This window comes from Bufo bufo, chromosome 2 (genome assembly GCF_905171765.1).
Source record: "Bufo bufo chromosome 2, aBufBuf1.1, whole genome shotgun sequence".
NCBI lineage: Eukaryota > Metazoa > Chordata > Amphibia > Anura > Bufonidae > Bufo > Bufo bufo.
Window position 1 is genome coordinate 17,272,879 of NC_053390.1, and position 52,732 is coordinate 17,325,610.

Consider the following 52,732-nt stretch of genomic DNA (forward strand, 5'->3'; position numbering starts at 1 on the left):
AGCTGAAAAGTTGTACGGACCAAATGGAGATGATGACAAAGAAGATCTACGTCAGAGGAGACGTCACCTGGAGGCCCTGGATGTGACAGGTATGTGCTGCTGTATACAGCAAAATGCGGTGTGTGGGGGGGAAGAGGGGCAACATTTATTGGGGCTTAGGCCCCGAATCTTTTGAGACCCTAGCAACACCCCTGCCAGCAGCCATGTTGGGGGTAATTGATTTATGAATTGGTTTAAGACTGCATAGAGAGAGTCGAGCTGTCTGCCTCATACCTCGGAAACAGCCAAACTGCTTCCCCGGAGATAGTTAGCACAGAGATGCTAACAAGGATGGGCCCGTTTGCTGATCACACTTCAGGACAGGGGACTGCAGACTCTCTGGCCCCTTTTGTCAGCAGGGAGGTTCCTAACCAGAGAATGAACAATAATTTGTAGTCCTTTATAACTTGTTTAGGAGGGGTTGGATGTCTCCAGAATCCAGCTCATCACCTCTGGTATGATGGGAGCATTGCATGGACACCAGACATGGTGTATCAACTCGCCTTTATCTTCCTAAAAGAAGGATCTCACCTTCCAAGCATCCTGGACGTGTTTTGACTGATATCCTAGGACTCGGAACGGTGAGATAAGAACCCAGGGACCCTCTCAAGAAGGAAGGACAAACGCAGGAGCAGTAAGACACTGCTGGACAGACAAGGAACAGACTAGATCAGAAGCAGTCGGCACTGCCAGGCTATCATATGCAGTTAGAACACTGCCAGGCTGAACAGAGTGGACTCAGACACAGAACAGGAACAGAAGAACAGGCAAGGCATGGACAAGGATAACAACATCAACATAATCACAGGACAGGTACGGAGAGCAGACAAAGCAACAACAACAACAGACCAGTCAGACCTCGGCCCAATTCATCCCCACCACCACCTCTGTGAAGAACAAGGCTCACTGGCTCTCCGCCTCTGGGTTTGCCTCTGGTCTGCTGGTGCACTTGGTTCTGTGGTAGTGCTACCACTACTGCTTAACCTGCTTTACTGTCATGTTCTTTTATTACATGTGTAATAAAGTACTCTGTTGATCCCTGGTCTGTTTTTGCCTGTTTCCTGTTTGCTAGACGTCCCGGAGCTTTGCCTTGGGCCTCGGGCACTTGACACCACTAAAAAGGGGTTTGATAAAGGGCTGAAACTCAACACTCCTAAAGTCTATTTACAGCTATCAATGCCAAATTACAAGGGAAATTTACAGGTCAATCTTTAGTCAGAACTTTTTTTTTTTTTAAAGCTCTTAGAAATCTCAAACCAGTTTTCATCCGTCTTTGCCATCCTGGGATCTTTCAACTGTACTTAAATCCCTTGCCATGCATCCATTTGAGCCTATGGAAGATGCCTCTCTAAAAATGTTGACCTCTAAAACAGTATTTCTAATAGCCATCACATCTGCAAAACCTGTTATTGAGTTAAAAGCACTATCCTGTAGAGAACCATACTGCAGAGATCTTGGAGATTGTCTAGTTCTGCGTACCATGCCTGGTTTCATTCCAAAAGTTGCCTCCACTTCTTATTCATCAAGAGATCTCTTTGTCTGTTTTTGCCTCTGATTCCATTCACAATGATCAAATAAACTGTCATTTCCTGAATGTCAGAAAGGCTTTTCTTATTTACATCCTAAAGACAGAAACAATTAGGAAGGCAGAAAAATTCTTCCTACAGTTCCAAGGACCTAATAAGGGCAAGAAGACCAGTAAAGCATCCATTGCAAGTCGGTAAAAAGGCAACCATTGACTACTGCTATGACATTTTGAATCTGCGGTCTCCATTGCAAGTTAAAGCGCACTCCACCCGGTCCACTTCCTCTTCCTTGGCTGAACTGGCTCAGGTGTCTTTTGGATGAATTTGCATTGCGGCAATATGGGCCCCGTCCTCAACGTTCACCAGACACTATTGTCTGGATGTTATAGCAGCAGAAGAGTGCTACAGTTGGCGACTTCAAGTACAGTACCCCCCTCCCAAATAATATTACTTTTTAAGTCCCACTGTATGCTATGCTGCCGCAGGACTATCAGGAAATCCAAAAATTACTCAATGAAATTTCCTTTTCCTAGAATTCGTAGGCGGCACAGGCTTTCCCTCCCTTAATAAATGTATTGCTGCATACAAAATACAGGCACTCAGTGTCTTTCTGATACCTCTATAGGTTGTCTCAATTGTTTCAGGGAGGTTGTATTGTATTGTTAATTATTAATTGTTGATAATTAAATGGTTTATTTTTGAATTTTGCTCATGAAAATTAATAAAGATACTAAAAAATTATGGTTGCAGGTCACGTCATGTCTAAAAAGATCTGATGTATCTATACATTCTCCTCATTCTAAACATGAATTTGTTTTCTTTCCTATGTGACTTGTCGCATAACTAACAAGATCTATCTGTAAAACATTCCCCACATTCTAAACATTAATACGGCTTCTCTCCTGTGTGACTTATCACATGTGTAACAAGATGTGACTTTTCTGTAAAACATTTCCCAGTTTTTAAACATTAATATGGCCTCTCTCTTCTATGAATTCTCTCATGTTTAACAAGATTTGAATTCCTTGTAAAACATTTCCCACATTCTGAACATGAATATGGTTTCTCTCCTGTGTGACTTCTCTCATGTCTAACAAAACATGATTTATCTGTAAAACATTTCCCACATTCTGAACATGAATATGGCTTCTCTCCAGTGTGACTTCTCCTATGTGCAACAAGACCTGATGTATCTGAAAAACATTTCCCACATTCTGAACATGAATACAGCTTCTCTCCTGTGTGACGTCTCTCATGTCTAACAAGATTAGATTTTTCTGTAAAACGTTTTCCACATTCTGAACATGAATACGGCATTTCTCCTCTGTGAATTCTCTCATGTCTAACAAGATTTGATTTATCTGCAAAACATTTTCCACATTCTGAACAGGAGTATGGCTTCTCCTTTGTGTGAAATCTTCTGTCTGTAGAAAGGCCTGAGCTTTTTGTGAACTCTTTAACACAGTGAAACCCTTTATCCCCTTTCTGACCTTTAGTTGTGGTAACAATCTGTGATTGGTCAGGAAAAGGTTCTTGATGATTAAGGGGATTATATAATAGATCTGTACTTTGAAGTCCTGGATGTACATTAAGGTTTTCTCCTGAAGAGCGCTGCATGATATCTTCATCTTCATTATAATTTAGTGGTAACATGAAGTTTCCTTCAGAATTCCTACTGGGATTTCCTATTTATATCAAAATTTGAATTTGTAATATTTTTTTAAACCAAATAATACACAAAATACATAATAATATTCCAATTAGGCTGGAAATGGATCTGGTAGGAAGGAGAAATATAGGGAGTCACTTATTAAGACCAGTGTCTTAATAACCCCTTTAGCTGGTGGTGGATCTGCCGAAGTTATGTAGAGGCGCCAGCTTCTACATAACTGCAACGTTTCCACCACCGGTCTAAATGTAAACCAGCTTCCTTGCTGTCTTACATTTAGACCATTTTCTAGGCCTAAAACAGGAATAGAAAAAAATGAATGTCCCACCACACACCCTTTTTTAGACCTGGTGTGAGCGGGGGGGAAAAAATAAAATTGCAAATTGCAGCATAAATAACTTTTATGCCGCAATCTGGATGTGGATATGACTGTCCGGCATGTACTGCAGGAACAGTCAGGATCAGAGAAGAATCTGATCAGAGATCGTCATCAGCTGGATAAGGAGAACCCTTCATGATGTGATTGGGACTTCTCCAATCAAAGAGCGGCGCAGCAGCCAGTGATCAGATTCTCCTCCTGCCCTGAAGGCACCAAGGACAAAATCTGAAGTCACTTTCCCCATTCATGATTACATACCTGTAGTGACATCTCCAGGAATGTCATCCTCCACATCACTCTTACACGGGGGATCGCCGATCATCCACTCTTCTTCATCCTCCACTTTAATAATAATCAGATCTTCCATCTGGTTTGTCATCTGTAACAATTCAGCACAATACAGCAGACATCTAACAGATCCACATAAGAGACTCCCACAATCTATGACCCCTCTATGACTGCAGGACCCCCCTATATAGATGTGTATAGGGCTCAGCTCCATTTACCTGAGGATTCTCTGGGATGTTCTCCTCTGGACAGGCCTGGGAAAACAGAGGAGGGGGACATCTCTCTGGTGGATTTCTCCTCATGGATCCATCTGTGGAGACACAAGCACACAGTGACTTAATAGTCACTGCAGATCTGAAAATTTAGTGTCATGACTAAGGACACAGTGTGCATCAGAAACGCGTTGGAAGTGTATTAAGTGGTAAAAGCAGTGAGGAGTCCAAAGATGGATTTACTAACAAAAGGAAAAGTTTTTTTTCATGCTGAACTTATTTAGATATGTAAGCACATTGAAGCAGAGCAGTGAAGCAGTCTGGAACTGGTGAACGGGGTTTTGTTTTGTTTCTGGAAAAGTATTAGAATATTAGAATAAGTGTCCTCTTCAGAAACAGTAAATGAAAGAAAAGGACTTTTCAATCGGTCATGTGTTTAAAAGGGAAAACATTATTCTGCCCACAATACATGGGAAATTCCCATGTTCGTAGTGCACACAAATGTGGGCATTCTTCATCTACACGTTACTTGTCTGCCCTTCTACGTTTCTTCTTCTCCCAGGCTGTAGCTAGGAGCCAGGTTTCTGACAGGCTCCCTTCTGATGGATCAATTACTAGGGAGCTAGTCCTAACTCAGGAGCCAAAATACCTCATGTCCACTTTCTCCAAGACAATATACACACCTTGGAACAGATGCCTCAAGAGCCTACTGTGACACGATGTCACGTCCCTGTTCGGATCTTATCATAAAAATGTTTTATGAGTAGAATCCGGTTGACTGTCAGTTTGAAAAATTAACCGCTTCTAGCCAGGGAACAGGACGTCCATATATGGCCGTTCCTGTAGCCCTTTGTAGTCCACAGACCTTTAATCACCCCCTGCTGAGATCACCTCACACCTCGGACATCTTCAAAGGACAAACCCCAGACCATTGGTCTCCTGGCCACTTTGAAACCACGAAAGTTAAACACATGCTAGTTGCCCCCTTCCTTTCTGCCTGGTCAATTTACACATCAGAAGCAGAGAGAGCTGGTAGGGGGGAGCGAATAAGGAGAGACATGTGAACCGTGCTCTGAGAACCCCAAAAAGCATATTGGGGCTATATGGAATTATGACACAAAAATGTAGCTACGCTCAAAATGCACCTCTCGAATCGCCCGATTTTTCATATTTATTACGCCGGCAAAGTTATGAGCCATTTTTTTTTTAATCGGGAAAACTGGCCTGGCCAGCAGCAGGGAGGGGCGAACAAGCCCTCCCAAACCCTCCTTCAGGAACACCCACCGTGCAGCCCTTGGCCAGCGATTGGCTGGGCCAACCCCCCTTACCCTCCCACAAAATGGGGCATAAAAGTCAGTGCGCAATGGGAGAGGAGAGCTTTTTGCCCTGTGGTCACATCGCCGATAGGCTGTCCGTTGGAACGTAAGTTTTGTGCCTGGATTTTGCATAGGCAAAGTCCAAGATAGTAATTTCTCTTTTTATCTCTGTTTATTTTCCACATGCTTCCCAGCTTGCTATTATAATCTTTTTCTGTAAATTTTTGTATGCATTGTTTGTTTCACTTCTGTGTTACTTAAAGTAAAAGATATTTTTATATCTTTTAAATTGTCTCTCTCTTATCGCTCTAAGCCACACTGCAGCAAAGTACTTGTACGCCTTGAAGAGACCTGTTTTATAGTCGACTGATATTAGAGACATAACTGTTTTATGACTCGATTGGTGTTAGCTTGTAGCGTGGTACCGGGGCTGATCTGTGAGTGGTCCGAACCCCTATCCCTACAATTATAGAGTCGTTCACTCACAAACGTGGTGGCAGCAGAAAATAAGGGGGGTCCAGGATTGACTGGGTAATTCTGTATCTCCCCCCTGTCACTGTCCACCCTCGGTTGGGCTTTTTCTCTCCGCTGGGGTGTTCTGGCGGTCATAAGTCTGATTTAAATGGGGGTGGTCATGACACCTACATAAGAAACATTAGGAGATATCCTTTAACTCAACAAGGTATGAAGTGGTGGCTAAAACCCAAACATCCGCTACGTGACAACTTCCTGATTCCCCAGCCTCAGAAAAGTCCTCACTATGGATGACTTCGCCTGCGACTTGGGTGCACATGTAGTCAGATTGTGGGTCCACAATATGAGTCATAAAAAGGGATCGTCATCCAACCTGAAAAATCCAGGGCTTTCAGGCTAGCCTTAGCTCACTTCCAATCATAGCCTCACAACCACCAAATGCTTCTTCAGTCAAGCTAATTTACCAAATGGTTAATTTCAGTAAACAGGCTACAAGGAGCTTTATCCAGAGGAGTGGAGCCTCAACTCTACAACTTCTATCGAATAGTGAAGAAGTGAGAAACAAACAAAAAAAAACAGCTGTGGTAATACTAGAGAGGTAATACTATGATATCCAAATTTGCTCTGTGTGTTGCTCTCACCATGTTCTAGCGTTAGTTTATCGATCAGCTGGGAAGAGAAGCTGGTGTATGTATAGCTTCCATTATTGCTGAGAGTGCTCAGGAAGAGGCTGGAGGACAAACAGAAGTCATAGGCATTCTCCCATGATGGTCTTGCATGGCCTGGTGTCACGATAGGTAGGTAAGCGGGGAAAAGGGAAGAGGCTTCTTCAAACCAGGAGGAAGCAAGCGTCTCCCTAGAGGCCTAGATAAAACACACAAAGGGAAATAAAGGAGAGACGATTCACCACAAATCAAGAGTTCCCAGGAAAGAACTATAACCCGCATAGGCCACTGGGGGAAGGATGGATAAATAGCCTCACTAACAATGAAACCCAGTACACCTGAGGGAAGGTGGATCCAGCTCAAACCCAAGTCAAAACAAACTAAGAAGTCAGACATGTGCAGCCAGTCTGACAGATCTCCGCACATTCACAGGGCAAGGCGTGACATCTGGTTCCTCTGGTTCCTGTTTTTGTGGTCACACTCTAAGAACAGTTACTGAAGCCTGCTCGAAATTTCGGGCCTTCACTTACAGAAGGGTTGTCTTCTTCATCTTTATCTCTACAAGTTACATCTCAGTGTGTGGAAGCTGGCAAGGACAACCTGTTATACCCAGGATTTCAACTTAGGTTATTAACACTAAAATAGCTGTCTGAAGGCTCAGGATATTTTTGTAGAAAGTATTGAAAAATAAAATCACTAATGGTGCAATTCACCATCATCAAGACACAGTTACAAGGTTTCTACCCACCTTCATGTAAGGTTTTTGTTTCAGTGCCTTAAAGAATCTCAGTCCAGCATTCATTGCCTGCACATTCTTGTGGTTGCCTAGTGTCAGCTGCACTGGCAAACCATCAGTTTAAATCATCCGAAGATTTTTCTCTCAGATAAATCATTTTCAAGATCATCTTGATAGTTGTCATTACCTCTACAAGGCATTTTAGTTAACTATAGGATCTTTACATACAAGTGACCTCCCTAGATTTAGAATCCACAAGGTCAGGAGCAAGAGGAATGGCACTCCGTTCATGGCAGAAGTACTGTCTTAATATATATCCAAAGGTCAGATACCTTCAAAAAGCCCTTTCTTCAGCATCAAGGACCCATTAAGGGCCAGAGGGCAAAAAATGCCACTGGCTTGGAGGATCAGGGGAACTATTGAGAAGTGCTACCAGTTTTGTCACTCTACCTGCTCAATTGCCATATTCTGAGATGAACTGGGCACATACCACTGAAAAACATTTTGCAACGCTGTTGCATGGTCGACATCTTTCCCCTTGATGAAGGATTCTAGGTTACACATTCTCACGACATAGACCTTGTTCACCAACTTGAACACTGCTTTGTAGGTCCCATTCGTGACTGTGCTTCATTCGTGACATAGCGTTTTGCATTTAGGCCAAAAAGTTCAACTCAGTCTCATCTGACCAGAGCACCTTCTTCCACATTATTGCTGTATCCCCTACATGGCTTGGGGCAGACTGCAAACAGGACTTCTTATGACTGATTTCAAAAATGACCTTCTTGCCACTCTTCCATAAATGCCAGATTTGTGGAGTGCATGACTAATAGTTGTACTGTGGACAGATTTTCCTACCTGAGCTGTGGATGTCTGCAGCTCCTCCACAGTGACCATAGGCCTCCTGGCCACTTCTTTTATTGGTGCTCTCTTTGCCTGGGCTGTCAGTTTAGGTTGGCGGCCATGTCTTGGTAGGTTTGAAGTTGTGCCATACTTATTCCATGTTTGGATGATGGATTGAGCCGTGCTCTGTGAGATTTTCAGAGCTTGGGATATTTTATTTTATAAGCTAACCCTGCTTTACACTTCTCCACAACTTTATCCCTGACCTGTGTGGTGTGTTCCTTGGTTTTCATGATGCGTTTTAATCACTAAATGTTCTCTAACATATACTGAGAATACATTACACATAGGTGGATTATATTTACTAATTATGTGACTTCTGAAGGGAATTGGTCACACTGAATTTTATTTAGAGTATCAGAGGAAAGGAATGAATACAAATGTATGCCACACTTGCCAGATTTTAATTTATTGAGAATTTTGAAAACCATGTGTAAGGAATATGGATTATTGTCTAATGGCAGCCATGTTTTTCATTTAATTCACCTTGGTCAGTGTACATGCAAAATAAGTTCTCACTTCAACCCTCTGCTTGTCAGATAGTAGAGGTAGTGAACTTCCTGGCTTCAAGCAAGCCACTTGTTTACAAATTCACACGTCCTCCAGTCAGCCAGGAACCAAGCTGGTGTAACAGGAAGAATCTCTCAGCATGACGTCTAAGCCATTCACCACTTCACTCAGATTATCAGACAGGTTGGAACCGGTGGTTCATAAGGAATTATGAACCGCCCATGTAGTCCATACATAAACCAGATACATATTTGTGTCCCTGTGGCCACTATGAACAGGCCCGTGGTCATAGTCTGGCAGTGGGAGGCCAGGGATGGGAGATATATATATATACCCACAGAAAACACACAACGGCACCTGGTAGCCGAAACCCAGGCGGATCTGTTGGTCCCAGAACCGTCCCCCTGTGACCTTCTGGTCTGGAGCTATGAACCCTAAAAGGGTTTTGTGGGTCATTGAGCTGCCAGGATCAGCAGGGAGGAGGACCCTTCCCAGAGGCGGGAAGAGGAGGGGTCGATGTTAATACAGCTAAGAACTCATCACAACCTAAAGGACTCCTATATCTGGTAAACTGACTTATTGTTCTGCTTAACCCTGTTGTACCCCATTACCTGTTTTTGTAACCTCAGACCACTGTTCATATTTTCTGTGTATATTGTGTTATGTCTAGTGAGCCCTTAAGGCAATTGAATATATATTTTAATCTTGTTCTGTCTTGTATCTCGATCACAAATCCCCACGTCCGTGTTTCGGCCTACTTATACGCTACCGCGGGTTGGTTTCTTACCCTATTATAATCCCGTTAGCGAACCGGGCTTATATCAAACAAGAAATTGGTGGCAGTCTTCCCGGGCTGAGAACGTACTGTTTCACTGGGGCAGTGAAAATGCTCTCTCAGCTTGTTGCCTCTCTGTGCCCGTGTGGACAGGAGGTGTCTGTGAAAACTGTACCAAGACTGACCTTACCTGCTCCTCCAGGAGGGCGTAACATCACGCCTTGGTAACCCGTGACCATACCGTATCTTGCTGGCTCTACGTACTTGATGTCTGACGTCAGTCGGGGCACGGCTTTTGTCAAATATTGGCGGTAGCAAAGTGTGATCGAGATACTAGTTTGTGTGAGTGTGGGACCCATACTCCCAGACACTAAAGACTACCAGCAGTAGCTTTTGCCGCTGGACTCTTAAGATCAGCTCAACACTAGACAGTTTGAGCGCAAATACAATAAGGTGTGTGTGTGCGCGCATCAGGTTGCAGTCTGTGTCAGTGATCTTCCGTGGCAATGATGACCAGCATCACAAGAAGCAAGGCTAAGGAGATGGCCGAGGCTATGAGCGGTGGCAGGGAGGACACAGTCCAGATAGGGGGCCGAGAGGAGGTGGAAGGAGACTTTCTTCAAGGCGAGGGGGAGCAAAGCCAAAGCTTCCCAAGAAGCCAGTTGCCGGCGGTGGGCCTCACTCCACCTGCCCATCTCGCAGCCAGACAGGCTCGGCTGCTCTCCTAAAAGCTGCCGTGGACTGTTTCCAGGTCAGAGACCAGGCGGCCTATGAGATTCTCATGGCAGCTGCAGAACATCACGAACAAACAAAGGCTGCAGAAAGAGAACGTCGTGAGCAGGCCGAGCGTGAGCATCAGCTGCGAGTGCACCAGCTCCAACTACAGCAGCCCTCCTGATGTGAGTCTCCAGAGATCCAAATTCCCAAACTGCGGGCGGAGGACTTCCCCCTGCTGGACAAAGATGGGGACTTGGACACTTTTTTGTTGGCGTTTGAGACTGCCTGCCATCAGTACCAGCTGCCGGAGGACCAGTGGGTCCCATTCCTAACACCACGTCTCAGGAGAAAAGCCCTTGAAATCTTCGGGTACCCTCCCAGCCAAACCATCCTGAGCTATGAGGACATCAAGCAGGCTCTGGTCCGGTAATACAATTTGACCCCTGAGACATACCGCAAAAAGCTCAGAAGTTTGCAGCAGGGTTCAACCCAGAGCTGGGCCGATCACATGCGGGCCCTGCTGAGACAGGTCGACCAATGGACCACGGGATTGAAGCTCTCCACCGTCCAGCAGCTGAAGGAGCTCATTGCCACAGAACAGTTCTTGTGGAATTGCCCGGTGGACCTCCAGCAGTACATCCATGACCGGAAGCCACGTCGGTGGGGGAACACCAACTTTACCACCTCTGTAAACAGCCAGGACACTTCAAAGCCATGTGTCCCCAGACCCGAGGGACCCGTCCCAGTCATCGACCCGGAAACCGTCCACTGTGTTGTGTGTGGGTGGTGGTGGTGGGAGGTCCGTTGACAATTTTCAACTGGTCACCATGGGCCAGGCCGCGGCCATGGGACTTAAGAGACTTTGGCGCTGAGATGACCCTGGTACGGCCTGAACTGGTGGCACCCCATGATTTATTGCCCGGAAGATCCCTTACAGCACCAAGGTCTATTTGGACTGGGGAGCCAGTCGAGGAGTAAGGGAGGTGGGGGTATCCTCAAATATCCCTGCCAATATTTTGCTTGGGACGGACCTGGGGCGGCTTGTGTCTAGGTACGTATCCGCTGACACCCCGAGGTCCTGTCTACCCCTGTTGATACTGTTATTGTACATAACATGCCTGTTGATGGGGATATAATGTGTGCCTCTCCCCTCGGGGGGAGGGGTTCACTCATGCCAGCTGTGCTGAGGACCCAGGGTGTGGCCAGCAAGCAGGCTGGAACCTGTTGTCCTCAGGTGTGGCTACTGAGGGGACAAGCAGGGGACAGACAGCGGAGGAGGAGGAGGGTGCAAATGAGGTCAGGGCTGTCCCAAGAGAAGTAGGGCTCCCAGGTAAAGCCTCAGAGCAGGGTTCCTCCACAACTGGGATGTCCGAGGGCCAGGTTAGTCCGTCTAGACTGGCGACTTAGTCGGAAGTCGAGGGGAAGCAGGCACTACCAGCGGCCATAGCTGCTATCACGCGCAGTGGGAGTGCTGGGGCCCTAGAGGCCCCTCAGGGGTCTGATGGATTTCCCCCTTCTGACCAAGTGGCTGCTGAGTCAGATGGAGGACAGGAGACAGGTCCCGGGGACCTCACAGGGGACGTGGCAGTCTCGTCCATTCTGGCCACGTCCGGTCAGGGGTTTCAGATAGTGTTAGTGGCTGCTCTCAAGGAGCAGGCGGCACAGCCCCTCTCGGACTCAGACCTCGAGCGGATGGTCTGGGACCAAGGACGGCTGTTCCTGGTCACGTTCCAGCAGGGCTCACCGGAGGGGGGGCCTAGGGACTAACAGCTAGTGGTACCCTATCAGTTCAGGACAGAGTTGTTGCGGGTTGTGCATGAGATTCCGATGGCTGGACACCTAGCGGTCGCTAAGACGAAGGCCAGATTAGCCCAGCATTTCTACTGGCCAAAGATGGGGGCCGATGTGGTTGCCTACTGCCGTTCATGTGACACCTGCCAGCGGGTGTGGAAGGCGGGGCGGCGCCCCAAAGCTCCACTGGTAACGCTGCCCATAATTGAAGAGCCTTTAAGGAGGGTGGCTGTGGATTTCATTGGACCGCTATCCATTCCCAGCAGCTCCGGGAAACGCTTCATATTAACGGTAGTAGACTACACCACCCGGTACCCGAAGGCGGGGTAGCCTTGTCATCCATACGGACCAACAAGGTGGCCACCGCCTTGCTGGAGATTTTCTCCAGAGTGGGCTTTCCCCAGGAAATGCTCACCAACCGGAGGACCCAGTTCATGTCGCAATTGATGGAGTCCCTCTGTAGGCAAACACAGGTGCAACATCTTGTGACCAGCCCATACCACCCACAGACCAACGGCCTGTGCAAACGGTTTAATGGCACCTTAAAGCAGATGCTTAAGATGTTGGTTGACTCCCACGGGCGTGACTGGGAGCGGTACCTCCCACATCTGCTGTTTGCCTACCGAGAGGTCCCACAGGCCTCCACGGGATTCTCCCCCTTCAAGCTCTTGTACGGGCGACGTGTGCGGGGGCCCCTGGCTCTGGTGAAAGAGGCCTTGGAGGGATATGTAGCCACCCCTGGAGTGTCAGTAATCGAGTATGTCATGCGCTTCCGAAAAAAGATGCAGGCCTTCTCGCAGCTGGTGCACAATAATATGGAGCGGGCCCAGGCCGACCAGAAGCGATAGTACGACCAGAACACTTGTGAGAGGACCACCCAGGTGGGTCAAAAGGTATGGGTACTGGTCCCCGTACCTCAGGACAAGCTTCAGGTGGCCTGGGAAGGCCCGTACCTCGCACATCAGCGCCACAACACCGTGATGTACCTGGTCACCCTGGACCACGCCCGGGGAAGGCGCAAGGCCTTCCACGTAAATATGAGGGAGGCATGTGCCCTCACTGTCTACAACCTTCCAGAAGAACTGGACATGCTCGCCCAGGTGAAGGCGGGTGTTCCATCGAAGGTGTGGAGGTGGGCCAACATCTATTGAAGGACCAAAGGTCCCAACTGTGCGCCACCCTTCACCCCTTCCGGGAGTTGTTCAGCAACAAGCCTGGAAGGACAGAGTTGGCCGTCCATCACATGGATACGAGGGATCATCCCCCAATCCGGCAATCAGCATATCGGGTTTCCTTGGAGGTGCAGCAGCACATGCGCCAGGAGGTTGACGAGATGCTGAAGCTGGGGGTCATCCAGGCATCCAACAGCGCTTGGGCATCGCCGGTGGTCCTCATCCCAAAGAAGGACCGGACCACCCAGTTCTGCGTGGACTACAGGGAACTCAACGCTGTCTCGGTCACTGATGCGTACCCAATGCCACGCATCGATGACCTACTCGATCAGTTGGCCGGGGCCCAGTACCTGACCATCATGGATCTGAGCCGGAGGTATTGGCAGATTCCCCTGACCCGTGAGACGCGGGAACGCTCTGCCTTTATCACCCCCTTTGGATTGTATGAATCCACGCTGCTTTAAGGGACTTGAAGAGTACGCGGCCGTGTACCTGGAGGTCATTACCATCTTCGGTCCTACATGGGAGGATCCCCGAGAGCATCTGGAGCAGATCTGCCAGGTAGGCTTGACCCTTACACCAGGAAAGTGCCAGTTGGGCATAAGCGATGGGCCCCGGGTAGGCGGGGAAGCTTTGGAACCGGAGCCTGGGAGAGTGGATGCCAGCGCATCCTGGCTCACCCCAACCCGGGACAAAAACCAGGTGATGTCCTTCCTGGGCACCGCTGAGTACTATAGGGAGTTCGCGCCCCACTATAGTAGCCTGGCGAGGCCCCTGACGGACAGCACCAGGAAGAAGCTGCCCTCCGCATTCGATTGGACAACCGATTGAGAGACGGCCTTCCAGGCGCTGAAGGACGCCCTTTCCAGCTTCCCGGTGCTACAAGCAGCCGACTTCACGCGGCCGTTTATAGTACCGACCGACGCCAGTAATTTCGGCCACAGTGTCATACTCAGTCGGGGGGACTCTATTGGCCAAAAACTAATGGGATGTGGGTACGCAGGAGTCTTGCCCTCCAGCCATACCACTTTGTCACCAGAGAGGGTGCGGGTGGGCGCACGGGGAAACACAGGGATGTGCTTCCACTAGCGCCCTCTAAAAGGGAGAGGTGTGAGGAATATGGTCAGTGTACATGCAAAATAAGTTCTCACTTCAACCCTCTGCTTGTCAGATAGCAGAGGTAGTGAACTCCACAGGGGTCCTGGCTTCAAGCAAGCCACTTGTTTACAAATTCACACATCCTCCAGTCAGCCAGGAACCAAGCTGGTGTAACAGGAAGAATCTCTCAGCATGAGGTCTAAGCCATTCACCACTTTACTCAGATTATCAGACAGGTTGGAACCGGTAGTTCATAAGGAATTATGAATCGCCCCTGCATTACATACATAAATCAGATACATATTAGTGTCCCTGCGGCCACGATGAACAGGCCCATGGTCATAGTCTGGTGGTGGCAGGCCAGAAAAGGGAGATATACATATCTTCCCACAGAAACCACACAACGGTACCAGGTTTGGACTCTACTGGTAGCCGGAACCCAGGCGGATCCGTTGGTCTCAGAACCATCTACCTGTGACCTTCTGGTCTGGAGCTATGAACACTAAAGGGTTTTGTGGGTCATTGAGCTGCCAGGATCAGCAGGGAGGGGGGACCCTTCCCAGAGGCGGGAAGAGGAGGGCCGTCTAAAGTTTAAAAGGCTTGTGCCAGCAAGAGGGAGTGTCTTTTCTCTGAAAGGGGGTCACATCATGTCATGTGTTTAGAGGGACCTGCAACCTGCTGCCATCACTGCCACCAATGTGAATACAGCTAAGAACTCATCACAACCCAAAGGACTCCTATATCTGGTAAACTGACTTATTGTTCTGCTTAACACTGTACCTATATCACCTGTATTTGTAACCTCAGACCACTGTACATATTCTCTGTGTATATTGTGTTATGTCTAGTGAGCCCTTAAAGAGGACCTTTCACCGATTTTGACCCTATGAACTAACTATACAGACATGTGGAGCGGCGCCCGGGGATCTCACTGCACTTACTATTATCCCCGGGCGCCGCTCCGTTCTGCCGCTATGCCCTCCGGTATCTCCGCTCACTAAGTTATAGTAGGCGGAGATACCAGTCCCTAAGTTATGGTAGGCGGAGTCTGCCCTAGCGCTGGCCAATCGCAGCGCAGAGCTCACAGCCTGGGAGGTTATTTTCTCCCAGGCTGTGAGCTCTGCAATGCGATTGGCCAGCGTTAGGGCAGACTCCGCCTACCATAACTTAGGGAACGGAGATACCGGAGGGCATAGCAGGAGAACGGAGCGGCGCCCGGGGATAATAGTAAGTGCAGAGAGATCCCCGGGCGCCGCTCCACATGTATGTATACTTAGTTCATAGGGTCAAAATCGGTGAAAGGTCCTCTTTAAGGCAATTAAATATATAATTTAATCTTAAGCTGTTCTGGTATCTCGATCACGAATCCCCACGTCCGTGTTTCGGCCTAGTTATACGCTACCGCGGGTTAGCGACCCGCGCTTATATCAAACGAGAAACTGGAGGCAATCTTTCCGGGCTGAGAATGCGCTGTTTTACTGGGGCAGTGAAAAGGCTCCCTCAGCCTCTCTGTGCCCGCGTGGACAGGAGGAGTCTGTGAACACTGTACCAAGCTGACCTTACCTGCTCCTCCAGGAGGGCGTAACGTCACGTAGTTGACGTCTGACGTCAGTCGGGGTACGGTATTCGTCACACCGTGTATCAATTTCTTTTCACTTCACACAAACTTGCGACTGGTAGTCCTCAATTACATGTCACTGCACATGACGGCTCTTACCTTGTGATATAAGAGGCTGGTGCTCCTCCATTACATGTCACTGCACACACGTGTATACACTGCACATGACGGGTCTTACCTTGTGATATAAGAGGCTGGTGCTCCTCCATTACATGTCACTGCACACACCTGTATACACTGCACATGACGGCTCTTACCCTGTGATATAAGAGGCTGGTGCTCCTCCATTACATGTCACTGCACACACGTGTATACACTGCACATGACGGCTCTTACCTTGTGATATAAGAGGCTGGTGCTCCTCCATTACATGTCACTGCACACACGTGTATACACTGCACATGACGGGTCTTACCTTGTGATATAAGAGGCTGGTGCTCCTCCATTACATGTCACTGCACACACGTGTATACACTGCACATGATGGGTCTTACCTTGTGATATAAGAGGCTGGTGCTCCTCCATTACATGTCACTGCACACACGTGTATACACTGCACATGACGGCTCTTACCTTGTGATATAAGAGGCTGGTGCTCCTCCATTACATGTCACTGCACACACGTGTATACACTGCACATGACGGCTCTTACCTTGTGATATAAGAGGCTGGTGCTCCTCCATTACATGTCACTGCACACACGTGTATACACTGCACATGACGGGTCTTACCTTGTGATATAAGAGGCTGGTGCTCCTCCATTACATGTCACTGCACACACGTGTATACACTGCACATGACGGGTCTTACCTTGTGATATAAGAGGCAGGTGCTCCTCCATTACATGTCACTGCACACACGTGTATACACTGCACATGACGGGTCTTACCCTGTGATATAAGAGGCTGGTGCTCCTCCATTACATGTCACTGCACACACGTGTATACACTGCACATGACGGGTCTTACCCTGTGATATAAGAGGCTGGTGCTCCTCCATTACATGTCACTGCACACACGTGTATACACTGCACATGACGGCTCTTACCTTGTGATATAAGAGGCTGATGCTCCTCCATTACATGTCACTGCACACACGTGTACACACTGCACATGATGGCTCTTACCCTGTGATATAAGAGGCTGGTGCTCCTCCATCATGGCCTCCTTGTACAGATCCTTGTGTCCTTCTATATACTCCCACTCCTCCATGGAGAAATAGACAGTGACGTCCTGACACCTTATAGGAACCTGACAACACAATGACACCGTCATCACCCAGACCCCTCCAGTGCTGTTACTGGAGAATTTCCCAGCATTCCCAGCAGTGTCACCTCTCCAGTCAGCAGCTCCATCATCTTGTGGGTGAGCTCTAGGATCTTCTGCTCATGTATCAGGGGGTGAGGGGGAGGCTCTGTGATGGGGGGAGGGGTCCTGCTCCGCCCTCCTGACTCCTGGAGATGGATGATGGGAGTCACACCGTCCCCCGATGTCTTCTTCACTATTGTGTACTCCTGTGGATGGAGAGAGACACTTAGAGAATAAACCCTTCAGGGGCCATGTGCTCTCCTCCGTCCTCTCCTCCTTGTACAACGTGCCTACTTACCTCCTCATGGCTCCTACAACATGACTATTGGTCACTGGTCACATGACACATCACTCACCATACTGGGGTCTGATCTTCAGGTTCTCCGTCACTTGGAAGGTCTGGAGGCCGTTCTCCAGGACCCTGGACTCTTCCTATCACTTCCTATGATGGATTCTCCTTCCCGATGTCTGACTTGTTACAGAATACAATACAGAGGAGAGAAATCTAGAAAAGTTTACCTCTCCGCTCAGCAGGGAGATGATCTCCAAGGTGAGGTCTAATATTCTTCTGCTGATCTCCTTCCTGTCCATCCTTGGTGGTCATTCAGGAGAAGAGGAGAGAACTGGAGGAGCTGGAGGCTTCTAGTACTGCAGGCGCCTTTATGAGAAGAGGAGAAGAAATCATCCAGGGGACAAGACCAGATGTCACCTCCAGAACCGCACTTCCTGAGCCTGGAGGGGCCCCGCTTCTCAGAGCCCCCACCACATGGATTCCAGGGGCCCCAACATGGAGATCTCTGGTGGCTCCACAGGAGATAAATGTCTGGTAGATGCAGGTCCCACCTCTGGGCTGTGCTCAGCTGTGTCCAGAACTCCTAGAGAAGAGACTGGAGAGAGCTGAGCTCAGGCCGGGCCCCGCTCCATTCATTCTCCTCCTGGAGGCAGGGGCCACTCACCAGGACAGTCAGGGGACAGCGAATGATGACAACCTCCACTACTCCTCCCCCATCATACTAAGCTGAGGAGAGGAGAAGGATTCCTTGTGTGTAATGGAGGAGAATCTCCAGAGGTGACATGTCTGAGCTCTCCACCACACTGTCTCCTCACAGCTCATCTTACCTGCAGGCTGGAGGAATGGCTGATACCAGAGAGAACAAGAGCCCTGACTACCGACCAGGACCTGCCCAGTATCTGCTGCACTGCCAGAGCTGAAGGACCTGGGGTGACGTCACCGTCATGTGATCAGTGCAGGGGGCGGGGCTCAGCAGTGGAGAGTAGAAGGGGTGGTGAAGGACCTGCCCAGTATCTGCTGCATTGCCAGAGCTGAAGGACCTGGGGTGACGTCACCATCATGTGATCAGTGCAGGGGGCGGGGCTCAGCAATGGGGAGAAGAGGTGGTGAAGGACCTGGGCTGATGTCACTGTCATGTGATTCTATGGGAGGTGGGGCTCAGCAGGTTTGAGAATAGGGTGTGAAGGACCTTTGATGATGTCACCATCATGTGATCAGTGTAGGGGGCGGGGTCAGCTGTAGAGAGGAGATAAGATGGAGGAAGAGCTGTAGTTGTGGTCATGTGACATGAGAGGGCTGATCCTTGCATGGAGAAGGTGTTTATGATATTTTTCCTACAGAACTGGAAAAATGCTGGGAGTTGTAGTTCTCACCTCTGATAGATTATTGTCTGGACATGCTAAGGGTTGTAGTTCTCAGGTACTTAACAGTGGACATGCTGGGGGTTGTAGTTCTCTGATATATAACATGCTGGACATGCTGGGGGTTGTAGTTCTCTGAAATATAACATTCTGGACATGCTGGGGGTTGTAGTTCTCTGATATATAACAGTCTGTGGTCACCTCTCATATGGACGACATAAAAGACTGAAATGTAGTTGTTCCCGCGAGTGCAGGTCTGAAGAGGACCCAGGGTTCATACCAACGCTCCCTCCGTGTAATGGAGCCGCAGACGCCTCAGACGTCTCTGGGCAGCAGATTGTGCAGTGTGAACAGTGATGATTCTGTATGGGGAGGAGTGAGAGCGGCAGCCATTGCTCATCCCTGTACTGTGGAGGGGATCGATGCCTGTAAATGGAGCAGGTGATTATCAGGAGAGGACGCTGCCCTGACGTCCTATCCAGCAGCACTATAAGGGGGTATTCCTGCCCCGTCTACTAGGAGGACAGATGGAAGTTTGTAGTAATACTGGTTTCTGGACCCCGGAAGCTGCTGCTATTGTCCATCTGTTTGCAGTAATTCTCCCCCCTCTGGGCAGCCTGACTTAGTGTCTCTTGGGACACATGTTGGGATGGAAGTTCCTCAGATACGTATTCCTGAGAAGATCAATGTCTGTATCCCTATAAAAGCCTGTACGTCTGGGAGGTCGGTTCCTTTTGTTGAGCGTGGTACAGATGAAGCTTCACCTCTCTGGTCCTGTTCACACTGTCCAGTCTGAACATTGGGCTGCGCTGCTTCTTTGATAGCAGTTCACTTGGTTGTATAATTTTATATGTTTTTTCCCTTTCTTGTTATACATTTTTAACTAATGTATTTTCTTCAGCAGGTCCTGGTGACAGAGGTTTAGAGGTAAGGAAGACAACTTCCAAATGAAAGCACCTTGCTGCAAGGAATCTGATATATGTCTTGTCCTATAGCTAGGAATTACTAAGGTGCCAGAATGTCGCCCCCGTGACCTCGCTGTGAACCATCTCTGCAGTGCTGACTGATTTGAAGATCCAGATGACAGGAGTCAGTCTCTCTTCTTTCAGGAAAATGCAAAGTATTGCCAGGTGCAACAACCCCGGTCAGGATAAACTGTTTTCCTCCTCTGACAAGAAGAAGAAGGAAGAGGGAAATATTCATTCTAAGGAAGCGTTAATTTTATCGTAAATTTGTTTTCCCTTAGTCCTAACAGCAGCAGAAGTGGGGAGTTCTCCCCTGTGAAACTGATAGGACAGGTGGAATTTTTATTGATTAAAATTACTACCAAGACAATTAAACCATTAACCCACCCCTATAAAGGGACGCCCGTCCTTAAACCAGTGCTTTATCAGCAAGTACACAAACATAAATAGGGTGGGAAATTAGTGTGCTGCTGTTAGGACTAAGGGGAAACAAATTTATGTTAAAATTAACGCTTCCCTTACGTCCTAACCAGCAGCACAAGTGGGGACCTAGCAAGGAGCAACAGACAAATTGGGAGGGTTCCCCGTTCCTTTTTTTTTTTTTTTTTTTAATGAGAGGGCAGCACTGAGAATGGCTGCAGCACAGATTTGCGTACGAAGTAGATACTGCCCTTGTAGAGTGTGCAGTGACAAAGGATGGAGGAGCCAACCCCTGAGCTAGAAAAGCTTCATGGATTGCCTCTTTTACCCATCTACTCAAAGAGGGTTTAGAGGCCTTTAGACCTTTGTTTTTCCCCAACAAGGACAGCAGCAGGTGTTTGGATCTTCTGAAGTCCGCAGTTCTGTTCAGATAGATTCTGAGATTTCTTGAAATGTCCAAGGAATGGAGGGCTTCTTCCTCTGGAGATGAGGGAGAGGGACATAAAACCGGTAAGGTGATGGTCTGATTAGTATTTCTAAACGATGGTACCTTGGGGACAAAGGTCAGTAGAAACCTCAACAGAACTCTGTCCTGGAGTAAGAGGGTATAAGGCTCAGCGGCCGTTAAAGCCTGAAGTTCTCCAATCCTCTTGGCCGAAGTTATGGCCAGTAGAAATGTGACCTTCAAAGATAAAAATCTAAGGTCCACATTTTCTAAGGGTTTAAAGGGGGGAGAGGATAGCCCCTTCAGAACCACATATAAATCCCATCCAGGGATAGGTCTCAGGATCCTAGGTTTTAATCTTTCGGCTCCTTTGAGGAACCTCCTGAGTAGGGGGTCTTGAGCTAAAGGTCTGCCTAAAAAGGCAGAAAGTGCACTGGTATGAACTTTGAGCGTTGACGGGTTTAGACCCTTGTCCATTCTGTCCTGCAGAAACTGTAGAATAGCTGAAAGAGGAGTATCTGAGGGTACAACCTCTTTATCAGCACACCACTGAAGGAAGATCTTGTATATCCTTGAGTAAGCTTTGTTTGTAGACTCCGCCCTGGAGTGTGAAATGGTTCTCAAGACCTCTGCAAAAAGCCGTCTAGCTTCTAGTAGGGACCTGTCAATCTCCAGGCTGTCAGACTGAGTATCCTCAGATCTAGGCAGGTACCTGTGTCCTGATACACAAGGTCCTGCGTTAGGGGAAGTCTCCAATATGCACCCTGACTCATCTTCATGAGCTGGGTGAACCAAGACCTCTTCGGCCAGAATGGTATTATCGCAATGACTGGGGTCTGGTCTTGCTTGATTTTCGTCAATACCCTCGGTATCATGGAAATTGGAGGGAATATGTAAGCTAGCCTGAACCTCCATGTTATGGACAGAGGATTGTCCTCCTTGTAGAGGGAGCAGAATCTGTCCACCTTGGCGTTCAAGCGAGTCGCCATCAAGTCGATCTCTGGAACACCCCACCAGAGTGGGATCTGGGTGAAAACTTCTCTGTTCAATGACCATTCACCTGGAACTGGCAGACCCCGACTCAGCTGATCTGCAACTATGTTGAGATTCCCTCTGATGTGAACAGCCGAAAGGTGGGATAGACTGGTTTCTGCCCAAGCAAGAATTAAACCAACTTCCTGGAGGAGAGGTTGAGATCTTGTGCCTCCCTGTCTGTAAGTGACTACCGTCATATTGTCCGAGCGGACTCTTCCTGCGGATAAAAGGGACAAAGTGGTAGAGAGCGAGACGAACTGCTCTCAATTCTCTCAGATTGGATGAGAGAAGCCTCTCCTGCGGACTCCAGGTACCTTGTACTGGATTCTCCCCCAGATGGGCTCCCCAACCTAGAAGGGAGGCGTCTGTGGTCAACGTGATCCAACGAGGTTAAATCAAGGACCTCCCATCTGATAGGTTCCTCCACCACCTGAGGGTTGCGTCGGAGGAGAATGGCATAAAGGACACCTATTGTATTCATAGGAGTCCGGCATCGGCATCTCACAGTTGGCACAAGTTAGGTGCTTCTGTTTATGGGAGGATTTCCCATGCTGGTCACCATTCGGAGACGCCATCTGAAAAACAACTTGGGAAGTAGTTTAGAATAGACTCACTGCAGGCAGAGAGGGAGAGTCTTGCGTCTGCTGAGCTTTTATAGCTAACAGACTTCATCCCCCCCCGGCGGAAGTGACCCACTGTCACTACATTATTTATAAAAATTAAACAGAAGGGCCCCCCCCCCTGATTATATGAATAAAATCTGGGGCAAAAATACAGCTTAGGCACACCAGGGGCCGAAGCGCAGCTAAAATAGCCACCGAAGATGCGCGCACCGCTGACCCGGAAGTCGTCATCTGACGCACTTCCAGGTATGGCGCGCCAAACGCCGAGCGCCACAGCCGGGACCGCGGCCGAGTACAGGCCGAGCCTAGAGGGATATCGCCAGCATATAGGGGTGCCAACAGGCCCCCCCGCTCCATCTGACTGCGGCAGAGGCCGCAACCCAGACGAAATTAGGAAAAAAACGGGCCACAAGGACCAAGACTTGGCAGCAAACGAATCAATAAGGTAACAGGCAGCGCCTGAACCTGTCCTCAGTCCACAGGACAGATAAAGCACTGGTTTAGGGGCAGGCGTCCCTTTATAGGGGGTGGGTTAATTGTTTAATTGTCTTGGTAGTAATTTTGATCAATAAAAATTCCACCTGTCCTACCAGTTTCACAGGGGAGAACTCGTTACTTGTGCTGCTGGTTAGGACGTAAGGCAAAGAAAGTAACAAAGAAATTGTTCATGTCCGTCTGGTTGGGAGTATCTACCTCTAGGAGGCCTAGGGCCTTCAAAGTGGTTGAAGCTTTGAAAAAAGCTATGATGGCAGAATGGAAACATTCTGGAAATTATCCTTACTGACTAATTCAGTCCAGATTCACTATAGACAGCTTCTCAATCCTGAACAGGTCTTCTTCTTCTTAATGTGGGAAGCTAAGCAGAGAGTGCTATGTTCTGGGTTGGGGACCTACACCTCTACTCAGGAGTTGCTGTACTTCAGAGAATAAGGCCAGAAAGTCATCTGCTCAGTTTTGTTCTGTGGAAGTGTAGACGTTATCAGATCTTTCATCTGCATAAAGTGAATCATCTACTGAGGTGAATGTGTCTGCCCTCATTGGACTGAAAATCGCCCTATTTTCCACTTACTAGTAATCTTTAAAACGTAACTTTTATTCCAATTTGTTTATTAGAATCTTCCCCGAGGACGGCGGTATTCCGGCGAAACATGTCGGGAGGCAGAGTTTAGTCGAATTTTAGAGAACACATTAGGAGCACAGTTAGGCAGGCAATAACTGATATAGTGATTACATCGTAGTGGACTATGCTGATGTAATACGCCAGCATAAGCAATATGGAGGAATCCAGAATGTCACTGCTGAGAGTATAGGCAGAAGACATATATTATCCCAATAGACATGCGTTTTGCGGACCAGAATAGGCATTTCTACCATGGGTCGCCTGTTCTGTTCTGCAAATTGCGGAAGGCACACGGGCGGCTTCAGTGTTTTGCGGATCCGCAATTTGTGGACCGCAAAAAACAGAACGGTCGTGTGCATGAAGCCTAAGTAATATGGAGGAATCCAAAATGTCACTGCTGAGAGTATACGTAGTAGACATGTATTATCCCAATAGACATGCTGATAATACTGTGAATTCTACTGCAGTATTTTAAGTACTACTTCCTATCTTGAAGTAAGATTCTAATAAACAAATAGGAAAAAAAGTTAAGTTTTAAAGATAACTAGTGAGTGTAAAATAGGGCGATTTTCAGTCTAATAGGACTGTATGGGAATGAGATATATTTGTTAATACGCTCATCACTCACTAAGTAGGTCATTTTGGGAATTTTTTGCCCTCATTGTAGTGTAAAGTACACAGCTTCAGGCCTGTAAAGTATAACTTACATATAGTGGGTTCTTCTTAATACATTTATAGCCAGATTATCCTGCCATTCTATTGTACCTTCTAATGTCTGTGGGTCCCTCCTCCAAGCTGAGCGTGCTCTTAGAGAACCCTACCCTCAGGCTGCTGTGGCTGCTTATGTCTCTGAAGTCCTAAATAAATATATACTTCAGATCTAGAGTTCCAGCTATGATATATTTACGGTGATGCCAACTCCTAACAGATAATCTGTTGGACAATCCATTGGCCTAGATTACTATAGGTAAGTTGCTTTCTGGTATGAGTCGAGTAGACTCATGGTTTCAGAGCTGGATAAGATAATAGAGACCTTATCTGATATGAAATGAAGACCATTACACAGTCCTCCAGGGTATATATTAGAGATGAGCAAGGTTTTCAAAAATTCGATTCGGACGCTTCACTGAATTTGATTAGACCTGAATTAACTTGTGATGAAGCGCATTAAAAATCTGCTATTTCCTGGCTGCAGAGAGCCTGTATCTCGGTGTACAACACTGTGCATTGCATAAACATGCATATCTAGTCCGTTGTGGTAGTGAAACAGTTAATGTGAGTCAGTATGACAGGCAGTTGACAGGCGTCAGTCTTAGAATCAGTTCACACTTCACTTATTTGGTCAGTTACAGGGCCAAAACTGACCAAATAACTGAAGTGTGAACTCAGCCTTACAGGTCAATGTTAGTATCAAATATAATGTACTTAACCGTGCAGTGGCCCAAGATTCTACTATAGCGTGAAAGAGCGCACTCCTTTTACACTGTCGTCAGCTGATTCCACATAGATGTCTACAGAACCTGTTCTGTTACACGCTGATACAAGTAGAGCCCCCCCCGACAGAGTGGAGATGGTGTCAGCAGTAAGTTTGTGTTGACGTCAGTGATTATTTTGCCCTTCTTCTGATCCATCACAAGAACAACCCAAAACAAAATGATTCTGACTTTTGAGAAGTTGGTGAGGCGATAGCTATGATTCGATTTCCTCTTGAAGGACACGGAGCAGTTCCTCCCTAGTGTGACTCCATTCACCCAGGCAAACCAGATGCAGAACAGCATGATACCGCCGTGCTCGGCATAGGTGGTATGCTGGATGACCACTCCTAATTGTGCATACAGTGGAGGCTGAGGACAAGGTTGAGGATGAGGAGACAGAGGAGGACGTTGGTGCAGGAATCAGTTTGAGAACGCAGAGGCAGCATTGCCATCACCTAGTTGCTGGTTTGCCTGGGCAGGAACCACATTTACCCAGTGGGTCATAAAGGAGATATATTGTCCTTGACCATAATTACAGATCCACATGTTGGCGGTACCATGAACTTTACCAGACACTGACAGGCTGAAGGATTAGCCTTCTCAACATACATGTGCAGGGTTGGTACAGCCATTTTTGGGAGGTAATGAGAGCTTGGAACTCTCCACCTCAGCTTGGCAAAAGCCATCAGTCCTCTGAAGGTGCAGAGTCAACCACATGGAAAGGGAGGGATTGTAGTACCAGCAACTTGGCCAGGAGCACTTTCAGCTTCTGCGCTATTGGATGAGTGCACGCATACTGTTGTCTTTTTGCAATCGCCTCTGTGATCGATTGCTGATGAAATAAGTGACAACGAGGAGCAGGAGCATCACGACCAGTAGATGATGGGAAGGAAACAGAGCTCCCTTGTGCTGAGGTGGTGAAGCCTTGACTGCAGGAAAAGGGGTGCAGGCTGCTAGGAGATGTCACCGCCAGTTCTGTGAGAAGGTTCTTCTCTACCTCTTGTATGATGTTCTTTGTTTTGGTTTCACTTTCTCATCTCCTTTCCTTCTGCCAGGTGTCACTTATTTTGACTAATCGTCTTCCTTTATATTCCCTCCCATATAAAGGAAGACGTTCTTCTCTACCTCTTGTATGATGTTCTTTGTTTTGGTTTCACTTTCTCATCTCCTTTCCTTCTGCCAGGTGTCACTTATTTCGACTAATCGTCTTCCTTTATATTCCCTCCCATACTGCCTCACTTTGCGGTTTATACTACTTCCTGGATGAAGTGTTCACTGCTGGAGGCTGCTTCTGCTGTTTGTTCAGATACGTCTTTTACTTTATTGTGTTTCCTTGCTGGCTTGATTCTAGGTGACCCTGACTCCGTCCGTATTAAGTGCAGGGAGCTGGTGGTCGTGTCCCCTCACTATTATAGGGTTTTCAGGTGTCACACAGTCTTAGGTACGTGGGCATGCAATCGTATACCATACAGACCCTTGCATGTGCATAGCAGTCAGGGAGAGCTCTTAGGGTTTTATAGGGCTCACCTATAATCTCCTTAGTTTGGGATCAAGCCAGTCGCTCATTTATTTGTATGTTCCAGCTATCTGCTAACTTAATCCGTGACATTATAAACCGCCATAACCATCTTAAGCATGGATCCGGTTTCAGCCTTGATTGACCGCATGCAAGGTCTTTCGCTGGAGGTAGCAGATCTCCGTAAAACTGTCTCAGTTTCAGGTGACCGGTTCTGCTGGCGTTCATGGAGTTTGTTCCGAGCCTAAGATCTCGCTTCCGGATACGTTCTCCGGGGGGTGGTGAGAATTTTGTTCGCTTTAGAGAGGCTTGCAAACTCCATTTTCGCCTACTTCCCCATTCCTCTGGTGATGAGAAGCAGAGGGTGGGGATCATCATCTCGCTGCTCAGGGATAACGCTCAGTCTTGGGCCTTTTCGCTGCCGGTGGGGGCACGGCCCCTCCGATTGGTGAATTAATTTTTTGTAGCCCTGGGGAAGATATATGATGACCCGGATTGTATTGCTCTGGCTGAATCTAAACTGCGTCTTTTATGCCAGGGTAAACAGTATGCAGAGATATATTGTTCTGAATTTTGGAGATGGGCAGCTGATACTGGTTGGAATGATGCTGCACTCTGAAGTCAATTTTGCCATGGTGTCACGGATGATGTTGCAGATAGCTGGAAGTTATGGATAAACATCCGACTGGCTTGATCCAAACTAAGGAGCATAAAGGTGACCCCTATAAAACCCTAAGAGCTCACCCTGACTGCTAAGCACATACAAGGGTCTCAGAGGTAGACGATTGCATGCCCTCGTACCTAGACTGTCTGACACCTGAAAACCCTATAAAAGTGAGGGGACACGACCACCGGCTCCCTGCACTTAATACGGAGGGAGTCAGGGTCACCTAGAATCAAACCAGCAAGGAAACACAATACATGAAAGGACTTATCTGAACAAGCAGCAACAGAAGTCTCCAGCAGTGAACACTTTCAATCCAGGAAGTAGTATAAACCGCAAAGTGAGGCAGTATGGGAGGGAATATAAAGGAAAGAGGATTAGTCTAAATAGGTGACACCTGGCAGAAGGAAATGAGATGACAAAGTGAAACCAAAACAAAGAACATCATGCAAGAGGTAGAAAAGGACGTCTGTTAGAGCTTCTCACAGAAGTGGCGATGACAGTACCCCTCCCTCGATGGGTGGACTCCGGACACCCAGAACCCACCTTCTCAGGATGAGACCTATGGAAAGCCTTGATGAGACGAGTGGCCTTAATGTCCGCCACTGGACCCACATCCTCTCCTTAGGACCATAACCCTCCCAATGAACAAGGTATTGGAGAGAACCGCGGATAATGCGAGAATCCACAATCCTAGAGGCCTGGAATTCAAGATTACCATCAACAAAAATCAGAGGAGGAGGAGGCAAAGAGGAGGGTAGAGTGGGTTGGACATAAGGTATTAATAGGGACCTATGAAAAACATTATGGATCTTCCAAGTCTGAGGAAGATCAAGACGGAAGGCAACAGGATTGATGACTGACAAGATCTTGTAAGGCCCAATAAACTTAAGACCCAACTTCCAGGAGGGAACCTTCAGTTTGATATTGTTTGTAGACAACCACACCAGATCACCCACATTCAGGTCCGGACCAGGCACACGTCTCTTATCCGCCACACGCTGATATCTCTCACTCATCCTCTTCAGATTACCCTGAATCTTTTTCCAAATAAATGACAAAGACGAGGAAAATCTCTCCTCATCAGGTAAACCAGAAGACCCCTCTCCAGAGAATGTCCCAAATTGTGGATGAAACCCATATGCACCAAAAAATGGTGACTTATCAGAGGACTCCTGGCAACGGTTATTTAAAGCAAACTCAGTAAGGGACAAAAAAGAATACCAATCCTCCTGATTCTCCGCCACAAAACAGCGCAGATATGTCTCCAGATTCTGATTGACGCGTTCGGTCTGACCATTCGACTGCGGGTGAAAAGCAGAAGAAAATGACAACTGAATCCCCAAGCGAGAACAGAAGGCCTTCCAGAATCTGGAAACAAATTGCTGGCTCCCTCTAGCCAATGGCGCCATTCCTCAAAAGCTAATTTGATGGCCAACAACTCCCTATCTCCCACATCGTAATTTCTCTCTGCGGAGGAGAGTTTCCGTGAGAAAAAGGCACACGGTCGCCATTTGGCAGGAGAAGGACCCTGAGATAAGACCGCACCCACACCCACCTAAGAAGCGTCCACCTCAACAATAAAAGGTAGGGAGACATCAGGTTGTACCAAAATGGGAGCGGAAGCAAAACTCTCTTTGATACTAGAAAAGGCCTTAAGCGCATCTACCGACCAGGAGGAAAAATCTACCCCCTTTTTAGTCATATCAGTGAGTGGCTTAACAACAGAGGAATAATTCAAAATTAACTTTCTGTAATAATTGGCAAAACCCAAAAACCGCATCAGCGCCTTCTGATTCTCAGGAAGCTCCCAATCAAGCACAGCGCGGACCTTCTCAGGGTCCATGCGAAAACCAGAAGCGGAGAGAAGAAAACCAAGAAATTGAATCTCCGGAACTGCAAACACACATTTTTCCAGTTTAGTGTACAATTTATTCTCCCGCAGAATGAGCAAGACCTGACGTAGGTGGTCCCTATGAGTCTTGAAATCAGGAGAAAAAAAATCTAAATGTCATCTAGATACACCAGTACAAATTTCCCCATTAAATGATAAAAAATGCTGTTCACAAAATGTTGGAAGACGGCCGGAGCATTCATCAAACCAAAGGGCATAACCAAATTCTCGAAATGACCCTCAGGGGTATTGAAGGCCGTCTTCCATTCGTCCCCTTCCCTGACCCTGACTAGGTTGTATGCCCCTCTTAAATCCAACTTAGAAAAAACTTTAGCCCCAACAATCTGGTTAAACAGGTCCGGGATCAGAGGAAGCGGATATGGGTCACGAATTGTGATACATTTCAGCTCCCTGAAATCCAGACAAGGTCTTAAAGAACCATCTTTTTTCTTAAAAAAAAAAAAAGAAAAAACAGCGGCAACAGGTGACTTCGAGGGTCGGATGTGTCCCTTTCTCAGGCTCTCAGAGATATAAGTATGCATAGCGACTTTTTCAGGTTGGGAGAGATTGTATAAATGTGATTTTGGCAGCTTGGCACCTGGGGTGAGATTAATAGGGCAATCGTACTCCTGGTGAGGGGGCAGCTCCTGGACACCACTCTCGGAAAACACATCCGAAAATTCTGAGAGAAAAGATGGTACAGTTTTGGTAGAAACGTCTGAAAGAGACGCCGTGAGGCAATTATCTCTGCAAAAGTCACTACAACCATTTATTTGCCTTGCTTGCCAATCAATGGTGGGGTTATGTTTAGTGAGCCAGGGTAGCCCCAACACTAGAGGAGTAGGTAATCTGCTTAGGACGAAACATTACATATCCTCAACATGAGCATCACCCACAGTCAAACGGATATTGTGAACTATGCCCTTTAACGATTTTTGAGAAAGTGGAGCGGAATCGATAGCAAAAACAGGTATATCCTTTTCCAAAGTGCATATCTGGAAACCATGTGTTATAGCAAATTGATTATTAATGAGATTGACAGCTGCTCCACTATCAACAAAAATCTCACAATGTTCTTGCTATCTAGCGCCACCCTGGCAGGTAGGAGAAAGCGGGAACTACAAGCAAACGGCAAACCTTCGATTTTCGCATTACCCTTGCCAATAGTAGCAAATGGAAAGTTTTTAGAGGTTTTTTTTCTTTTTGTTTCTTTATTACCCTCAGAAAACTCCCTGAATCTCCTAGAGGGGTAAACATTAGCCACATGATTTATACCCCCACAACAGAAACGAACCCTCCTCTGAGAACTGAATCCTCTACTATCAGAGGAAAGCAAACCCAGCTACATGGCCTCCTGCTCAGAGGGGATTGAGAGAGACTGAGGCCCCTGCGCTCTGAATGAGACCGCCCCACTGTCCTTGGACTGAATATGACAGGAAGGAGTGGTCTCTCCTCTCTCTCTAAGACGCCTGTCAATACGAACAGCTAGAGACAAGGCAGGTCTCTCATGAAAATCAAATGCATCTTTCAATCCCTCCGAAAGACCATGGCAAAATTGACTTCGGAGTGCAGCATCGTTCCAACCAGTAGCAGCTGCCCATCTCCGAAATTCAGAACAATATATCTCTGCGGACTGTTTACCCTGGCATAAAAGACGCAGTTTAGATTCAGCCAGAGCAATACGATCCGGGTCATCATATATCTGCCCCAGGGCTGCAAAAAATTCATCCACCGATCGGAGGGGCCGTGCCCCCACCGGCAGCGAAAAGGCCCAAGACTGAGCGTTATCCCTGAGCAGCGAGATGATGATCCCCACCCTCTGCTCCTCATCACCAGAGGAATGGGGAAGTAGACTAAAATTGAGTTTGCAAGCCTCTCTAAAGCGAACAAAATTCTCACTACCCCGGAGAACGTATCCGGAAGCGAGATCTTAGGCTCGGAACCAACTCCATGAACGCAAGCAGAACCGGTCACCTAAAACTGAGACACAGTTTTACAGAGATCTGCTACCTCCAGTGAAAGACCTTGCATGCGGTCAATCAAGGTTGAAACCGGATCCATGCTTAAGACGGTAATGGCGGTTTATAATGTCACGGATGATGTTGCAGATAGCTGGAAGTTATGGATAAACATCCGACTTGCTTGATCCAAACTAAGGAGCATAAAGGTGACCCCTATAAAACCCTAAGAGCTCACCCTGACTGCTAAGCAACATACAAGGGTCTCAGAGGTAGACGATTGCATGCCCTCGTACCTAGACTGTCTGACACCTGAAAACCCTATAATAGTGAGGGGACACGACCACCGGCTCCCTGCACTTAATACGGAGGGAGTCACGGTCACCTAGAATCAAGCCAGCAAGGAAACGCAATACATGAAAGGACTTATCTGAACAAGCAGCAACAGAAGTCTCCAGCAGTGAACACTTTCAATCCAGGGAGTAGTATGAACCGCAAAGTGAGGCAGTATAGGAGGGAATATAAAGGAAAGAGGATTAGTCTAAATAGGTGACACCTGGGAGAAGGAAATGAGATTACAAAGTGAAACCAAAACAAAGAACATCATGCAAGAGGTAGAAAAGGACGTCTGTCAGAGCTTCTCACAGAAGTGGCGGTGACAGTACCCCTCCCTCTACGGGTGGACTCCGGACACCCAGAACCCACCTTCTTAGGATGAGACCTATGGAAAGCCTTGATGAGACGAGTAACCTTAATGTCCGCCACTGGGACCCACATCCTCTCCTCAGGACCATAACCCTCCCAATGAACAAGGTATTGGAGAGAACCGCGGATAATGCGAGAATCCACAATCCTAGAGACCTGGAATTCAAGATTACCATCAACAAAAATCGGAGGAGGAGGCTTCTCACAGAAGTAGTGGTGACACATTGTCTTTAGGAAAGATTGAAAGATTCATTCGCTTTTCATGAGAGACCAGCGTCGTTAGAGTCAGCCATGTCTGTAGCTGTTTGTATTGACAGGCGTCTTAGAGAGAGAGTCATATTCAGCCCAAGGACAGTGTGGCTGTCTCATTCAGTACGCAGGGGTCTCACTCTGTCTCAATCCCCTCTGAGCAGGAGGCCATGCAGCTGGGTTTGCTTGTCTCTGATAGTAGAGGATTCAGCTCTCAGAGGAGGGTTTGTTTCTGTTGTGGGGGTATAAATCATTTGGCTAATGTTTGCCCCTCTAGGAGATTCATGGAGTTTTCTGAGGGTAATAAAAACAAAACAAAAAAACCCTCTAAAAACTTTCCATTTGCTACTATTGGCAAGGTTGATGCGGAAATTGAAGGTTTGCCGTTTGCTTGTAGTTCCCGTTTTCTCCTACCTGCCAGGGTGGCTCTAGACAGCAAGAACATTGTTTGTGAGATTTTTGTAGATAGTGGAGCAGATGTCAATCTCATTGATAATCAATTTGCAACAACGCATGGTTTCCAGGTATGCACTTTGGAAAAGGATATACCTGTTTTTGCTATCGATTCCGCTCCACTTTCTCAGAGATTGTTAAAGGGCATAGTTCACAATATCCGTTTGACTGTGGGTGACTCTCATGTTGAGGATATGTCAAGTTTCGTCTTAAGCGGATTACCTACTCCTCTAGTGTTGTGGCTACTCTGGCTCACTAAACATAACCCCACCATTGATTGGCAAGCAAGGCAAATAAATGGTTGGAGTGAGTTTTGCAGAGAGAATTGCCTCACGGCATCTCTTTCAGAGGTTTCTACCAAGACTATGCCATCTTTTCTCTCTGAATTTTCGGATATGTTTTCCGAGAGTGGTGTCCAGGAGTTGTCCCTTCACCGGGAGTTGGACTGCCCTATTAATCTCATCCCAGATGCCAAACTGACAAAATCACGACTATACAATATCTCTTAACCTGAAAGAGTCGCTATGCGTACTTATATCTCTGAGAGCCTGAGAAAGGCACACATCCAACCCTCAAAGTCACCTGTTGCCGCTGTTTGTTTTTTTTTTTGTTAAGAAAAAAGATGCTTCTTTAAGACGTTGTCTGGATTTCAGGGAGCTGAACCGTATCACGATTTTGAAGGGGTGGTCGTCTCTGCTCTATATCCTGATTTGGAGGCAGAGGTTCAGGCAGCCCAGACAGAGGCTCCTGATTTTTGTCCTCCTGGGAGGTTGTTTGTGCCTCTTGCTTTACGACACAAGGTTTTTAAGGAGCACCACGATACTGTCCTTGCTGGGCACCCGGGGAGTAGATCCACAGTAGATCTCATTACTCGTAGATTCTGGTGGCCGGCTCTTCGTAAGACGGTTGAGGGTTTTTTGGCAGCCTGCGAGAACTGCGCTCGTGCCAAGGTCCCTCATTCACGGCATTCGGGTTCTCTCCTCCCGTTACCCATTCCTTCCCGTCCTTGGACGCATCTGTCCATGGACTTTATTAGGGACCTGCCTCGTTCCTCGGGGAAGACTGTGATTCTGGTGCTAGTGGACCGTTTTAGCAAAATGGCACATTTCATTCCCTTACCTGGGTTACCCAATGCTAAGACGCTGGCGCAAGCGTTTGTTGATCATATTGTTTAAATTGCATGGCATTCCTTCAGACATCGTTTCTGATAGGGGCACGCAATTTGTTTGCAGATTCTGGAAGGCCTTCTGCTCTCGCTTGGAGGTTCAGTTGTCGTTCTCTTCTGCTTTTCACCCTCAGTCGAATGGTCAGACCGAACGCGTCAATCAGATTCTGGAGACATATCTGCGCGGTTTTGTAGCGGAGAATCAGGAGGATTGGTATTCTTTTTTGTTCCTTGCTGAGTTTGCTTTAAATAACCGTCGCCATGAGTCCTCTGATAAGTCACAATTTTTTGGTGCATATGGGTTTCATTTGCAGTTTGGGCCATCTCTGGAGAGGGGTCTTCTGGTTTACCTGATGAGGAGAGATTTTCCTCCTCTTTGTCATTTATTTGGAAAAAGATTCAGGGTAATCTTAAGAGGATGAGTGAGAGATATAAGCGTGTGGCGGATAAGAGACGTGTGCCTGGTCCGGACCTGAATGTTGGTGATCTGGTGTGGTTGTCTACAAAGAATATCAAACTGAAGGTGCCCTCCTGGAAGTTGGGTCCTAAGTTTATTGGGCCTTACAAGATCTTGTCCGTCATCAATCCCGTTGCCTTCCGTCTTGATCTTCCTCAGACTTGGAAGATCCATAATGTTTATCACAAGTCCCTATTAAACCTTATGTCCAACCCACTGTACCCTCCTCTTTGCCTCCTCTTCCGATTATTGTTGACGGTAATCTTGAATTTCAGGTCTCTAGGATTGTGTATTCTCGCACTATCCGCGGTTCTCTTTAGTACCTCGTTCATTGGGAGGGTTATGGTCCTGAGGAGAGGATGTGGGTCCCAGTGGCGGACATTAAGGCTACTCGTCTCATCAGGGCTTTCCATAGATCTCATCCTGAGAAGGTGGGCTCTGAATGTCCGGAGTCCACCCGTAGAGGGAGGGGTACTGTCACCGCCAGTTCTGTGAGAAGGTCTGGCAGACGTTCTTCTCTACCTCTTGTATGATGTTCTTTTGTTTTGGTTTCACTTTCTCATCTCCTTTCCTTCTGCCAGGTGTCACTTGTTTCGACTAATCGTCCTCCTTTATATTCCCTCCCATACTGCCTTACTTTGCGGTTTATACTACTTCCTGGATGAAGTGTTCACTGCTGGAGGCTGCTTCTGCTGTTTGTTCAGATAAGTCTTTTACTTTATTGTGTTTCCTTGCTGGCTTGAATCTAGGTGACCCTGACTCCCTCCGTATTAAGTGCAGGGAGCTGGTGGTCGTGTCCCCTCACTATTATAGGGTTTTCAGGTGTCGCACAGTCTTAGGTACGTGGGCATGCAATCGTCTACCATACCGACCCTTGCATTTGCATAGCAGTCAGGGAGAGCTCTTAGGGTTATTAGGGCTCACCTATAAGCTCTTTAGTTTGGGATCAAGCTCATTTATTTATATGTTCCAGCTATCTGCTAACTTCATCCGTGACAGGAAATGCCTCAGGCTACACCACATTAGTCCCATGGTTTTCCCAGGCAAGTTTATGGTGATTCTCCATGTGTTGATGCAGGGCTGTGGTGCCAACATTGGCAGCATGCCTGACTCCTTGCAACACCTGCACCCACGCGACTCTCATTGTCGCTACTTGCCTGCCTACAGGAGGAAGCAGCGGATCTCTCCTCCAAATATTGGCTGGGCAGTGGCTGCTGACTGTGCTCAATAAGTTTATCCTCGCTGGAAAGCAGAGCACAGCCAGCAGCATACAAAACTTTCTGAGCAGAAGCATATAAAAAGAAAGAGGTAGGTTCAGGACAGGTGGGGGCACAGAGGTTGTTCCTGGGCCATGCCAACTAAGTGTGGTGTTAGAGAAACCTACTTACTCCTGGCTGTGGGTGTCTGATGTCAGTTGAGATGATGTTGAAGACCGAGTCAACCATTCACGGGCAGCTGGGCTGCTGGTCAAAACACGACCTCTGGATGACACTGGCCGCTTTGGCCTGTTGCTGCAACTGCTGCTACCACCGCCCCTTCTTCTGCTGCTTCCTCTGCCAGCTCCAGAAACATTTCTGTCATTGCCCATTCCCTTGGAAGGCCCTGGCAGCTGTCTGTCAAACATAGTGTACAGTAAGTGTAAGTGTAAAATAGCAGTAGTATTAGACTGCTTTTTCACTCCAATTATAGAATCAAAGCCTAATGGAATTACTTATGTATAAAACAATGTGAACACCCCAAAATCAGTAGTATTAGACCTCTAGGTCAGGAATAAAAGGACCGCCGTATCCTTAGTTATTTAATGTTTGCAGCGATATTATATGTTTTATGGTTATATGTCGTAGTGTAACATGTTCTGGTGTGATTTACACACACATATATATATATATATATATATATATATACACATACAGTGGATATAAAAAGTCTACACACCCATGTTAGGTTTCTGTGATGTAAAAAAAAAAAGAGACAAAGATAAATCATTTCAGAACTTTTCCACCTTTAATGTGACCTATAAACTGTACCACTCAATTAAAAAACAAACTGAAATCTTTTAGGTGGAGGGAAGAAAAAAAAAACTAAAATAATGTGGTTGCATAAGTGTGCACACCCTCTTATAACTGGGGATGTAGCTGTGTTCAGAATTAAGCAATCACATTTAAAATCATGTTAAATAGAAGTCAGCATACACCTGCCATCATTTAAAGTGCCTCTGATTAACCCTAAATAAATTTCAGCTGCTCTAGTTGGTCTTTCCTCAAATGTTCTTAGTCGCATCCCACAGCAAAAGCCATGGTCCACAGACAAAGCTGTACCCTCATTCATTTCTGAATTTTCTGATGTATTTTCTGAGAGTGGTAACCAGGAGTTACCTCTGCATCGGGAATGTGATTGTTCCATCAATCGTAGTCTCGAAGCTAAACTGCCCAAATCTCGGTTGTATAATCTTTCGGAACCCAAAAGAAAGGTTATGTGAGAATATACAGTGGATATAAAAAGTCTACACACCCCTGTTAAAATGTCAGGTTTCTGTACTGTAAAAAAATGAGACAAAGATAAATCATTTCAGAACTTTTTCTACTTTTAATGTGACCTATAAACTGTACCACTTATTTGAAAAACAAATATAAATCTTTTAGGTGGGGGGAAGAAAACAAAAAAACACTAAAATAATGTGGCTGCATAACTGGGGATGTAACGGTGTTCAGAATTAAGCAATCACATTCAAAATCATGTTAAATAGGAGTCAGCATACACCTGTCATCATTTAAAGTGCCTCTGATTAACCCCAAATAAAGTTCAGCTGCTCTAGTTGGTCTTTCCTGAAATTTTCTTATTCGCATCCCACAGCAAAAGCCATGGTCCACAGAGAGCTTCCAAAGCATCAGAGGGATCTCAATGTTAAAAGGTATCAGTCAGGAGAAGGGTACAAAAGAATTTCCAAGGCATTAGATATACCATGGAACACAGTGGAGACAGTCATCATCAAGTGGAGAAAATATGGCACAACAGTGACATTACCAAGAACTGAACGTCCCTCCAAAACTGATGATAAGACGAGAAGAAAACTGGTCTGGGAGGCTACCAAGGGGCCTACAGCAACATTAAAGAAGCTGTAGGAATATCTGGCAAGTACTGGCTGTGTGGTACATGTGACAACAATCTCATGTATTCTTCATATGTCTGGGCTATGGGGTAGAGTGGCAAGACGAATAGCCTTTTTTACGAAGAAAAACATCCAAGCCAGGCTACATTTTGCAAAAACACATCTGAACTCTCCCAAAAGCATGTGGGAAAAGGTGTTATGGTCTGATGAAACCAAGGTTGAACCTTTTGGCCATAATTCCAAAAGATATGTCTGGCGCAAAAACAACACTGCACATCACCAAAAGAACACCATACCCACAGTGAAGCATGGTGGTGGCAGCATCATGCCAAGGGGCTGTTTTTCTTCAGCTGGAACTGGGGCCTTAGTTAAGCTAGAGGGAATTATGAACAGTTCCAAATACCAGTCAATATTGGCACAAAACCTTCAGGCTTCTGCTGACAATGGCTTCTTTCAGCATGACAACGACCCAAAGCATACATCCAAATCAACAAAGAAATGGCTTCACCAGAAGAAGATTAAAGTTTTGGAATGGCCCAGCCAGAGCCCAGACCTGAATCCGATTGAAAATCTGTGGGGTGATCTGAATAGGGCTGTGCACAGGAGATGCCCTCACAATCTGACAGATTTGGAGTGTTTTTACAAAGAAGAGTGGGCAAATCTTGCCAAGTCAAAATGTGCCATGTTGATAGACTCATACCCAAAAGGACTGAGTGCTGTAATAAAATCAAAAGGTGCTTCCACAAAGTATTAGTTTAACCACCTGCCATCTGGGCCATTTGCCCCCTTCCTGACCAGGCCAAATTTTGCAAAACTGACATTTCTCACTTTATGTGATAATAACTTTGGAACGCCTTTATTTATCCAAGTCATTCAGAGATTGTTTTCTCGTGACACATTGTACTTCATGATAGTCATAAATTTGAGTCAAAATATTTCACCTTTATTTATGAAAAAATCCCAAATTTACCCAAAAATTTGAAAAATTCGCAATTTTCTAAATTTCAATTTCTCTGCTTTTAAAACAGAAAGTGATACCTCATAAAATATTTATTACTTAACATTCCCCATATGTCTACTTTATGTTGGCATCATTTTGGAAATGTCATTTTATTTTTTTAGGACGTTAGAAGGCTTAGAAGTTTAGAATCAATTCTTCACATTTTTAAGAAAATTGCCAAAACCCACTTTTTAAGGACCAGTTCAGGTCTGAAGTCACTTTGTGGGGCCTACATAGTGGATACCCCCATAAATGACTCCATTGTAGAATCTACACCCCTCAAGGTATTCAAAACCAATTTTACAAACTTTGTTAACCCTTTAGGCGTTCCACAAGAATTAAAGGAAAATGGAGATCCAATTTTTAAATTTCACTTTTTTGGCAGATTTTCCATTTTAATCAATTTTTTTCTTTAACACATCGATGGTTAACAGCCAAACAAAACTCAATATTTATTACCCAGATTCTGCGGTTTACAGAAACACCCCACATGTGGTCATAAACTGCTGTATGGGCACACGGCAAGGCGCAGAAGAAAAGGAACTCCACATGGTTTTTAGATGCCATGTCCCATTTGAAGCCCCCTGATGCACCCTTACAGTAGAAACTCCCAAGAAGTGACCCCATTTTGAAAACTAGGGGATAAGGTGCCAGTTTTATTAGTACTATTTTTGGGTACATATGATTTTTTGATCATTCATTATAACACTTTATGGGGCAAGGTGACCAAAAAATTGGTTGTTTTAGCACGGTTTCTATTTATTTATTTTTACAGCGTTCACCTGAGGGGTTCAGTCAAGTGACATTGTTATAGAGCAGATTGTTACGGACGTGGCGATACCTAATATGTATACTTTTTCTTATTTATTAAAGTTTTACACAATAATAGCATTTTTGAAACAAAAAAATTATGTTTTAATATGTCCATGTTCTGAGAGCTATAGTTTTTTTATTTTTTGAGAGATTTTCTTATGTAGGGGCTCATTTCTTTGCGGGATGAGGTGCCGGTTTTATTGGTACTATTTTGTGGGACATACGCGTTTTTGATCACTTGGTGTTGCACCTTTTGTGATGCAAGGTGACAAAAATAGCTTGTTTTGACACAGTTTTTTTTTTTTTTTTTTTTTTACGGTGTTCACCTGAGGGGTTAGCTCATGTGATATTTTTATAGAGCTGGTTTTTATGGACGCGGAAATACCTAATATGTATACTTTTTTTTATTTGTTTCACTTTAACACAATAATAGCATTTTTGAAACCAAAAAAATGATGTTTTAATGTCTCCATGTTCTAAGAGCTATAGTTTTTTTATTTTTTGAGAGATTTTCTTATGTAGGGGCTCATTTTTTGCGGGATGAGGTGACTGTTTTATTGGTACCATTTTGTGGGACATACGCGTTTTTGATCACTTGGTGTTGCACCTTTTGTGATGCAAGGTGACAAAAATTGCTTGTTTTGACACAGTTTTTTTTATTTATTTTTTACGGTGTTCACCTGAGGGGTTAGCTCATGTGATATTTTTATAGAGCTGGTTTTTACGGACGCGGCAATACCTAATATGTATACTTTTTTTTATTTGTTTCACTTTAACACAATAATAGAATTTTTGAAACCAAAAAAATGATGTTTTAGTGTCTCCATGTTCTAAGAGCTATAGTTTTTTTTATTTTTTGAGAGATTTTCTTATGTAGGGGCTCATTTTTTGCGGGATGAGATGACGGTTTTATTGGTACCATTTTGTGGGACATACGCGTTTTTGATCACTTGGTGTTGCACCTTTTGTGATGTAAGGTGACAAAAATTGCTTGTTTTAACACAGTTTTTTTATTTATTTTTTACGGTGTTCACCCGAGGGGTTAGGTCATGTGATATTTTTATAGAGCTGGTTTTTACGGAAGCGGCAATACCAAATATGTCTATTTTATTTTATTTTTTCTATTTTTAACATTTTTTTTTCATTCCTTACTTGGGGACTTTTTTTTTTTTTACATGTGAAACTTTTTTTTTTTTTTTTTACACTTTTCGTCCCCCATAAGGTCATACAAGACTTCTGGGGGACATTTACTTCACTTTTTCTTTTTTTTTTCACTGTTGATTTCTTCTGTAACTGGGGCTGACATAGTAGCCCCAGTTACAGAAGAAATGCACCCCCCAGAGAGGCTGTACAGCATAATTCTGCGCTGTACAGCCTCAGAGCAGGGCTGATCGAGGTCTCTGAGAGACCTCACACAGCTCCTGCACTCTCGGGTCCCGGCGGTCACATGACCGCCGGGCCGGAACAGGTAGCGCATAACGCTTCCTGCTCTGCATACACAGCGCTCGGTGAGCGCTGTGTCTGCAGCGATCCGGAAGGCATGGACACCTGGGCACTGTCCCTGCCTCCACTGTCCCTGCCTGTCACTGACAGCGGGCAACCCGATCAGCAGCTGCACGATTAGCGTGCAGCTGCTATTTCTGAACGCACGTTTTAAAACGTGCGTTCAGAAATAGAGGTCCACCCATAGGACGTTTATATCCTATGGGCGGACGTAAAGTGGTTAAGGGTGTGCACACTTATGCAACCATAATATTTTATTTTAATATTTTTTTCTTCCCTCTTCCTAAAAGATTTCAGTTTGTTTTTCTATTGAGTTGTACAGTTTATAGGTCACATTAAAGGTGGAAAAAGTTCTGAAATGATTTATCTTTCACTAATTGTTTTTACAGCACAGAAACCTGACATTTTAACAGGGGTGTGTAGACTTTTTATATCTACTGTATATAATCTAGGGAATAGTTTTCCTCAGATTGAAGAGTTTTGCACACCCCCACTTTTTTCTTACCGTAGAGGGCAGAACCTAGGTGACAGGTTGGTTAAGTCTGATGTGGGTAGCAGCAGGACCAGTGTGAGGTTACTATGTGTCTCCACGCGGACTGGTTGCTACCCATGTCATCACTGTGTGAATTGCTGCCTTGTGCTTAAGGGGGATTAGTTTTAAAATCCTGCAACAAATAAAATGATCAAAATCACTCAGTATTTGACGTGTGATTCGTCCTACATAGTCTACCTATTGTCATGCCCTTGTGAGAAGTGGTATGTTGGCGAGACCACGTGGGACGTTAAGACACGCCTAAATCAGCATAGATACTCCATTAGAAAAGAAAAAATAGATTTGCCAGTCTCCAAGCATTTTAAGGAGGCGGGTCACTCGGAAAAAGATTTAAGGTTCCGTATATTAGAACAGATACAGATGGGCAGACGTGGTGGAGACAGGAAGGCTCTCCTCAAAAAGCGAGAGCTATTTTGGATTTTTATCTTGAAGACCCTCAGGCCAAATGGTTTAAATGTTGACTTCAGGGTGGACTAGTGGTGTCTCTCCCCTTGTACCCTTGTTACCCGTATTCCCTGGTATGGATATAGTGAACATGTGTATAATACAACCAAGCTGAAATATAAATTGTTTTTAATATTTTCTTTTTTTGTATTATTTGTAGATTCGGCTACTAATCACGATCACGGCTGATACTCTGCATGAAGACAAGAGCATCTCGGTCCCTATTAGCTATCCACATTCTGTTCTATATATACTGCTAATAACCTGTATGATGGCCGTGTCTGTATTGTGCCACACGTGACGCGTTGCATATTGCAATTTTAGGTCCACCTACACATTGAATGGTTTTGCAACATGTTACACCTGAAAAGGTGTTGCCCCATTTTTTGCCAAAGGGGCACGCCAGCTTTGGTTCTATCTATGTAGGACACACGTGTGGATTTGTATGGTGTCTCATAGGATGCAGGGGCGGTTTGACATGGTGACCCGTGTCAACGCCACTGCTGCCCTACTACAGTGATGACTTTACAGCTGACCCGGTTGGTCCTGACTGTGAGACACTTTCTTTCCCCACGTTGTGTATTTTATCAATGGGTCTATACAGCGGTGGGAAGGTTGGTAGGACGCCTGACCTTGGGTCTCCATGGCTGCGGCTCCGCCGCCGATCATTGGGGAACCATGGGCAGCTTACCCGATCCTGACCCGTAGTCTACTGCTTGGATCCTTTACATCCTCATTGTTTTGTTTATCTGGCTCTATTTGGATCATGTGACAAGAGTGGGTGGCCTCTATTGCGTAAGCATGTGCACATGTGGGCGCCGTCGGATTAGGCCATCTTTGATGAGGTCTTCATTGAGATCCCTTGCGCCTGACATATCATGAGATTCATTGCTCCCGCTCATGCACAGTAACCGAATGTGGATGCCATCGAGAGCGCTCTGCTCAGCGTGCGCAGTCTATCAGCTGATTGTGTGAGTTTTTAATACACATTATGTAATGGGTACACTTTTATTTTTTAATCATCAATTATACCTTATCATGCATTTTCACAGTATATTATTGTCACCGCCAGCTCTGTGCGAAGATCTGGCAGACGTTCTTCTCTACCTGTTGTATGATGTTCTTTGTTTTGATTTCACTTTCTCATCTCCTTTCCTTCTCCCAGCTGTCACCTATTTGCACTGATTGTCTCCCTTTATATTCCCTCCCATACTGCCTCACTTTGCAGTTTATACTTCTTCCTGGATTGTGTTCACTGCTGGAGGCTGCTTCTGCTGATTCCTCAGATAAGTCTGTTTTCTTTATTTGTGTTTCCTTGCTGGCTTGATTGTAGGTGACCCTGACTCAGTCTGTATTAAGTGCAGGGAGCCGGTGGTCGTGTCCCCTCACTATTATAGGGTTTTCAGGTGTCACATAGTATAAGGTACGAGGGCATGCAATCTTCTACCATAAAGACCTTTGCATGGGCATAGCAGTCAGGGAGAGCTCTAGGGGCTTTATAGGGCTCACCCATATGCTCCTTAGTTTGGGATCAAGCCAGTCGGATGTTTACTTGTAGTTCCCGTTCTCTCCTACCTGCCAGGGTGGCGCTAGACAGCAAGAACATTGTTTGTGAGATTTTTGTAGATCTCATTGATAATCAATTTGCAATAACGCGTGGTTTTCAGGTATGCACTTTGGAAAAGGATATACCTGTTTTTGCTATCAATTCCGCTCCACTTTCTCAAAGATCGTTAAAGGGCATAGTTCACAATATCCGTTTGACTGTGGGTGACGCTCATGTTGAGGATATGTCATGTTTAGTCTTAAGCGGATTACCTACCCCTCTAGTGTTGGGGCTACCCTGGCTCACTAAACATAACCCCACCATTGATTGGCAAGCAAGGCAAATAAATGGTTGGAGTGAGTTTTGAAGAGAGAATTGCCTCACGGCGTCTCTTTCAGAGATTTCTACCAAGACTGTGCCATCTTTTCTCTCTGAATTTTCGGATGTGTTTTCCGAGAGTGGTGTTCAGGAGTTGCCCCAGCAATCTCATCCCAGGCGCCAAACTGCCAAAATCACGTTTATACAATCTCTCCCAACCTGAAAGAGTCGCTATGCGTACCTATATCTCTGAGAGCCTGAGAAAGGGACACATCCGACCCTCAAAGTCACCTATTGCTGCTGGGTTTTTTTTAAAGAAAAAAGATGGTTCTTTAAGACCTTGTCTGGATTTCAGGGAGCTGAACCGTATCACAGTTCGTGACCCATATCCGCTTCCTCTGATCCCGGACCTGTTTAACCAGATTGTAGAAGTTGGATTTAAGAGGGGCATACAACCTAGTCAAGGTCAGGGAAGGGGACGAATGGAAGACGGCCTTCAATACCCCTGAGGGTCATTTCGAGAATTTGGTTATGCCCTTTGGTTTGATGAATGCTCCGGCCGTCTTCCAACATTTTGTGAACAGCATTTTTCATCATTTAATGGGGAAATTTGTACTGGTGTATCTGGATGACATTTAGATTTTTTCTCCTGATTTCAAGGCTCATCGAGACCACCTACGTCAGGTCTTGCTGATTCTGCGGGATAATAAATTGTACGTTAAACTGGAAAAATGTGTGTTTACAGCTCCGGAGATTCAATTTCTTGGTTTTCTTCTCTCCGCTTCTGGTTTTCGTATGGACCCCGAGAAGGTCCGCGCTGTGGTTGATTGGGAGCTTCCTGAGAATCAGAAGGCGCTGATGCAGTTTTTGGGTTTTGCCAATTATTACAGAAATTTAATTTTTAATTATTCCTCTGTTGTTAAGCCACTCACTGATATGACTAAAAAGGGGGTAGATTTTTCTTCGTGGTCGGTAGATGCGCTTAAAGCCTTTTCTAGTATCAAAGAGAGTTTTGCTTCCGCTCCCATTTTGGTACAACCTGATGTCTCTCTACCTTTTATTGTTGAGGTGGACGCTTCTGAGGTGGGTGTGGGTGCGGTCTTATCTCAGGGTCCCCTTCCTGCCAAATGGCGACCGTGTGCCTTTTTCTCAAGGAAACTCTCCTCTGCAGAGAGAAATTACGATGTGGGAGATAGGAAGTTGTTGGCCATCAAATTAGCTTTTGAGGAATGGCGCCATTGGTTAGAGGGAGCCAGACACCCTATTACCGTGTTTACAGACCATAAGAATCTGGCCTACTTGGAATCGGCCAAGCTTCTGAATCCGAGACAGGCCAGATGGTCTTTGTTCTTTTCTAGGTTTAATTTTGTTGTTACGTTCCGCCCTGTGGTTAAAAATGTGAAGGCAGATGCCCTGTCACATTGTTTTCTGGGAGGGGGGAACTTTGAAGACCCGGGTCCCATTTTGGCTGAAGGGGTGATCGTCTCTGCTCTATATCCTGATTTGGAGGCAGAGGTGCAGGCAGCCAAGGCAGAGGCTCCTGATCTTTTCCCCCTGGGAGGTTGTTTGCGCCTCTCGCTTTACGACACAAGGTTTTTAAGGAGCACCACGATACTGTCCTTGCTGGGCACCCGGGGAGCAGAGTCACAGTGGATCTCATTGCTCGGAGATTCTGGTGGCTGGCTCTTCTTAGGACGGTTGAGGGTTTTGTGGCAGCCTGCGAGACCTGTGCTCGTGCCAAGGTCCCTCATTCACGACCATCGGGTTCTCTCCTCCCGTTACCCATTCCTTCCCGTCCTTGGACTCATCTGTCCATGGACTTCATTAGGGACCTGCCTCGTTCCTCGGGGAAGACTGTGATTCTGGTAGTAGTGGACCGTTTTAGCAAAATGGCGTATTTCATTCCCTTTCCTGGGTTACCCAATGCTAAGACGTTGGCGCAAGCGTTTGTTGATCACATTGTTAAATTGCATGGCATTCCTTCAGACATTGTTTCTGATAGGGGCAAGCAATTTGTTTCCAGATTCTGGAAGGCCTTCTGTTCTCGCTTGGGGGTTCGGTTGTCGTTCTCTTCTGCTTTTCACCCGCAGTCGAATGGTCAGACCGAACGAGTCAATCAGAATCTGGAGACATATCTGCTCTGTTTTGTGGCGGAGAGTCAGGAGGATTGGTGTTCTTTTTTGGCCCTTGCTGAGTTTGCTTTAAATAACCGTCGCCAGGAGTCCTCTGATAAGTCACCATTTCTTGGTGCATATGGGTTTCATCCGCAGTTTGGGACATTCTCTGCAGAGGGTTCTTCTGGTTTACCTGATGAGGAGAGATATTCCACGTCTTTGTCATTTATTTGGCAAAAGATTCAGGGTAATCTGAAGAGGATGAGTGAGAGATATAAGCGTGTGGCGGATAAGAGATGTGTGCCTGGTCCGGACGTGAATGTGGGGGATCTGGTGTGGTTGTCTACAAAGAATATCAAACTGAAGGTTCCCTCCTGGAAGTTGGGTCCTAAGTTTATTGGGCCTTACAAGATCTTGTCCGTCATCAATCCCGTTGCCTTCCGTCTTGATCTTCCTCAGACTTGGAAGATACATAATTTTTTTCACAGGTTCCTATTAAAACCTTATGTCCAACCCACTGTACCCTCCTCTTTGCCTCCTCCTCCGATTGTTGTTGATGGTATTCTTGAATTTCAGGACTCTAGGATTGTGGATTCTCGCATTATCCGCGGTTCTCTCCAGTACCTCGTTCATTGGGAGGGTTATGGTCCTGAGGAGAGGATGTGGGTTCCAGTGGTGGACATTAAGGCCACTCGTCTCATCAGGGCTTTCCATAGGTCTCATCCTGAGGTGGGCTCTGAGTGTCCAGAGTCCACCCGTAGAGGGAGGGGTACTGTCACCGCCAGCTCTGTGAGAAGATCTGGCAGACGTTCTTCTCTACCTGTTGTATGATGTTCTTTGTTTTGGTTCCACTTTCTCATCTCCTTTCCTTCTCCCAGCTGTCACCTATTTGCACTGATTGTCTCCCTTTATATTCTCTCCCATACTGATACTTCTTCCTGGATTGCGTTCACTGCTGGAGGCTGCTTCTCCTGATTCCTCAGATAAGTCTGTTTCCTTTATATGTGTTTCCTTGCTGGCTTGATTGTAGGTGACCCTGACTGTGTCTGTATTAAGTGCAGGGAGCCGGTGGTCGTGTTCCCTCACTATTATAGGGTTTTCAGGTGTCATAGTATAAGGTACGAGGGCATGCAATCGTCTACCATAAAGACCTTTGCATGGGCATAGCAGTCAGGGAGAGCTCTAGGGGTTTTATAGGGCTCACCCATATGCTCCTTAGTTTGGGATCAAGCCAGTCGGATGTTTATTTATAAGTTCCATCTTTCTGCAACACCATCCGTGACAATTAGGTATTATTTACAAGGCACTGTCACTTTATTCCAATTATGTATTTTTCACATTGATGTGGATAAATTTGTATAATTTTTAAATGTGATGTATTATGAATTCTGTTCACTTTTATAGTTAATTGGATTTTTTTGTATTATTTATTGGTACACCTATATACAGTACAGACCAAAAGTTTGGACACACCTTCTCATTCAAAGAGTTTTCTTTATTTTCATGACTATGAAGGCATCAAAACTATGAATTAACACATGTGGAATTATATACATAACAAGCAAGTGTGAAACAACTGAAAATATGTCATATTCTAGGTTCTTCAAAGTAGCCACCTTTTGCTTTGATTACTGCTTTGCACACTCTTGGCATTCTCTTGATGAGCTTCTAGAGGTAGTCACCTGAAATGGTCTTCCAACAGTCTTGAAGGAGTTCCCAGAGATGCTTAGCACTTGTTGGCCCTTTTGCCTTCACTCTGCGGTCCAGCTCACCACAAACCATCTCGATTGGGTTCAGGTCCGGTGACTGTGGAGGCCAGGTCATCTGGCGCAGCACCCCATCACTCTCCTTCATGGTCAAATAGCCCTTACTTTCAAAGTTTTCCCAATTTTTCGTCTGACTGACTGACCTTCATTTCTTAAAGTAATGATGGCCACTCATTTTTCTTTACTTAGAATTTGTATTATGGCAATAAAAAAGCAGCTAACAGTCTATTCAGTAGGACTATCAGCTGTGTATCCACCTGACTTCTCAACGCAACTGATGGTCCAAACCCCATTTATAAGGCAAGAAATCCTACTTATTAAACCTGACAGGGCACACCTGTGAAGTGAAAACCATTTCAGGGGACTACCTCTTGAAGCTCATCAAGAGAATGCAAAGAGTGTGCAAAGCAGTAATCAAAGCAAAAGGTGGCTACTTTGAAGAACCTAGAATATGACATATTTTCAGTTGTTTCACACTTGTTTGTTATGTATATAATTCCACGTGTTAATTCATAGTTTTGATGAATTCAGTGTGAATCTACAATTTTCATAGTCATGAAAATAAAAAAAACTCTTTGAATGAGAAGGTGTGTCCAAACTTTTGGTCTGTACTGTATATTGTGGTTGTAACACATGTGCACATAGCTTGAGAAAGATCGCAACAAACGGTTGAAACGTCGCTGCTACATGACACTGGGTGAATAAACCGCACGTGTTTTTTTTTCTTAATGGTGTGCTGCTGGCTTCTTCCGTTATATATATACAGTACAGATCAAAAGTTTGGACACACTTTCTCATTCAAAGAGTTTTCTTTATTTTCATGACTATGAAAATTGTAGATTCTCACTGAAGGCATCAAAACTATGAATTAACACATGTGGAATTATATACATAACAAACAAGTGTGAAACAACTGAAAATATGTCATATTCTAGGTTCTTCAAAGTAGCCACCTTTTGCTTTGATTACTGCTTTGCACACTCTTGGCATTCTCTTGATGAGCTTCAAGAGGTAGTCCCCTGAAATGGTTTTCACTTCACAGGTGTGCCCTGTCAGGTTTAATAAGTGGGATTTCTTGCCTTATAAATGGGGTTGGGACCATCAGTTGCGTTGAAGAGAAGTCAGGTGGATACACAGCTGATAGTCCTACTGAATAGACTGTTAGAATTTGTATTATGGCAATAAAAAAGCAGCTAAGTAAAGAAAAACGAGTGGCCATCATTACTTTAAGAAATGAAGGTCAGTCAGCCGAAAAATTGGGAAAACTTTGAAAGTAAGGGCTATTTGACCATGAAGGAGAGTGATGGGGTGCTGCGCCAGATGACCCTCCACAGTCACCAGACCTGAACCCAATCGAGATGGTTTGGGGTGAGCTGGACCGCAGAGTGAAGGCAAAAGGGCCAACAAGTGCTAAGCATCTCTGGGAACTCCTTCAAGACTGTGTCACGGCTGAGGATGGGGGAAATCCTCAGCCGTGTGGAGCCCTGTGATGTTATGGCTGCTTGACCAAGAAGACAGGATTAGGGAGCAGGTCACCTCCTAAACGCATCCCTAACCTGACCCTGGCTCCTAGCTACATGAGCCAACCTTGATGGTAGGAGGGCTCATGCTCCGGAACCTAGAAGTCCCTGCTAGCCCTCAAGATGGCCCTAAACTAGGAGCTGAGTAAGACAACCCACTCCTCCAAGACACAGAGGAGCAGGAGTCTCAATGGCCAAGCTGCTGGAAAAGGGGAGACCTAAACAGCTCTATGGATATGGCAGGTGAACAAAGAGTTCCACCTACCTGCCACAGCCTTGCTGACTGGATCCCTGTGTAAGCAGGGTGCAGATCACAAACGCATCCCCACACAGGGACCCAGATCCATAGCTGCACAGAATCACATGTAAAACATCAAACGGACATCACACATAAGTAGAAATAAACTTAATGAGACATAATGGTTATGACCACAGGGGTGGCTCTTACTGGCAGGTAGTAAAGACAGGAGGCTGCTTTCAGCTAAGCATGGCTGAAGCAACCTGCAGGCCTGAAAAAGCAGTGAGGCTTTATAGGCCAAGAAGCCACACCCCACAGTCGGACACACCCAGTGCACACACACACTAGGAAGGAGATTAACCCTTCCAACACCAGGGAAGGGAAAACACCACTTAAAGGGGACGTGCACACAATAACATAAAAAGCAAGTGCACACATACACACATCACACAAAACCGCATGCACAACATAGCAAGCTGCAATGGCACAGCTCAGACTGCTACGCTGCCACATACATACTGTTGCCAGCGGCAACCACAGGTGAGGCAAATACCACAGCCCTCACCTGTGATTGACAACCAAAGAAAACCGCTGACAACCGCATGCGGTTCAGAAGTCACGGTCATAGCCATGGCCATGACAGACTGTTGGAAGACCATTTCAGGTGACTACTTCTTGAAGCTCATCAAGAGAATGCCAAGAGTGTGCAAAGCAGTAATCAAAGCAAAAGGTGGCTACTTTGAAGAACCTAGAATATGACATATTTTCAGTTGTTTCACACTTGTTTGTTATGTATATAATTCCACATGTGTTAATTCATAGTTTTGATGCCTTCATAGTCATGAAAATAAAGAAAACTCTTTGAATGAGAAGGTGTGTCCAAACTTTTGGTCTGTACTGTATATATATGTGTATATATATATATATATATATATATATATATATATAGTGCGTATTTATTTCTTCTAAATTATAAGGCCAGGGGCGTCGCTAGGTTAAAACATTTGGGGCCTGGGCCCCTGATGTTTTGTCCCAGGCCCTGAATGTATTGCCTGCCATGCAGATACACTGTATTGCTGTCCTCAGGATGCGATGATGTCACCATCATGTGACCAGTGCAGGAGAGGACAGCAGAGAGGCGAAGGAGCTGTGGTGATGTCTGCTACATGAGGAGAGGTAAGTGAAGAGAGAGGCAGAGCAGTGCTGGGAGTTGTAGTTATTTAACTGGGACTGTATGTTAGGGCTGAAGGAAGGGATGTTATTGACATGGAACTGTGTGTTTGAGGTGGCTGGGGGAGGGAGTGATGTTATTTACATGGGACTGAATGTTGGAGGGGGCTGGTGCAGGGTGATGTTATTTACATGGGACTGTATGTTGATGGTGGCTGAGGGAGGTAATGATGTTATTTACATGGGACTGAATGTTGGAGGGGGCTGGTGCAGGGTGATGTTATTTACATGGGACTGTATGATGATGGTGGCTGAGGGAGGTAATGATGTTATTTACATGGGACTAAATATTACAGGGGTCTGAGGGAGGGATTGATGCTATTTACATGGGATTGAATGTTTAGGGGGCGATGTTATTTACATGGGACTGTATGTTGAAAGTGGATGGTGGGGGAATGATGTTATTTACATGGGACTGAATGTTGAGGGGGTGATGTTTACATGGGATTGTGCGTTGGAGGCGGCTGGGGAGGAGGTGATGTTATTTACATAGGACTGTATTTTGGAAGGGGCTGGAGAGATGGTGTGATGTTATTTACATGGGACTGTATGGTGGAGGGAGGAATATAACTGCAGGGGGCACTGCAAATCCAGGGGACATTATAGGCGGTCTTATTACTACTGGGGGCTCTATAGGAGGGACTTATAGATCCGCCTTATTTCTACTAAGAGCACTATGGTGTCCTTATTACTACTGAGGGGTCTGTAGAGAGTTTCATTACCACTGGGGAAAAAATAGGGGGCCCTATTTCTACTGGGGGCTCTGTGAGGGTATTATTAATACTGGAGGGCTCTTCTACTAATGGGGGCATTCTTGGGGAGCGTTATCACTGTTGGGGGCAGTATTACTAATGAGGGAATCCTAGAAGGGAGTTACTATTAGTGGAACTATGAGGAGCACTATTACAATGGGGGGGGCAGTAATGTTTCTTCAGGATAGTATATAGGGGTATTGGGGAGCACAGCGAGCAGCAGGATAACACTGTGGGGACTCCAGTTGGGGGATGATGATAGAAAAGTGATGAAGGTAAGATGTCTCTGTGTCATACTCTGCAGAGACAAGTCGTAGCTGAAAGAAGTTGTACGGACCAAATGGAGATGATGACAAAGAAGATCTACGTCAGAGGAGACGTCACCTGGAGGCCCTGGATGTGACAGGTATGTGCTGCTGTATACAGCAAAATGCGGTGTGTGGGGGAAGAGGGGCAACATTTATTGGGGCTTAGGCCCCGGATCTTTTGAGACCCTAGCAACACCCCTGCCAGCAGCCATGTTGGGGGTAATTGATTTATGAATTGGTTTAAGACTGCATAGAGAGAGTCGAGCTGTCTACCTCGTACCTGGGAAACAGACAAACTGCTTCCCCGGAGATAGTTAGCACAGAGATGCTAACGAGGATGGGCCCGTTTGCTGATCACACTTCAGGACAGGTGACTGCAGACTCTCTGGTCCCTTTTGTCAGCAGGGGGGTTCCTAACCAGAGAATGAACAATAATTTGTAGTCCTTTATAACTTGTTCAGGAGGGGCTGGATGTCTCCAGAATCCAGCTCATCACCTCTGGTATGATGGAGCATTGCATGGACACCAGACATGGTGTATCAACTCGCCTTTATCTTCCTAAAAGAAGGATCTCACCTTCCGAGCATCCTGGACATGTTTTGACTGATATTCTAGGACTCGGAACGGTGACATAAGAACCCAGGGACCCTCTCAAGAAGGAAGGACAAACGCAGGAGCAGTAAGACACTGCTGGACAGACAAGGAACAGACTAGATCAGAAGCAGTCGGCACTGCCAGGCTATCAGATGCAGTTAGAACACTGCCAGGCTGAACAGAGTGGACTCAGACACAGAACAGGAACAGAAGAACAGGCAAGGCATGGACAAGGATAACAACATCAACATCATCACAGGACAGGTACGGAGAGCAGACAAAGCAACAACAACAACAGACCAGTCAGACCTCGGCCCAGTTCATCCCCACCACCACCTCTGTGAAGAACGGGGCTCACTGGTTCTCCGCCTCTGGTCTGCTGGTGCACTTAGTTCTGTGGTAGTGCTACCACTATTGCTTAACCTGCTTTACTGTCATGTTCTTTTATTACATGTGTAATAAAGTACTCTGTTGGTTCCTGGTCTGTTTTTGCCTGTTTCCTGTTTGCTAGACATCCCGAAGCTTTGCCTTGGGCCCCGGGCACTTGACACCACTAAAAAAGGGTTTGATAAAGGGCTGAAACTCAACACTCCTAAAGTCTATTCACAGCTATCAATGCCCAATTACAAGGGAAATTTACAGGTCAATCTTTAGTCAGAACTTTTTTTTTTTAGCTCTTAGAAATCTCAAACCAGTTTTCATCCGTCTTTGCCATCCTGCCATCTTTCAACTGTACTTAAATCCTTTGCCATGCATCCATTTGAGCCTATAGAAAATGACTCTCTAAAAATGTTAACCTATAAAACAGTATTTCTAATAGCCATCACATCTGCAAAACCTGTTATTGAGTTAAAAGCGCTATCCTGTAGAGAACCATACTGCAGAGATCTTGGAGATTGTCTGGTTCTGCGTACCATGCCTGGTTTCATTCC

General features: G+C 45.9%; 1 protein-coding gene across 4 annotated transcripts; it reads right to left on the bottom strand.

Moving 5' to 3' along the window:
- Positions 1-2,524: 2,524 nt before the first annotated feature.
- On the bottom strand, positions 2,525-17,066 carry LOC120992080 (gastrula zinc finger protein XlCGF71.1-like). 4 transcript variants are annotated; one of them, XM_040420829.1, is made up of 4 exons: positions 17,015-17,066; positions 4,120-4,211; positions 3,872-3,992; positions 2,525-3,250 (listed from the first exon to the last, which is right to left on the bottom strand). In XM_040420829.1, the coding sequence occupies exons 1-4, from the start codon at positions 17,046-17,048 to the stop codon at positions 2,535-2,537; spliced, it is 963 nt and encodes a 320-aa protein (XP_040276763.1). In that variant the 5' UTR covers positions 17,049-17,066; the 3' UTR covers positions 2,525-2,534. The 4 variants fall into 4 exon arrangements, with proteins under 4 accessions (XP_040276763.1, XP_040276762.1, XP_040276765.1 ...); XM_040420828.1 differs by having other exon boundaries at positions 4,120-4,247; positions 17,015-17,063; XM_040420831.1 differs by lacking the exons at positions 3,872-3,992; positions 17,015-17,066 and adding an exon at positions 6,545-6,555 and having other exon boundaries at positions 4,120-4,247.
- Between the last annotated feature and the right edge of the window lie 35,666 nt (positions 17,067-52,732).

Excerpts from the sequence above, each read along its gene's own strand:
- LOC120992080 (XM_040420828.1), bottom strand. The coding sequence starts at position 17,048 with ATGATGGAGGAGCACCAGCCTCTTATATCACAGG. Across the intron at positions 3,993-4,119 it reads ACATCCCAGAGAATCCTCAG|ATGACAAACCAGATGGAAGA; the intron begins GTAAATGGAGCT and ends GAATTGTTACAG. Across the intron at positions 3,251-3,871 it reads TCCTGGAGATGTCACTACAG|GAAATCCCAGTAGGAATTCT; the intron begins GTATGTAATCAT and ends TGATATAAATAG.